General features: G+C 48.1%; 3 protein-coding genes and 2 pseudogenes across 3 annotated transcripts; 4 read left to right on the plus strand and 1 right to left on the minus strand.

Annotated features, from left to right (window-relative positions):
• Nucleotides 1-421: 421 nt before the first annotated feature.
• On the plus strand, nt 422-1,387 carry LOC136111024 (olfactory receptor 14A16-like). The gene has a single exon (XM_065854843.1). It carries the CDS (start codon nt 422-424, stop codon nt 1,385-1,387), a length of 966 nt encoding a protein of 321 aa, XP_065710915.1.
• A 4,288-nt stretch (nt 1,388-5,675) lies between these two features.
• On the plus strand, nt 5,676-6,516 carry LOC139829561 (olfactory receptor 14C36-like). Its single transcript, XM_071817724.1, has 2 exons — nt 5,676-6,276; nt 6,428-6,516. The coding sequence occupies exons 1-2, from the start codon at nt 5,676-5,678 to the stop codon at nt 6,514-6,516; spliced, it is 690 nt and encodes a 229-aa protein (XP_071673825.1).
• A 754-nt stretch (nt 6,517-7,270) lies between these two features.
• LOC136110719 (proteasome subunit alpha type-7-like) lies at nt 7,271-30,280 on the plus strand (annotated as a pseudogene).
• Nucleotides 30,281-51,327: 21,047 nt separating this feature from the next.
• Nucleotides 51,328-52,954, plus strand: LOC136110720 (olfactory receptor 14C36-like). Its single transcript, XM_065854320.2, has 2 exons — nt 51,328-51,424; nt 52,087-52,954. Exons 1-2 carry the CDS (start codon nt 51,336-51,338, stop codon nt 52,952-52,954), a joined length of 957 nt encoding a protein of 318 aa, XP_065710392.2. The 5' UTR covers nt 51,328-51,335.
• Nucleotides 52,955-58,316: 5,362 nt separating this feature from the next.
• Nucleotides 58,317-64,403, minus strand: LOC139829562 (olfactory receptor 14J1-like; annotated as a pseudogene).
• Between the last annotated feature and the right edge of the window lie 1,987 nt (nt 64,404-66,390).

Consider the following 66,390-nt stretch of genomic DNA (forward strand, 5'->3'; position numbering starts at 1 on the left):
GGAGGACGAAATTCAGGCACGTCCCTGCCATCCCCCACAGCGCAGACACTTTCCTGGAGCAATTTCCAGGTCTCACACCCAGCACAGCATCTGCCCCCAGAGTCGTGGGGTTTCAGGCTGAGTCCTCTTGGAAGTGTGACCCCAAAGAAGAGAAACTCCTGAGTACCAGTCTGTCTGTCCTTGTCATTCCTGCCTTGACAGCAGCATTGGGATATTTGTGTGTCCACAGCAGAGCCCCCTGCTCCCAGAGACACAGTCAGTCAGCACAGAGCAGAGCCGAGCTCATAAAAGGGACATGAAAGGGCCAAGGCAGTCTAGGGGATTTCCATGAGACACTGAATAGATTTCCATCAAAGAACTCTGCCCTAACTGCTCACTGCCTTTTCCTACTTGAACAGGTTGTCACGACGAGGGGCAGAAGATGTACAACAGCAGCTCCATCACCCAGTTTCTCCTCATGGAGTCTGGAGACACACGGGAGCTGCAGCTCTTGCACTTCTGGCTCTTCCTGGGAACCTACTTGGCTGCTCTCCTGACCAACGGCCTCATCATCATCACCATAGCCTGGGACCAGCACCTCCACACCCCCATGTACTTCTTCCTCCTCAACCTCTCCCTCCTTGACTTGGGGTGTATCTCCACCACTCTTCCCAAATCCATGGCCAGTTCCCTCTGGAACACCAGGGCCATTTCCTACATTGGATGTGCTGCACAGCTCTTTCTGTTTGTGTTTTGCCTTTCAGCAGAGTACTTTCTTCTCACAGTCATGGCCTATGACCGCTACGTTGCCATCTGCAAACCCCTGCACTATGGGACCCTCCTGGGCAGCAGAGCTTGTGTCCACATGGCAGCAGCTGCCTGGGGCACTGGGTTTCTCAATGCTCTGCTGCACACGGCCAATACATTTTCACTGCCACTCTGCAAGGGCAATGCTGTGCAGCAGTTCTTCTGTGAAATCCCCCAGATCCTTAAGCTCTCCTGCTCAGATGCCTACCTCAGGGAATTTAGACTTCTCATGTTTAGTGCTACTGTCTATTTGGGGTGTTTTGTGTTCATTGTGGTGTCCTATGTGCAGATCTTCAGGGCTGTGCTGAGGATCCCCTCTGAGCAGGGACGGCACAAAGCCTTTTCCATGTGTCTCCCTCACCTGACCGTGGTCTCCCTGTTTTTGATCTCTCTCATATTTTCCCACCTGAAGCCCCTCTCCTTCTCCTCCCCATCCCTGGACCTGGTGGTGTCTGTTCTGTACTCAGTGGTGCCTCCAGCAGTGAATCCCCTCATCTACAGTATGAGGAACAAGGAGCTCCAGGATGCAGTGTGGAGACTTGTGACTGGATGCCTTCCAGAAGCTACAAAGTGTCCCTGTTCTTCAACATATGACACATAACATAACTCATCTCACTTTCTCGATGTCACCAAACCTGTCAAAGTTCAGGGAGCATCTGGAGGATGCTCTTAGTCATATGGTTTAGGTCATCCTGCAAGGAGCAGGGAGTTGGACTTACTGACCCATATGGATCCCTTTCAGCTGGTGATTTTCAATGACTTTGTGACCTGCAAAGTAGCTGAGGGTGTACTGTGTATATAATTTATTAAAATATTAAACAGTATTCATCCCAGAATGGACAATTGACGGAAACTGCTCATTCCTGCTTTTCACTTGGGCACGAGCTATTGACTGTTACTCTTTTGACACAGCTATCCAGTCAATTCCTTATCCATTTATCCATCACACCAATATCTCAGCAATTTTTCAGTGGGAGCTGCATGGGAAGTCTTATAGAAGCCCAGATAGATGACATTCATAGCTCTTCCCTTGTCTACTGATGCAGTCACTCCTTCAGAGGAGTCCACCAGCTTAGTCAGGCACGATTTACCCTTGGTTCAGCCTTGTTAACTGTCTCTCATCACCTCTGTGTGTTCCATATGTTTCAACAGAGCTTCCAGGAGGATCTGTTCCTTGACCTTTCCTGGCACAGAAGACAGGCTGAGTGGGTGGTAGTTCCCAGGGTCCTCCTTTTTACACCTTGGGGTTTGGTTGGTTGGTTTGTTGTAGTTTTTTTGTTGGTGATGGTGTGGGGGTTTTTTGTTTGTTTTTAATTTACGTTAGATCGATATGATTTCCCATTTTCCATTCACTGGGGACATCCTGTGATCCAGAAACACCTTGATAATAACACCGTCCATGGGATGAGTAAAGGACAGGAGAGAGAAGAACCAGCAGAGTTCAGTAGCAGAGACACATGAGTGCACACCCCGATGGGACACGCTTCATAGTCCTGGTTGGTCTGTATCTACCAGATGGAGGTGGGAGAGCCCTTGTCTCAGCACAGTGCTGGTGACCAGTCACTGACCCAGAGAAAGCGGGTCTGTCCGAGATGCCCTGGGGGGTCTGTCCCACACCTGCTCTGAGTGGGGATGGCTTTCCTATAGGTGCTCTGCTGTCCCTGCCAGACAAATGCAATTGTGCTGGAGAGCCCTGTACAGACCTCAGGTAGCAGCACAGGCCTGGACTTGGCCATGACATTGAGCAGCTGCCCTGAATTAGGTTGGGTAACAGAGGGATGTCCCTGAGACAAATGCCATTATTCTGAGTGGAAGCCTAATAAATACAGGTGGTGGAGAATAGAAGGAGAAAGGCTGAGGTCTCCCTATGGTAATGGCTACATTGAGTCAGCTGTATGTGGGTTTTAAACACGAACATACTGAAGAGGGACAGGTTTCTTTGTCCCAAACATGATCAACTGCTGTCCTTTCATTTGGCCAAAGGAATTCCCCACTGGTCTCAGAAATGCTGCTCCCAGAAACTTCCCTGTTTCAGCATTGCTTCATTTGACCTTGAGTCTGCCTGCATGTATCCTGGACCACCACTGACACCCCAGATGTCACTGGTTGTTTGGGTCTGAACACCTCAGCTGTCTGGACAACAGCTGAGACAAGCAGCTCCCAGGCAGAAGGTGCCTATTTTGTACCCATCTGAACTGAGGCAAGAGGAATCCACCTCCTGTGGGTCTGTGGCAGCCATAGGTGAGAGCTGAGTCCACTGCCAGCCCCAGGACTACAAACCCAGGATTAGACGCCCCAACTGACTCAGGTGAATCCCTTCCCTCAGCAAGGGTAAAGCAGATCCCTCCCCGTCCCTGGCTGGGTGTCTTGTCTAATGCTGAGAAAAGGAAAGGTGATTCTTATGCCCAACCCTTTTCTTATTAGGAGAAATGTCTCTGCTGGAAATGAGTGTTTCTCCCCAGCTGAGGGAAGGAACATCAGTGATGACTTCAGCCTGTTTCACAGCAGGTGCCCCAGGGACACCTGGAGGGAGCCCAGAGGGGACAGAGAAAGGGACATCACGGGCTGCTCCTGTGCTGCTGAGCTGGGCTGGGCTCCTGGGACACAGGGAGCTCATGGGAGCGGCAGCGCTGCAGAGAGACAGCTCTGCCCAGGAGCAGCTCCTCTGCACACGCAGCAGGGCTGAGGGCTCTGCCTGCAGCACCCAGGGCAGAGGAGCCAGGCACAGAGGGGTTAGAGGCAGTTGGGGGTGGGAGGATGCTCAGAGATTACCGAGGGAGAAAGTTTCACAGTTTCACATGGTAAGTCTCTGGGTGCAGGGCAATGCAGCTGCAGTTCCTGGAGGGATCTCCTAGAAGTGATTCATCTGACAGCTTATGAGACCTGCCAGGACTCTCTTCATTTCTCTAATGTCAAGGAGGACATGCTCCAGAGCAGGGCTTGCCTGCTGCACCATCAGAGGGTCAGGGCATGGCAGCTGCCTTCTGCCTGGGCACAGTTGCAGGTGTGTAAAGCCAGGTATGTAGCCAGGGGTGCCCAGGATGTATTCAGAGCAGGGTCCCTGCACCCCAGGGCTGTGTGCTGGGGCAGGGACTCTGCTGCCTGCCAGGGACAGCACTCAGCCTGCCTGGGAGATCCCCACAGCGATGTGGGGAGAAGCTGTGGGTGGAAGAAATGACCCCGGGCAGGGCAGGGTAGGGTCCAAAGGGTGCTGAGTGGGACAGGTTTGCTCCCAGATCCAGCTTATCCTTGAGCATTTCCAAGGGAACTTCCAACAATAATATGAAGGAAATATTTTCCTGAAATCTGCAGCGACTTTGCTTTGAGTTTTTCACTCTCAAATGGCTGGGTGGGCAGTGGCAGCTTCTGACAGAATAACAGAATCATTGGGGTTGGAACAGACCTCTGGAGATCACCTAGTCCAAGCCCCTGCTAAAGCAGTCCTGACCCTGCACCCACAGAGCTGCCCTTGGCCAGTTCCCTGCTGCCAGGAGGGGTCTGCAGAACATTACTGAGCACAGAGCGGGTGGGATGAGGTCTGTGAGCACAGACAGGGAGGTGACGAGGGCACGGAGGGGGAGGTGACCTGGGCACAGGAAAGCAGCTCCAGAGACAGCTGCAGGCAGCAGAGACATAGGCAGAGAAGCAGAAGGAGCTGCTCCCAGAAATGCCAAGGGAGTGGGGATTTGGGCACCTCCCCAACATGTCCTGCAGTGCAGATGCTTTCCCAGAGCAACCCCCTGGTTCCTCCCACCCAGCACAGCCTTTGATCCCAGGGTTGTGGGGCTTCAGGCTGAGCCTTCTCCTCGGCAGCCCAACTCCCAGTGAGGAGAAACCCCCAAGTGCCTGTCCATCTGTCCATGTCCTTCCTCCCTTGGCCGGACCATTGGGGCATTTATCTGTGTTTCATGTCTTGTTCTGGTTGCCTTTGGCCCAACATTACCTGGGGCTGTGAGCATGTCGATGTGTGGGGCTGGCAATGAGCTGAGCCTCACCTCAGGACACCCCAACTTTAGGAATTTTGACTTTTTCCCTGGGGGCTCTGCTGGGCTGCAGGCTGCCCCCCGCCTGCACAGATCTCCCATGGACTATCTCTGCCCAGAGAGGAGCCCCATGGAGAAGACACTTTGGCACTAGGCCATGGCAATGTGGCTCATCGTCTGTATGATGCAATGAGCCCTGAGTGTCCCTGGCTGGGAGGGCAGAGCTGAGATCCTGTTCATGTACAATGAGAGCGGTCAGTGGTTTGGAGATCAGCCCTTGGAAACCGTATTGCTCTGCTCTCAGCAGTGTCCAGTTTCTACTCAGGGGAACATCTGGGTCTGATCGTCCTCCAGCTCAAGGAGGCGCTGGCACAGGGCAGCTGAGACCAGGACTGATGGACAGACCAGCTGTCCCCACTGTGCACTAAGGGGCAGTCCCTTTGCCTGTCAGCACCCACAAGGCTTCACTTGCAGTGAAAGGCATTGTTAAGGCATTTTTGCCTTAACAAACAAACAAACAAAACCTCCTCAGCCGTGATGGGGCAGTTAGAATAAAATAAACAGAACAAGATCTCTACAGCTCTGCTCTGCTATTAGGTGAAATGGGAGAGACTGTGCTTAAATGGTCTTTGGTATCATGAGCTGATATAATCTGAGATCACCCTTTCTTCTATTTCCCTGTCACTGCAAGGCAGGACTGAATTTAGTATAGTCCACAACAAAGATACCTCTTCCCAATGACACCGTCAACCAGCACCAACCACAGCTCGTGAAAGGGACCTGAACAGGGTAAGTCATTCTAGGGGATTTCCATCAGAACTGGAACACATTTTGCTCAGAGAACTCTGCCCTAACTTCTCACTGCCTTTTCCTCATTAGACAGGTCTCCGTGACCAGAAACAGCAAATGTCCAACAGCAGCTCCATCACCCAGTTTCTCCTCCTGGCGTTCACAGACACGCGGGAGCTGCAGCTCTTGCACTTCTGGCTCTTCCTGGGCATCTACCTGGGTGCTCTCCTGGGCAACGGCCTCATCATCACCACCATAGCCTGTGACCAGCACCTCCACACCCCCATGTACTTCTTCCTCCTCAACCTCTCCCTCCTCGACCTGGGCTCCATCTCCACCACTGTCCCCAAAGCAATGGCTAATTCCCTCTGGAACACCAGGGCCATCTCCGACACAGGATGTGCTGCACAGCTCTTTCTCTTTGTCTTTTACCTTTCAGCAGAGTTTTTTCTTCTCACAGTCATGGCCTATGACCGCTACATTGCCATCTGCAAACCCCTGCACTATGGGACCCTCCTGGGCAGCAGAGCTTGTGTCCACATGGCAGCAGCTGCCTGGGGCACTGGGCTCCTCTATTCTGTGCTGCACACGGCCACTACATTTTCACTGCCACTTTGCCAAGGTAATAGCGTTGAACAGTTCTTCTGTGAACTTCCCCAGATCCTCAAGCTCTCCTGCTCAGACGCCTACCTCAGAGAACTTAAACTTCTTGTTTTCAGTACTTTTGTCATTTTAGGATGTTTTGTGTTCGTTGTGCTGTCCTATGTGCAGATCTTCAGGGCCGTGCTGAGGATCCCCTCTGAGCAGGGATGGCACAAAGCCTTTTCCATGTGTCTCCCTCACCTGGCTGTGGTCTCCCTGTTTATCAGCACTGAACCTGAGAACATTCCCTGCTGTCATCAGGGGAAGACTCAGAGGGGAAGACACCACAGCATCATTCGGGTTTCCGCTCTCCTGAAGGGGAGTTCAGGAGGTCTCAGGTCTGACGTCCTTCTCACAGCACGTTCAGCTGTGGAGTGAGACCACGTTGCTCAAGGCTTTGCCATGTGGGGGCTGGAAAACATCCAAGGACAGAGAGAGCACAACAAAGCTGGGGAAGCTGCTCCAATGCTCTGGTGCCTTCACTGAGAAGAATATTTTCCTTCTCTGCAGCCTGAACCTTCCTTATTTCAACATCTGACTATTGTCTATTATCCTTCTACCAGGCATCTCCATGACAAGACTGGCTCCACCTTCTGGAAAAACCTTCCCACAGGGACAGAGAGGCTGTTACAAGGTGCCCAAAGCCTTCTCTTCTCCAGGCTGAACAAGGCCCTTTCCCTCAGTTTCTCCTCCCAGCAAGTGTCTCAGTCCCTGGGCATCTTAGCAGCCCTCCACTGAACATGCTCCCAGCTATCAACATCTTCAGGGGTTAGTCTATGCCAGGTGCAGGACCTGCCCTTTGTCCTTCTCTGTCGTGATGTTCCTGACGGGACAGCCCTCCTGCCTATGAGGTTTCCCAGTTTAGCATCATCAACAAATGTGATGAGAGTTGTCTCCTCAAGGTCACAGATTATTAAGGTATTAAACTGCAAAGTCTCCTGTGCTGCCCCACAAGCCCCCAGTAAGTCCCAGTAGTCTCGAGGTTGGGCACGAGACCCCTTCACCGCTGCTCTGTCAGTCTGATATTCAACTGGTTTTTACCCATCCGCTTGTCAACCCATCCAACTGTAATGGCCTATCTCGGGTACAAGAATATTGAAGGAGACCATGCCAAGAGCCTTGCTGAAGCTGAGGTGAATGACATTCACTGTTCTCCCCCCACGCAGAAATGCAGTTACTTCATCATGAAGGCCATCAAGTTTGTGAGACATTCGTTACCCTTGCTAAGTCCATGCTGATGGCTTTCGGACACGTTTTTCTCTTTTAGGTGCCCAGAAATGTCACCCAAGAGGACTCATTGGACAGGTCACTCCTCACCAAAGTGTTCTTGTACAGCTTGTGGTTCTCTGGATGGCACTTTTGGCTGCAACATTGGTTTGTTTTCCCTCACAAGAGACCTCTGCCAATAGTGTGACCTTTTGTCGAGGGTTAGGGTTGCGGGGTGACAGTCAAACCCTGCCAGATGTGTTGTCAACCTCCTCTCCCCCCCACTTCCCCCTTTTGCCCCTCCCTCTCCCCCCTTCCTACTCAGGACAGGCGATCGGGAGGGAAAGAAGGACAGAGAGAAGAGAGTTGGAAAAGTTAAAGATGTTTTACTAACGCTACTAATAAGAATAGAGAAAATAATACAAAATATACAAAACCAATCTTGTAAGTCTCAGCAACTGCAGAGCCAGCACCCAAAGTCCTGGATTAGGCTCTGTAGCCAACCAGAGCTGGATTCAGTCTCTCACTGGGCCTCAGTTCGCAGGGACGACCAGCAAGGTCCTCTCCTAATGTCAGCCATGAGGAAAAAAAGGGAAAAGGCAAAGGGACGAGATCCTCGTGATCTCCCACTTTTATATGAAGTATTCACGTGAACGGAATGTTATTCACCATTGGTCAGTCTCTCGATCACCAGTTTCTCGTTGCCCCCCTCGCGAGATGTCCATCCGTGCTTATCAATAAGTTTGCATTCCCTTGCTGGGTTTAACCAAAACATGTGTTGGGTTCTCCAGGAAAATGCAGCTGACATGAAGGCTTTAGCTGACAGGCAAATTCACTAAAAGAGAAACTTGTTTTTAACAAAACCAGGACATTCCACCCCTTATCATATGACAGTCACTGAATACTTAAACCTTATCAATACAATCTATCAATACAATCTAATTAATCACTACTACTATATATATATATACATATGTACATATATACACAGGAGTAATTAATCAGTGGACCATCCTTTGAAAAGTTCATTAAGTTCATTTTGTCACCACAGTCTCCCAGGGCAAGAAAAATCATACAAGCGCATCTCATGACCCCTGTTTGTGGGTTAAGGACACCAGCTTCGAAGAAGGTGTCGGGCGCCACTCGAAGAAGCCAGCGCTGGTTTCATCACCATTGTCTTGATCTGAAAGACACTTATTAAACATTGTTAGTGCGGCAATTCACATCGTACAGTTCAGCATTGCATATTTTCACCTAAAATCAAATCCCCTTGAGGTACACACCGAACTTCTCCATCCTCAAGCATCACCCACCAGGTGCTGCCAGGTCCCTGGGCAAAAACAATCCCACGAATAGGTTTGCCTTTGCCTGAGGCAGGAGGAACCCAGACTGCCTTTCCTAACATATTTTCCATGTGTACTACAGGGACTTTATCTCCTTCTACAGTCCGTAGAATTTCTGATTGGGCAGGCCCGGCTCGATTGGTTGATCCCCTAGTGTTGACCAACCAAGTGGCTTTTGCTAAATGTGAATCCCAGTTTTTAAAGGTTCCACCACCAAGTGCCTTTAGTGTAGTTTTTAACAAACCATTGTACCTTTCCATTTTCCCAGAGGCTGGTGCATGATATGGAATATGATATACCCACTCAATACCATGTTCTTTGGCCCAATTGTCTATAATACTGTTTTTGAAATGAGTACCATTGTCTGATTCAATTCTTTCTGGCGTACCCGGCCACCAAAGGACTTGCATCTCAAGGCCCAAGATAGTATTTCGGGCTGTAGCATGAGGTACGGCAGATGTTTCCAACCATCCAGTGGTTGCTTCCACCATTGCAAGTGCATAACACCTTGACATGTTTGTGGAAGTGTAATATAATCAATCTGCCAAGCTTCTCCATACTTATACTTTAACCATCGCCCCCCACACCATACAGGCTTTAACCGTTTCGCTTGCTTGATTTCACATTCATGAATAACCTGTGAAATAGTGTCCATAGTTAAGTCCACCCTTTAATCGCGAGCCCATTTCTATGTTGCATCTCTACCTTGATGCCCTGAAGCATCATGGGCCCACTGAGCTAGGAAAAGTTCACCTTTATGTTGCCAATCCAAGTCCACCTCATCTGCTTTATTCTTAGCAGCTTGATCCGCTTGTTGGTTGTTTAGATGTTCCTCGGTGGCTCCACTTTTAGGCACATGAGCATCTACATGACGAACTTTCACAGGCAGGCTCTCTAGCCGAGCAGCAATGTCTTGCCACAGTATGGCAGCCCAAATGGGTTTACCTCTGCGCTGCCAGTTGCTTTTCTTCCATTGCTGTAGCCACCCCTACAAGGCATTTGCTACCATCCATGAGTCAGTATAGAGACAAAGTATTGGCCACTTTTCTCGTTCAGCAATGTCCAAAGCCAGCTGGATGGCTTTCACTTCTGCAAATTGACTGGATTCACCTTGTCCTTCAGTGGCTTCTGTAACTTGTCGTGTGGGACTCCACACAGCAGCTTTCACCTTCGATGTTTTCCTACAAGACGACAGGATCCATCTGTGAACAGTGCATACTGCTTATCAGTCTCTGAAAGAGTATTATATGATGTTGCTTCTTCAGCACGTTTTACTTCCTCCTCATCTGGAGACATCCCAAAGTCTTTGCTTTCTGGCCAGTCTGTAATCACTTTTAAGATTCCTGGGTGATTGGGACTTCCAATTCGAGTGCGTTGTGTGATCAATGCAGTTCATTTACTCCATGTAACCTCGGTTGCATGATGTGGAGAGGGAACCGTCCCTTTGAACATCCAGCTCAGCACCAGCAGTCGAGGTGCCAGGAGGAGCTGTGCTTCAGTGCTGATCACTTCTGAAGCAGCTCAAACTCCTTCATATGCTGCTAATATTTCTTTTCAGTTGGAGTATAGTTGGCCTCAGATCCTTTGTATCCTCGACTCCAAAAACCTAAGGGTCGACCTTCGGTTTCTCCTGGTGCTTTGTGCCAGAGGCTCCAGGTAAGTCCATTATCTCCGGCTGCGGTGTAGAGCACATTTTTAACATCTAGTCCAGTCTGAACTGGTCCGAGGGCCACTGCATGAGTTAACTCATACTTAATGTGTTCAAAGGCTTGTCGTTGTTTCGGGCCCCACTCAAATTTGTTCTTTTTACGAGTCACCCGGTAGAGAGGGCTCACAATGTGGCTGTAGTCAGGAATGTGCATTCTCCAAAAACCTACAATGCCCAAGAAAGTCTGTGTCTCCTTTTTATTAGTAGGTGGAGACATTGCTGCAATTTTGTTGATCACATCCATTGGGATCTGACGGCGGCCATCTTGCCATTTTATTCCTAAAAACTGGATCTCTCGTGCAGGTCCCTTGACCTTGCTTCATTTTATGGCAAAACCAGCATCCAAAAGAATCTGAATTATTCTCTCACCTTTCTCAACGACTTCTTTCGCTGTGTCGCCCCATACGATGATGTCATCAATATATTGCAAGTGTTCTGGAGCTTTACCTTGCTCCAGCGTGGTCTGGATCAGTCCATGGCAGATGGTAGGGCTGTGTTTCCACCCCTGGGGCAAGCGATTCCATGTGTACTCGATGCCCCTCCAAGTGAAAGCAAACTGCGGCCTGCACTCTGCTGCTACAGGAATAGAGAAAAATGCATGAGCAATGTCAATTGTAGCATCGCACTTCACTGCCTTTGACTCCAGTTCAAATTGCAGTTCTAGCATGTCAGGCACAGCAGCACTCAGTGGGGTGTAACTTCATTCAGGCCACGATAGTCTACAGTTGGTCTCCACTCGTCACTAGACTGGCGCACTGGCCAGATTGGGCTGTTAAATGGTGAGCGGGTCTTACTGATCACACCCTGGCTTTCCAATTGACAGATCAACTTCTGGATAGGAATCAAAGAGTCTTGATTGGTGCGATATTGCCGGCGATGCACCGTCGTGGTAGTAGTTGGCACTTGCTGATCATCAACCACCAGCAGTCCTACAACAGAAGGGTCATCTGAAAGACCAGGCAAATCAGACAGCTGCTATACCAAATGCCCACCCCTTTTGGGTCTTTAAAATACCCTCTCCTGAGGTGGTCTATGCCAAGGATGCACGGAGCATCTGGACCAGTCACAATGGGATGCTTTTGCCATTTTTTTCCAGTTAGGCTCATTTCAGTCTCTACAACAGTCAGTTCCTGGGATCCCCCAGTCACTCCAACAATATTGATGGATTGCATTCCTTTATAATTAGAAGGAATTATTGTGCACTGAGCACCAGTGTCCACTAAAGCTTTGTACTCCTGGGGGTGTGTTGTACCAGGCCATCGTATTTGTACAGTCCAATAAACTCTGTTATCCCTTTCCTCCACCTGGTTGGAGGCAGGGCACCTCTATTTTCTGTTTTGCACAGTCTCTGGGTGTGAATTAGAGGTTCCTTCAAGAGCATCAGAATCTCTTCTGCTCCTTTTGTAAACTGGAGCTGCCACCTTCCTAGGAGTTTTTCCTTTTATCTCACGTACTCGTTCCTGAAGTTCTGAGGTAGGTCTTCCATGCCACTTATTCATGTTTTCTCCCTGCTCATGTAGGAAGAACCACAGTGAACCTCTTTTTGTGGGCTGCCTCTGTCCTCTCTCTCGAGATTGGAAACGCCTTCTCCTAACAGCTGAAACATAGGTTTGTGCAGGTCGTGAATGGTACGAGTCTTCTCTGAGTTCTTTGATTTCTTGCAACAGCTTTTCAAACGGTCATCAGATTTTTCACACAGTTTCTCCACAGCGGAGACACAAGCCCGTAGAGAACCAGCAAGGCTGTCCTCAAAGTACCGGAGCTGTTCAATTACTTCAGTAATATCTTATACACCCCTAGCTGACCAGACCATTCCTGCCAATGACTTAGCATATGCAGGTGGTGCACTTTGTACAAATCTGCACCACAGAGATTGTGTACAATTGATTCTATCTGGATCTGTCCCCTCTTGGTTGTCTGGTCCAAAATAGATGCTCTCTCGCACAGCTAATTCTTTCAGGAACTGGATACCCCTTTCCATAGTATTCCATTTCCCTAACTTGGATATACAGTCTTCCTTGTAGGGAAATCTTACTTTCATAGCTGCCAGGAGTCGGGTCCAGAGAGAAGTGGCATTAGATTCTCTTGAAATTGCCCTATCAATGGTGGAATCTTTTGACAGAGGTCCCAGCTGCCTGGCTTCACCGCCTTCCAATTCAACTGTTTCTGCCCCCTTGTCCCAGCATCGGAGCAGCCAGGTTAAAATATTCTCACCTTCACAACAACTAAAGTCTTTTTGCAGATCTCTCAGCTCACCTGGAGAAAAGGACCAAGTGGTGGTCACTTCATCTCCTCCCTGCCCTGATGATGCCCCTTGGGTTGATGTTGGCCCTGTGCCATCACCTGCTGCACGGGTAGTCTTTCTAGTGACTTTCTTACAACCAGCAACTGATGCTGATATGGGTTCACCATAATTTGATTCATTTCCAGAGTCTGAATGACTGTCACAGTGATTGCTGTGGTTACAGCAGCAACAGTGCCCAGTGTGTGAAGAAGATGGGGCTGCGTTGTTAGCCTTTGAGTCTGGAGAGGTGTTATCTGCAGCGACCTTGGCAGAGGAGCAATGCGGAGGAGCTGTAGCTTCAGCCTGTGAAGCCGCGGTTGGGGGGGCAGTGGCTGCAGTGGCAGCTTTCGCTGTTTTGCCTTTTCTCGAGCGGCTAGGAGTGCTTTTTGCTAAAGCTTCCGAAGGCGCACCGCAAATCTCAGGACTAAAAAGAAACGCAAACCTCCTGCTGAACCTCATTTCTCTTAACAGTAACACAAACTGACACACATTCAGCAAACCAGATAGCACCATCACAGTTCTATCAAAGCTCCAAGGATATTCAAAGCTCCCTAAAACATTTGCAAACTGTCCTAGCGAAAACACAAAAGTATTGTTAGTCAGCCTTTCTAAAGATTCGCTTGACCAATTAGCAAACACATAGCCATACTGCTCTTTAATCTGTCCCGGAGGCTTTTCAAGGTAAAGCAGAAGCGAGTAGAAATTCATTAGCAGCTGCAGTATAATTAAATAAACCAGTGCCAAACCACACAGTATCATCATGACCGCTGTCCAGTTTCTTGTTGTTATAGAATGAATACTTCGATTCAGAAGGAAACACCAACACAGATATGGGATCAGCAAGCACAATGTAGAAAATAACTGATACAACTTATGCCATAACATCTTTAAATCAGTGTAATTCACTTTGCCTTAATACCACTAAATAATATCCGAAGCAAACAGACGCGCAAGTATCACAACTCTATGAGTTGGCACGGAGCCAAGAAAATTGAAAGGTACGTCAGAGCAGTAGAAAAACCAAAGATCTCCAAATTTACCCCTTTCTCGTGCCCCACGTTGGCTGCCAATTACCTGCATTAAAAGAGAAACTTGTTTTTTAACAAAACCAGGACATGGGGTCACAGACACCAGAGGGGAGGGAGTAAGGCCAGCAGCAGAGCACAGGCTGGTGGGCTCCAGAGATAACTTTGACATACCTGGGCGGGGCTGATACAGGTGGTACCATGGGAAGCAGCTCTGAAAGGTGAAGGATCTCAGGAAATCTGAGAAGCCTTACAGGACAATTTTCTTCAAGCACAAGAATGATCTGTCCAAGTATCCACGAGAAGCAGCATTTATCTTGTGAGGCTGCTTGTCTGAACTGATAGAGGTCCAGGGAAAAAGGCAGCACACAGAAGGTGGAAGCAGGGGAAGCTGCAAAGGAGGAATTTAGGGATTTAGGGATAGTGTCAGAGCTCCCCTGGACTTGATACCTGCAGGAAAGGGTGAGGGCAGCAAGATGAACTGATGCTACTTCCTTCCTAAAAGAATAGCCAGGGCTAATGTGGGCCTGTTGCTGAACTTCGCAAGAGTAGAATCAGACAGGACTGAGGCTTCATGGATTCTCTGCCTCTGCCTCCACCTTCACCAGCAAGGTCTCCTGGACCTTTGTTCCTGAAGGCAGGAGTCTGGAGAACAACCAGGAGTGGATGGGGCTTAAGTCGGGGGTTACCTGAGAAACTCAGGCACCATTACAGAAATGGAGATGGGTCATTTGACCAGCTCCCTGAACATCAGTATCACTATGCCATGGCACCTGAGATTTCCAGGAACACACGTTTGTCCAGAGGAGTGTGATTCCTCTTGAAGTGTCTTGGCCTATCTTCTCACTCATGTGGTGTTTCAGGCACCCCTTTTTCTGACACCTTCAGTCTTTACCAGGAGACACTCCAGATCAGTATGAATTTTGTGGAGGGGGAGGAAAATAGTAGAAATACTAGTTTATGGTTATTTATTATGGAAATATTCTCTGCTTGGCTACAGTCCTGAAATCTTTACTCATCCACGCCAGACATGAAGACTATAGGAAAGTGATGCACAGAGCCTTGAATTCTAAGGGCATTTTAGATGTTAACGAGCCCTCTGCTGCCACGTTCCTGAACTGCACATATGGAAAGAATGAACAAACTTCTTATGAAGTGAAAGGTAGAGACAAACCCCAAGTTTCTGAGGTTGTTTGGGACCCCATGAAGAGCCATCACTGACAAAGCTGTGAAGGAAACAGCCGTGTCCCTAGGGGCTGGTGAAGGAAAAGTTTGGAGACACTGGTTACAGGTGGTGAAGGCAATGTGGAGGTGGCTCTGATGCCATGTCAGCCCTCAATGTTTCTTTATCTTCAGAATGACTGAGTCCCGACCCCCAGGGCCTGGTAAAGCAGACCTTTTCTCTCAAATGTTTCTCAAGGCTCTGCCTGTGGTGATTGTGAGTGTATTTGTGTTTTGGATATGGGTTTGATGTCAAGTACTGTTGTTTTAACCACAAGGCTGTGGTTTTCTGAGGATTAGGCAATGTCTGTGAACTACTCACAAACTCTCCAGCTTCTTTCATAGACCTGGGAATGGTCTTCAATCACCTAAGCTGTCCCAGTTCCACTCAATTGAATCCTCAATCTGGATCCATATTCAACCACTACAGGAGGTTCATGAGTCCTCCATGCTCATGGATGTTTCCTGAGGTCACTCCGAGAGTGAGAGGTGTGCAAGGTAAACTCATGGGACATGACTGAGCACAGCCACCCCCAGCAGCAGCCATTCCCCATCTCCCAGGCGCAGCCATGCCCACAAGTTGGGAATGTCACTGCCATATGTGACTTGCCCAAGTGAGGCCTTTCGTTTCATTTTCCAAGGAAAAACTTCCATTCCTCTTCCAACTGCAGATATCAACAGTTCTCTATTTCTGGGTTCAGACATGTTTGTAAGCATTTGCTAAAGCCATCAGCCATAACCTTGTTTCTCCCTGACGTTGTATGACTCTCTCTCCCACATGTACACACACTCAGTCACTGCTGTTCAGGGCCTCTCACTCTTCAGAAGAGCCCTTGAGCTTCTTGGTTCTTCCTGGTGCTTATTACAAGCTTCATTGCTCCCTCCAGAGCTCATGGTGAAATTTCTTGTCCATAAGAGGGCCCTTATGACCATGTCTTATTAAATGTTTGGGTTTTTTTATGATCTCTTGTGCAAAAGAATAGCCACTGAAAAGTGCAAAATCTAACAAAACTGGTGTTGAGTGAAATGCCATAAAAAATTAATGAGTTACCCCCGTGGCTGTGCCTTCCTGGCAAGGAGTCTGACCTGAGAAGGGGATCCAACCTCTTCCACTCTCTGGAGAGGCACAGGAGCCGTGTCCATGTCACCTGGGGACACATATTTGACTTTTGCCAGACCACCCTTCATATGAGCCACTTATATATGTACTTGTGGATGAGGTATCTAACCTTATAGCGCAAACATATATTTCATTGGCACTCTCCAGAATGGCTACCACAGGTGCACAGTGCTATGTTGCAGATATTTATAACCAGATTAAACTTCTTTTCTTTTTTTTTTCAATACTAACATAAATCACATAAATATGTGAAGGATTATTGATGTCTTTTCACATGATTACCCACAGAAGGCTGACCAGAAATCAGAAGCCCGAGGCTGTAGTGAATGAGACATGAACTCTCTTTAAGGTATAAAGAGAGATGTTTATTACAAACTCAGGCTTGCATTTATACTTGCTATGATGCTTGCTCAAGCATTTGCTGATTTGCTAAGTTAGTCATTACAGAAGAGATATATTTTGTGTTTCCACCAACGTTGCTGCCAGAAAAGCATTTTTTTGTCTATCACAAGTTACCCCCCTGTCCTTGATATATCAAGTAGCATACAGTCCTTTCTTCTTGTATTTTTCCACCAACACTTATTTTCACACTGTTGACTCTTGTAGTTTCTCACAGGCCCAATGTCAGAATACTGCCACAAGAGGCCAAGGGAAGGATGGTTTGGGCAATGTCCTGGGATCTGGGAAAATGACGCATGCTTTCATGTCTCCAACACCCTGCACTCATCAGTGAGAGGAATGAGAAACTCTGCCAACTAGCTCTGAACTCACAGTCATGACAATTGTTTTATGTCTAACTGCAACCAATGTTGTCCTGGCAGTTCAGAGTTTGAGCTTCCAACCGTGGAGACATTTGAAAGACCTGTAGATGTGGCACTTCGGGATATGATTTAGATTTATTGTTGGACTCGATGATCTGAAGGGTCTTTTCCAACCTAAATGATTTTATGATTCTGTGATTTGAGTCAAAAGGATTTCAACTCCTACTACCTCCAACTTCCCTCTGAGGGCAGCTGTTGTGCAGCACAACTTTCCTGGGCAGGTTGGGCAATGGTTTGATACCTATTCTGGAAGTTTTCTCCTTTCTGAGGTAAAAGACCTTTGATGAGAGATGGTTGTAGAGATTTGGGTCACAGAGGTTTGAAGTAGTCCTTTCAAAACATGAGCAGGTTGAGCTTTGGATCCAAGGAAAACTGAGACACTCTCAAAGATGTTTTTGAATAGTGGTACTATTACTAATAACAGAACTTATTCTCAGTTGTGATAATGAACTAAAGCTCTTGAATTTCATTGTCAACAGTCACTCTCACTTCTCAAAACAGGAACTACATCTCGGTAGCTAGCCTCTTGCATGAAGTTCTTAGAACAGTGATATTTTTTTCCTCTCTTCTACCTTTTTGTATCATTTAAAGAGTACATCTCTTGGACAGAAGTGCTCCGAAATCATCCTACTTCCATACCTTTTCTCCCTTTTTGTCTGACCTGATGGAGAGGTGGCATAGGGGGGTTATTTCCTTTATAGCCGAAGAACCCCAAGGAATAGATCCCAGGTTGGTGCAAAGGCACAAAGGAAGCCAGAATGTTTACGTGATGCACACTGACACACACCATTACCTGCATTTTCAGTCTCTGAAGTCCAAACTGTCCAGCAGAGTCTGGAGTTCTGAGCTCCTTTCATGTGCCCTGTGTGACACATGTAAAATGAAACTACTCCAGTCAAAAAGCTGGGTTTGATCCTCTTCACAGCCTGAAGCACCACATGTGTCAGGAGACAAGCCAGGATATCCAACGAGGACTCACTCTGCTCTGCACTTAGAGTTTAGGTGTTCTCGGCAATCTCAGGAGACAAGGTGTGCTGATTCCTGGGTTCAAGGAGCTGGTCAAGAGCCTTGTCTCCATTTCTGTAATGGTGGCTTTGATGCCTCACTGGTGTGCAGACTCTGTACATGGATGCTGACATCTACTGAGCAACCTGCTCTGACAAGATGAACAAGGTGGGCTGTTCCTTTTGGAATAGTATTATCATGGCAAAAAAGAACTTGGGTGGGGGCAAATGAAAAGGGATGGAAAATATGTGGTCAGCACTGTTTGGAGGTACTTGTAAAGCAGTCCTGTACTTGATGCAAATTATTTCTGTAGTCAGGGAGAACCTGAGAGCTCTCCCTAATTTGAAAACATGAAGGGGAAGGAAGGGCAGCATCATTCAGACTCAAAGAGGCCTTGGGAGGTGTCTTGACCAATCTCCTGCTCAAAGCAGGGTCAGACCAGATTACTCAGGGCTTTATCCAAGCACATCTTGGTCATTTTCTGGGGCAGAGTGGGTGCACACTGCATGGGAAACAGCTCCCAGTGCCTGACTATGCTCATGACTGAAAGGTTTCTCCCTTGAGAAGGAACATCAGTGATGACTTCAGCCTCTTTCCCAGGAGGTGCCCCTGGATCCCCAGGGACACCTGGAGGGAACACAGAGAAAGTGTTGCCTTGGGCTGCTCCTGTGCTGCTGAGCTGGGCTGGGCTCCTGGGACACAGGGAGCTCATGGCAAGTGGCAGCGCTGCAGAGAGACAGCTCTGCCCAGGAGCAGCTCCTCTGCGAAGCACAGCAGGGCTGAGGACTCTGCCAGGAGGTGCTGAGGAGGAGCAAGACAGAGAGAGACATTAGAGGCAATGTGGGGTGGGAGGATTGCTGTGAGTTCACAAGGAGAGAAATCTTCACAGACGGTAGGTTTGTGGCTGCACATCATTGCATCTGCAAATCATGGTGAGATTTCATAAGGCTGACACAATGAAAAGCCTACAAGATACGTAAGTAAAACTTTCAGATAGTCTCTTGCATAACACATGACACCTGCCTTTTGAGGATGAAACTGTGTGTGTAGGTCAGGGTACCCAGGGTTGTCCTGCAGAGCAGGGTCCCTGCACCTCAGGGCTGTCCCGGAGCAGGGACTCTGCCGCCTGCCAGGGTCAGCACTCAGCCTGTCCAGGGAGATCCCCATGGTGCTGTTGGGAGAAACTGTGGGTAGAAGGAGTGACCCCCAGCAGAGCAAAGTCCTTCTGCTGTTGAGATGGCACAGCTCCACATGACCCCCAGGATATTTCCAAAGGGGATGCCTTAAAAAGGAGATCAGTGCAGGTATTGCTATAAAGATAACGAGCTTTCTGGAATCTGTCTTTTCAGATTGCTATTCCAGGAATTGGTGGGAGGTGGGGCAGGGATGAGAAAAGGATAAATGGAAAAGAAGATCTCAAGTTTTGCCAAGACATCGAGACTCCGGAACTGCAACTTTGAGTGATCAACAGGTCTGACAGAAGCCTCCTAAAATCCCTTCAGTCACTTTTCTAGATGTGGACAGCAACAGAATCACCTTTGCAGGACTCATCAGGGTTGTTCTTACCTGTCCTTTTTTTCTTCCTGCAAACTAGAAGATGCTCCCCGCAGTGCCTGCAAACAGACAGGTTTCTGTAGGGCCAGGGTGAGTGCACAGAGGTTGGAATGGGGTCTGTAAAAACTGACAGGAAAAAGACACAGGACAGGGAAACACCCCCCAGATGGAAAATCTCCAGGCAGCAGAGGAAGGAAGGAAGGAAGGAAGGAAGGAAGGAAGGAAGGAAGGAAGGAAGGAAGGGGAGGAAACTAACACCAGTAATGTTGTGGAGGGAGAATTCTGAAACCTCCATATGATCCCCTGCAATGCAGAACCCTTCCTCTGAACAAGCCCCCTCGCCTCCTCTTCCACTCAGCAAAGCCATAGAGCTGAAGTAAGGTCTCCTGGAAAAGGAAAAGAGTGTGTGAAGCAGTTTGTATAAGAGATGGCTTTGATTTTGTTCAGAGAGGTCTTCCCTAACTTGTCACTGTCTTTTCTTCCTATGACAGTGCCCCATGACCAACAGCAGCTCCATCACCCAGTTCCTCCTCCTGGCATTCACAGACACACGGGAGCTGCAGCTCTTGCACTTCTGGCTCTTCCTGGGCATCTACTTGGCTGCCTTCATATTAGCTGCATTTTCCTGGAGAACCAGATACGTGTTTTGGTAAACCTAGCAATGGAATGCAAACTTATTGATAAGCATGGATGGACATCTCGTGAGAGGGGCAACGAGAAACCAGTGACCAAGAGACTGACCAACTGTGTATAACATTCCATTCACGTGAATACTTCATATAAAAGTGGGAGATCACGAGGATCTCGTCCCTTTTTTCCTTTTTCCCTTCTGCTTATGACCAACATTAGGAGAGGACCTTGCTGGTCGTCCCTGCAAATTGAGGCCTAGTGAGAGACTGAATCCAGCTCCGGTTGGTTACAGAGTCTAATCCAGGACTTTGGGTGCTGGCTCTGCAGTTGCTGAGACTTTCAAGATTGATTTTGTATATTTTGTATTATTTTCTCTATTCTTATTAGTAGCATTAGTAAAACATCTTTAATTTTTCCAATTCTTTTCTCTCTGTCCTTCTTTCCCTCCCGATCGCCTGTCCTGAGTGGGAAGCGGGGAGAGGGAGGGGCAAAATGGGGTAGTGGCTGAGGGAGAGGAGGTTAATAATACATCTGCCAGGGTTTTATTGTCACTCCACAATCTTAACCCTCGACAGTAACTCCTTACAGGTCCAGCCTGTTTTTTGCCATTTGTACTTCATTTGGTTTGATTTTTTTTTTCGTTTTTCTACTTATGACAATCTTTTCTACAAAGAAATGTCATTAGTCATAGCATTTCTACATCAGTATCTACTCATCTTGTGTGACACAGAGACTTTCAGGAGTAACTATCTCTGTGTGTTCAAATAAGGTGCCCCACAGTGACTTGTTTTCATGAGATGCTTCTTCAAAGACCTTCTCTGGAGCTGCAGGGGCAGTTCCTGTGTGCAGAGGCAAAAGGAAAATTGTCCCTGCACAGTAGCATGGCCAGAGAGGACCAGTGCTTGGTCTTTCCTAAGCTGCTCTCTGTTAACTTCCACATTCTTCTCCTGAGCCCTTTTGTTGACCTAAAGCCTGAGTGTTTTTGCAGCTTGTTCACAGTCCTGCTTCGTGGCAGTCCTGTGATCACAGGCAGGGATGGGCAATGGGGTCTATTTTGACAGAGCTGACCTCCATAAAAACACTTCCACAATGAAAGGGGATCTCCTGAGAGCAGTGCCTGAAGGCTGAGGTCTTCTTTCAAAGTTTCTATCAAGAAGATGCTCAAGAAAGTGCTCTGGCAAAGAAAACGTCCATGTACAGTTAAAGTGTGTGAGTGTGCAGGGTTGGGGCATGCAGCAGTGTCCTTACACAGTCAGATATCCTGGGATAGACTTGAAGGACCAGCAGGGCAGGGTATGGTCTGTGCCATTGTTCACTGGACGCCCTGGAGAAGATCCTCAAGGGCAATTGTCACAGATCAGTCCCTTACAACCACCATTCCCAGTACTGGGCTCTTACCCCATGTCCAAGAGGTTGTTTGTTTCTCCATGGAGGGACACCATATGACTAGGTCAAAAGTCCATGTTTGCACTGTACTAGTAGGATGTAAGCAGGCTCATCATGTAAATGTTGTGAGATAAATCCAAGTGAGCACAGACACCATCAGCTGTTCCTAGAGGTGCCATAAAGGTCAGTAGGTCAGACAGTAGAATCTTTAAGTCACTTCACCTTGAGCATAAATCCCCTGGGAAACCACCTGAATGCAGCACTGGGATGTGCTTCCTGGAACCTATGTCCCAATGTGCATTTTTCATACCATGGGTCATCTCAGACAGGTGCACAGCAGAGAGACACAGCAGAGGGCTGAGGTTCCTCCTAGCCTCTGGGAGTGGAACAGGTGGCCGGAGAGTCTGCTGCAGGGCCTCTGCGTGTGCAAGGGAAGCACTTGTGTTTCCATACACCCCTGTCAGAGCCCTGACATTCCTGTGTGTGACTCCAGGAACAACTCCCACCATCCAAATGAGATTTCTCTCGCTGGCCTTGTCTGGTTCCTTGCAAATGCCCCTGTCTGCTATGTCAGCCTTCCTGTCTTTATGGCCTGTCCTGTTTATTACACAGTATGAAAGAAGGACACCTCTTGAGCATCTCACCCATGCAGTCAGAAAGGGTTCTGCAAGCATGAGCGTTACTTTCTACAAGGTGGCATTTCTCGCCTTCCACAAAGCACATCTAGGGAGTGTGATGCAGTCAGAAGCACACACACCTCCATGTTTCACCTCTCTGAACTTCCTTCACACTTTCTTTAACCACCTAAAAGACAAACAAATGCTCTCACTCATAGGTGTCCTAGGAGGAGAGAGGAGACACAAAGACCTACAGATTTCCACAGAACAAGGGGACAAGGACAATCAGACAATTGTCAATGGAATTTCCTCCAATGGGAATGAGGAATGTCCTCAATCCTCAGGAAAAAAATCTCTTCCTCCCCTCTGTCATAACTTGCCCCACAATTGTGGTTGGGGGCACCCTCATCATGGGGCTACCAGCGGAAAACTTGGAAACCTGTTGCATCTCCACCACCCTGACTGTGCCCTGACTGGGGACAGCACAATATCTGCTCACAGCAATGTTAGTGCTATTTCCTGCACCTGTACATTTATAGAAGAAATTTGATTAAATATAACCTTCTTTCTGAAGAGTCTCATTTAGCATTAGTGGCTCAGCACTAGTAGCTAAAGTAGTTTAAGCCTTAGACTGCAAGAGCTGACTGAGTCTGAACATTTTGATAAAACTAATGTTGCTAAAACAGAACTAGCTGAATTGGCCAATATGAGTAGAATTAAGAAGATAAGGACCAGTGAATCAATTTCAGGAGATGACAGTAACTTCAGAATGCCAGTCCAGTGACAGGGAAAATCAATAAGAAATCAAGAGACAACTGAGCAGGATTAAGTGATTGGATTTGGGGATTGAATTCTGGGTCATACAACTCTAATTGAGGGGCACAGTCTGGAGTAGGGGTCCCTCCCTGGAGGCACCCATCTCGAACTGTAAGCTAAGAAATAATAAAAGAGGAGTTGGAAACCTTCACTCGGACCTCACATTTTCAGCAGGACCTGGGCTTCAGAGCCTATTATGGTGGCCAGTATGTGTAAATCCGGAACAATATATGGAGTGTTTCCTGCTGGTGGACACATTCGATGATCAGTACTGGGCTGTGTGCCACCCCCTTCTCTCTGCAAGGTTCCTGAACTGGAAAGGTTGTTTTCAGAAGACAACTGCTTTTTGGCTAGGGGGACTGATGTCATCTACATGAATAATTTCATTCTTGTCCCAGACCCCTCTTTGTGGCTCCAGCATACTTAATAACTCGTCTGTGATTTTTCCACAGTGGTGGAATTCTCTTGCAGTAAAACCATGACACTCTTGCTCATAACCTGCATTTTAGATCCAGCCTTCCCCTTCCTGTTGACGTGACATCCTATGAGTGCATCAGAGCTGCCTCCCTGGGACAGCTCTCCTGACCAGCTTGGGCAGGCAGAAGGCCTTCTCCACGTGCTCCTCTCATCTCATTACTGACACTGTTTGCTACATCATTGTCTGTGTGATGCCCAGAACAGCCCTCCTGAGATAGTTTAACAAAGTCCTTCTTAAAAACCATCCTGGCCCCTGCTCACCTATCACCTCTCTCCTCTCACCTACAGCCTACAGAGCAGAAAGCACAAGGAAGCACTGACAAAAAGGCTTAAGAAAGCTGTGAGATACAGATAGAGCCCGTTGGAATTATTGGCCTGTTGGAAGAAATATCTTCTGGTTCTCTTCTGAACTGGCCCTGAAGGACCTGGGCAGGCGTGTGCTGTGTCCTGGGCACTCCTCTGGTAGTGTGGGATATCAAGAAGGCTTTTGGTGTCAAGGAGGTTGAGAAGGCTGGCCAGTGTCATTGTGAGACCTCCTTCAAACACCTTGGAAAGGCCAGAGCTGCCAGAGATGTTACTGGGGACTTGTAAAAGGCAGACATGAAAGCAGCCTTCAAAAAGGGCAGGAAGGAGGATTGGGAGAATTACAGAGTGGTCAGTCTCACCAGGGAAGGGAAGTCATCCTGCAGTCATCTCCAGCCATTTCAAGGACAAGGAAGGGATTGCATAACACACGTGGAAGGGAAAAAAAGGAGATGTTTTGTAGTGGGACTTCAGCAAGGCCTTTGATGTGGTCTCCTGTAGTGTCCTTAATAGACAAACCATCAGTGTGTAATGAAAGCCGTTCTAGCCAGGAGCACAAAGCACAGCAGTGCATGGGCTGCTTGTGGGGAAAGTTAACTCAGTCCCAGGCAGACCCAGTGCAATGGTGTTCAGGGGACTCTTCCAACTTGTGTTATTCTAGGATTCCTTAGAGAGCTCTTTCAAAACAGATCAGAGAGAGGAAGAAGAAAAAACAGAGAGGCAGAAGCAGAGATAGAAAATGCACCAATGTAAATACAATGGTTTCTCCACTCAAACTCTTGGTAGGAAATATATTAGAAATGTTTGATGAAACCAGCTTACTTTCCTCTGATCACATACTGGACCACAAGGAAAGTGATGGCTGGATGTGATATCATGTGGTCAGTTATGTCTCAGGAACTCATAATCCAGCAGGAAGCCAATGGCTGTGGAGGGGGATGTGAAGTCATTTCTGTCTCTGGAGCTGATAGGCCAGTAGCAGGAACATGGCTGGGAAAGGGACTGTGAGGTCACGTCTTTCTGAAATAGCTTATAGGTCAGCCATTCACTCATGGCTGGGATTTGTGATTTTAAGCTCACAGCTACCAGTGTCTCTGACAGGGCAGCAGAAGGCACCTAATTGGCACATTGACTGTGAGATCCCCTCTGCCAAAGGACCTGGGTTCACTCCAAGAACGGCGGCTGATATTTTGGTTGTCACATCTCTTCTGCAGCAGGACAGCAGCAGGTACCTGGCTTAGTTCTGTCTAACTGAGAGGATGAAAGGTGACTAGACTTGGAAGACTATGGTGAGGTTACTTCTCTCTGGTCAAGTGAAAGGCTACAAGAAAACGGATGGGTTGAGGTTCTGGCTTGAAGGAAAGTTTCCCAGATGGTGAAGCTTTCCTTGGAGATAGGAAACAGCAGGAGAGAGAAACGCTGCCATACAATGTAGCTTGAAAGGTGAAGACTGCACATAAGAAGGAAGAAATGTCACTCAAAGGGTAGTGCTGTGATATAACAAATCATCCAGAAGGATGAGAACTCTCCATCTCTTTGTGTTTCAAGGAACGGTGTGAGGATGGAGACAAATCAGTGAATGTGTGAAAATACCAGGGTGAGAGCAAGGGAAGGAAGTGAGATCGCTGTCCACAGCCCACTGTGGTGGAGATTACAAAGGGGGCTGGAAGGGCTGGAAGTCAACAAGAGAACCCAAGTCTTTGTCCCCACAGCTATGACAACTGTCTCTGCCACCAAGACCTATGAGGAGACATGTTGTCCTCAGGCACTGGGAGGGGCCTCATGGCCTCCTTGCACACCCCCAGTAAGGCTGGGAGCTGTCACACCATTGTCCTTCACTCAGCATCACACACCCAACGTCGTCCTGCCCCAGGAAGAGCCCTGAGCAATGTGTGAAGGACAGGATCTGCCTTCCCAGGGGCTGGGGGTCAGGCCTTGGCCTCTCTGCTTCATCCAACAAAACTAGGGTTTTCTCAGCATCTGAGCTCCCTGCACATTCCCTTTGTCTATCTGCTATCATGGTCTCCAATTATCTGCTCTAATGAGTCCCTGGGGAGGCTTTGTTGGCAGTTTGTTGGTAGTTGGTAGTTTGCCTCAGCAGAACTCATTATTACTTCAAGGTACTTAGTATTTTTTAATTCTGACTTTGGCTTCTGGAAAGGTTTGTGCAATCTCCTCTCAGCATCTGAGGTTGAAGGACTCAACACCAAATGCACTATGGCCCTCATTACACTGAAAAAAGCCCTAACAAATGATGACTCTTGCTCTAATTGTCTTCTGGTCTTGCACAGTTAATTAGAGAGGTTTCCTGCTGTAGTTTTGGAGAAAGATTTCAAAGAGTCTCTAATAAATATGCATTTTTATTGTAAAGGGTGTAGTTTAGTTTAGAGAAGAGGTAATTGCAGCATTATCTGATTGATATTGATCCAGGGACTCTCCTAAGGAGATCTGAACTGGTTGGAGAAGCTGTCCTTTGAGGTCTCACACAGAGGACAATCTTGCTCTACATGTCCCCAACCCCATAATTTCTCTTATTGACCACCTGGGACTTGCATCCCTTTTCCTTACATCAGACTTCTCCACTGCAGTCTGCAGCTGGATGTTACAGCTCCTTTGCACCACCTCCCCTCTGCTGTCTTTAGAGACCTGGCTGCACAGAGGAAAAGAGGCATTGTTCTTATTTTTCAACAAACAAATGAAATAAAACTGTATTCCAAGTACCTGCTGCCACAATAAGGGTCACCGTCCACAAGGCTTGACCATTCAAAATATGTTTCAGACAGAAAAGAAATTATAAAATAAACACAATTAAAGAGTTGGTTAAAGACAGACTACTGAAAGACAGGCAAGTTTATAACTCCCTGAAGCTCAAAGCAGCAACTGGATTGTTGAGAGGTGTCTGAAAGACCAAAGAGTAAGGGGAAGGGAAATCCAGAGACCAATCACAGGCTCTTATGTGCATATTGGCTGCTGGAAAGGTGACTTTAGTTAAGATCAGTTTACTTAGAACTCTCAGAATTACATGAAAGATTAAGGAGATCAAAGGGAGAGTGCTGTCAAGGCCAGTCTAGTGGAAGGCCAATAGTTCTCTTGTTATGATGCACATCCTGAAAATTTCTCATTTTGATCTCATAGGAAAACATGGATATTTTATTAGAAGTATTAGATTGTTTCAGCTGAGGAGTTCCTGCTCTTACTTTCAAATGTGTAAAATTTCTCAAGTTTCCAGGCAGAGTTCCGTTATCTGACTATGAGTATCCAGTGCTGCCTCCAGAGGAGCCAGTGTCTCTGAGGTCCACGTCTTGGACTGGGCGCAGTCACAGAGGACCTCGTAGAGATAAGAGACCCTTGGAAGCTGCAGCTGGAGCCTGGGCAGAGAGTTCCAGGGTACCTACACTGGCACCATTTACCCTTGTTTCTGTAACTGCATCCCAACCCAATCTTACAATGACTTGCCTTTGCAAACAAGGGCAGCACACAAAATCCCCCAGAGGTCATCATATTAAAACAAGACAAAACAAGGAGGGTGACAACACCAGCAATGTTTTATGCTTGAACTTGCAACAGGACAGGACATCTTTCATTCTCTTTCTTTGTTGCTTCATTTTAGTAAGATGTTCTAAAACATTTCCATCATACTGAAACCTGCAGTTTTAAGAAAGGTAATTCTTGTGTCGTACACAGAGCCCAGGGTCCCCAAAACACTCTCTTCCCATAACTGTCCATGTTACCTCTAACTCACAGAGTGAGTCATGCTTTTAAGGTGTTGACTGGTCTTGCCTGATGGAGGAAACTATGGTAAAAAGCTCAAGTAAAACACTCTTTTTGGATGGACAAATTGGCACTGATCTCATCAGATCTCTGTTGTCTGTCTTTCTACGTAAGTATATGGAAAAAATCTATATTTATGTATAGGTAGACATATAGAAGAATCATAGAATCATGTAGAATGGAAAAGATCTTTCAGGTCATCATGGCTGACCACAAACCTACAACTTCCAACCCCCTACTAAACCATGTCCCTAAGCACCACTTCTCACCTCCAGGGATGGTGACTCAACCACCTCCCTGGGCAGCCTATTCCAAAGCCTGACAACTCTTTCATGCAGTTAGAAACTTTTCTTTTTCATAGCTAGCATGGTCATTGTTTGGATTCATTTTGAAAACAAGAAGATAACACCCTGGAACAGAATTAATGTTTTGTTTTGTTTTGTTTTGTTTTTTCCAGTAACTTGCGAGTGTCATTGAGTTGGGACAAAGAGAATGTAAGAACTTATTGTTATCTTAGTTGTTGTCTGGGAGCCAAGGTCTTTTCTGAATTCTCTGGCTGCAGGTGTGAGGCAGCAGGGAAGTGGGGCATGGATGAGTGTAGGAATCGGTCCAAAGAATAGTATTTGCCTGAACATCGTCATCAAGAACAGACGGACAATGGCTTGGAGAGAGGCCTGAGGAGAAGAACTGTGTTGCACAGGTCTCTCCAACCTGGGGACAATAGCTGCTGTCCAGAAGATGGATTTTCACCTGTTGCTTCAGCCAAACTTGCCCGCCACCTCCTCCCTCTTACTAAGGACAGTGAAGAAGAGCATGCGCAGAGGCTCACTGAGGGTCACCCAACGAACAAGTAAGAGACCCCTGAACGTGAGGCTATGTAGACGCAGACAGGTTCTGGCAGGAGAAGCGGAGATTCTTCAAGCTTGCACAGTTAAGCCTGAATTGCGAAACAAAGGCAGAGACTGGCCTCAAACAATGGGAGCGAGGGGGGGTGAAGAAGCATAAAAGATGACTCCTGACTGGACATCACTGAGATTTTCCCACCAAAGGATCATGGATCATGACAGAGGACCGGCAGGATGCTGTTCGGGACCTGGGACCATAGGGACACCTTTGGACCCATGTTGGTAACCAATCCTCTTTCCCCCTTTTCTTTTTCTTTCCCTTTTTCTCTACTTTCTCTATCACATGCTGCTTTACAGGCTAAAGAAGAAAGTAACACTGTTTGATTGAATTATAACCCCTTAGCATTTTGGTTGCCTTAATTTTGTGCTTAGAGATCAAGGTAGACGGACCATCACGAGTCCATCACCGAATGGACCGTGACAATGGGACAGACCTTGATTGACATCCAGACTGATCATTGAGAATATTTCATGTCATTTGTGTCATGCTTCATGTTTAAGGAGAGTTGGAGTTTTCCAGCTAGAGGGGACAGAAAGGGAAACGTAGATTCATTCTTGTTTTGCTCCATTCCAGTGGAGTTCTGTTTGAGAATTCTTTTTTGCCACTCTGTTGTTTTGCAGAAGCCTCTGGGCCTTTCTGCCTTTTTCTCTTTTCTCTCTCCAGGGTCGGCTGTTCAGGACAAGGGTGTCTCCTCCTGGGACTGGCTGCTCAGTGTGAATGGATTTTGTGAGGAATTCGACTGAGTATCTTTTACTTCACATTCTATTTTCTATACATTATTAGAAGTAGTGCGTTATTGTTATAATTTTGTTATTTCATTAAACTGTTTTATTTATCTCAATCCATGAGTTTTCCACTTCTTTGATTCTCTCCCCTAGTTGGTGGCAGGGTCACAGAATGAGCGAGTGAGTGGCTATCGTTGTTATATTCCTAGTTTGGGAATACCCAGCTCCCTCAGCCACTCCCCATCAGACTTGTGCTCCAGACCCTTCACCAGCTCCATTGCTCTTCTCTGAACTCTCTCCAGCACCTCAAGGTCTTTCCTGTAGTAAGGAGCCCAAAACTGAACACAGAATTCGAGGTGTGGCCTCACTAGTGCCCAGTACAGGGGGACAGTCGCTGCCCTGGTCCTGTTGGCCACACTGTTTGTGGGCCATCACCATATTCTTCAATGATGGGCATCTTTCCTAGGTGGAGTAGGCCCAGGAGGTGGTGAAGAAGGGCTTCACTGTGGCTGGAGTAAGAGGGAAGGATCTTATTGTTCTTGGTGTGGAAAACAAGTCTGTGGCATAACTTCAGGATGAAAGACCTGTATGGATGATCTGTGCTCAGGATAACAATGTCTGCATGGCTTTTGCAGGAGTGATGGTTGTTGCCAGAATAGTTATAAACAGAGCTCATGCGGAGTGTCAAAGCCACAGACTGACAGTGGAGCATCCCGTCACCATGGTGTACATCAGTCCTTATATTGCTAGCCTAAAACAGAAATATACACAGAGCAATGGCTGCAGATCTTTTGGTATCTCTGCTCTTACCATGGGATTTGACTTTGATGGAACCCCCAGGCTGTACCAGACCAATCCCTCTGGTACATACCATGCTTGGATGGCTAATGTCATTGTCAGAGGAGCCAAATTTGTGTGTGAATTTCTGTAGAAAAACTATACTTGCGGAACCATTGAAACAGATGATCTCACTATCAAACTTGTAATCAGGGCTCTTTGTGAGGTGGTGCAGTCTGGTGGGAAGAATATTGAGCTGGCAGTTATGAGGACAGAGTAGCTGCTGAAGATCAGAAACCATGAAGAAATTCAGAAATATGTTGCTGAAATTTAAAAAGAAAAGGAAGAAAATGAAAAAGAAAACAGGAGAAAACACCATGATTAATGAAATTTAACTGCTTAGTTGCTTCTTTTTAATTCAAGTGATGGGTTATTCTCTATAGACATGCAAGCATTCCACTTAGACCTCACCGCCCTGTGATTCTGTGGTAGACACCAGGATGCTGTTGGCCTTCTTGGACACATGGGCACACTGCTGGCCACTGTTGTCCAACATCGCAGGTCCTTTTCCACAGATGACAAGTGGTGCCCCTCAGGGGTCCGTACTTGGACCAGGACTGTTTAATATCTTCATCAATGACACAGACAATGGGATAAAATCTTCAGATATTTCTGCTGGATTCTTTATTTTATGCAAGGAGACTGGTTCCTTAGATATACTAGGTTAGTTCCTCAGGAAAAAACAAAACAAAGCAAACCAAACCAACCAAACAAACAAATCCACAAAACCAAAAACCAAACCAAAACATGTTGAATGCCATTTTGAAACAAGCTCTACCTCCCAGGAGTATCTTGTAGTACAGGGGTTTGCAGATGGCAACATAGCGGTCATAGGCCATGATGGTGAGAAGATAAAACTCTGCTGAAATTAAAAAGACAAACAGAAAATCTTGGGCAGCACACCCCAAGTAGGAGATGGCCCTGGTGCCCCACAGGGAGCTGGGCATGGCTTTGGGGACAGTGGTGGAGATGCAGCGCAGGTCGAGGAGGGAGAGGTTGAGGAGGAAGAAGTACATGGGGGTGTGGAGGTGCTGGTCCCAGGCTATGGTGGTGATGATGAGGCCGTTGCCCAGGAGGGCAGCCAGGTAGATGCCCAGGAAGAGCCAGAAGTGCAACAGCTGCAGCTCCCATGTTTCTGTGAATGCCAGGAGGAGGAACTGGGTGGTGGAGCTGCCGTTGGACATTTGCTGTTTCTTGCAGTGGGGGCCTCTGTTTCAAAAGGAAATGTCAACTTACAAGTAGGACAGAGTCAACTGAGAAAAACCTCTCCCTTTCTCATACAAATTTCGCCTAATTGAAATGCATTTCCTTCCTCTGGTCTGTGCTGGCTGAGTGTGCTGTGAGGAGCAGGACCTCTGTCCACATGTTGCTAAGCAACCAAGTTTGCTCTGCTGCAGTAGGGACATGGGAGCTCATTTGTGACAACTCTGACGTTCTCGCAGAATGTCAGATGTAGTCCACTGTTAATGGAAAAATTCAATATCTGCACTCATGACTCAAGAACGTGGGCTGCAGAGGAGAGGCTTAGCATGTCTTTATAATAATTTTGTCTCTGTTTTTTATTTTCCAACATAACATCTGATAAGAGGTTTTCTTCAGAGGCAGAAATCCCCATTTTTATAACTGAAATATGAAGGGTATTGAGACAGGACAGGCAAATGGGCTCAGTTTTCTGTGGTTCAGTGCAGATTTAGGAGAGCAGCAGTGTCCATCTGTCCTGTGCTTTCACTTGTGTTGCCTTGAAGATGACTTCACATGCAAATTGCTCTTTTAAAAAACCCAAACTACTGGACTCATATGGAAACAAGGAAGCACAATTTGAAAGGGCAGGTCTGCAAACCGTTCTCTGCCTCAGCCCAGAGGTGGAGATGTGATGGAGAGAGGAGAACACAACCCCTCCCAGAGATAAGCAAAGAACTCAAGGAAAGGCTCAACACTCCCGGGGATCCTACAGGACAGCTGGGCCTTTCTGGGGGCAGCTTACAAGTCCAGATGGACGGGTAAAGCAGAGAGTAAGGACTGTTGAAGATGGGGTGTCCTAAAGGGAGAGTCAGATCATTGCCCAGCAGACAGCACCCAGCAGACATCTACAGAGAAGATGTCTACAGATAAGGACGAAAACAGAGGTCCTGAACACCCCCTGCTCTGCTGCCTGGAGCTGTCCCTGACATGGATGACTGAGGACTCAGTGAGGTGAGATGCCCAGGGGGACTTCACACTTACAAACAAGATCTGGTCTCCCTAGTTTAAGAAGGAAAAGAAATTACTGGAGGGATTCCAGCTGTGGGCTACAAAGATGATAAGGGGTCTGGAGAATCTTTCTTGTGAGGAAAGACTGAGAGAGCTGGGTCTGTTCAGCCTGGAGAACCTGAGAGGGGATATTATCAGTGCTCTTAAATATCTCCAGAGTGGATGTCAAGAGGATGAGGCCAGACTCTTTGAGTGGTGCCCAAGGACAGGATGACAGGCAACAGGCACAGACTGAAGCACAGGAGGTTCCATCTGAATATGAGGAAAAACTTCTTTACTTAGAGGGTGACAGAGCACTGGAACAGACGGCCCAGAGAGGTTGTGGATTCTCCTTTTCTGAAAGTATTCAAAACTGGTCTGGATGCATTCCTGTGCAACCTATTCTAGGTGAACCTGCTTTAGCAGCTAGGTTGGACTACATGATCTCCAGAGGTGCCAAGCACTCTGTGATTCTGCGATGCTGTGAAGATCTGATCAGGGATGTAACAGTTAGGGAAGAGAAAGTAGAGCTGAGGCTCCTGAAAGAATGAAACAAGGCCAAGAGCAGGATTTCAGGAGAGCAGGCTTTGTCCTGCTGAGGGACCTTGTTGGAAGAATCCTATTGGATACAACTCTGCAGAGAGGAGGGTGCAGAGAACCATTGGATGATCATGGATCTCTTCAAGCTCCGGAATGGTCCATCCTGACATGCAGGAAGTAAAGCAAAGTTGGCAGGAGGCTTGCATGGATGAGAAAGGAGCTCCTGACTAAAATGAAGCTTGAAAATGAAGCACAGAGAAGGGTGAAGCTGGCTGCCTTCGAGCCTCAATGGTTCTGTGCTTCTGCTCTAGAATTAGACATCTGCATGTGTTAGCAGTTGTCTGAGCACAGGGGAACTAGAGGAAGGAGGGGATTCTTGGGCCAGCTCTGGGATGGACTGAGGACCCAAGGCCAGCTCCTGGAGGGAGCACTCAGGCACCACCATCACATACACCACAATCATAGAATCACAGAATCCTTTCTGTTGGACGGGACCTTTAAAGCACATCTAGTCCAACTCCCCTCCAATGAAAAGGGAAATCTTTCACCACACCAGGTTACTTCAAAGCCCCATCCAGCCTGAGACTGAACATGGCCAGTAGTGGGACATACACAGCTTCCCTGGTCAATCTATTCCAAAGTCTGTCATCATACAAAACTTTTTCCTTATGCCCAGTCTAATCCTCTCCTCTTTCAGTTTGGATCCATTCCCTTTGTTCTGTCAGTGCAGGCCTTGGTAAAATGTAGAATGTTCTTTGACCAGAGACATGTTTCAGGTGTCAGACCAGGGTCAGTCAGCACACTGTCCAAAGTACTCTTTGCTCTGAACCAGCTCATAAAAGGCGGCATGTTTGCATTCATTAGACCTTTCTCTTGGGACGTGTGCTGGCAGAAGCAGAGAAGTGTCTGCAGGGGAAATTAGTGATTTGCGCATCAGAGCCTTTGTTCTAGGTCCACACTAACATCTAGCACCAGCAAATCCTGCACAAATTGTGAAGAGGCATGACCTGGAAACACAGGCATGACCTGGAAACACAAACACAACCTGGAAATGCAGGCAACAGGAGTCTGAGACATGAGTGTGGAGAAATACCCAGAGCAGGAGGAGGGTGTACAGTGCCCACAGGCTTCTCCTGGTGGCCAGAGGGCAGTGAGTAGCAAAACTGCCTCCAGCCATGCAGGGGTGGCCATTGGATGGGGCCGCTCTCACAGACCACGGAAAGGGTGAAGTCCAGGTCCAAACTCAAGACATTTGAGAACATCCACTGCCTCCGGCATCCCCGGGGTAGAGACATCTCACCTGAGGTTCAAGCACCTTTGGCTTCCATATTTCAGTTTGAGACTCCAGAGCTTAATAAGAAATATTTAAATATGTTTATTTATCTGTTTAAGATCTAGAGGGATGCAGAAGATCAGGGAAAAAGAATATTTGCAAATTGGAAAAGGAGTCCTGAAAGTTTCCTTTGCAAAGAAAGGGCAAAGGCCAGTCAAGCCTGGATGAACATGGAAACTGTTCAGAGCCCAGACCAACACATGCAGATGCTGAAGGCTGTTTCCCTTCCCTGCAGTAGCTGAGCTGCATGGAAAAGCCTGTTCCAAACAGCTGAGGAGAGAACAGCACAAAGAGTGACTCTGTCCTGGGCAAAGCAGCTCTGCTCCACTCCCCTCCATTGCCCTGGTGCTCAGCCCAGGCTGCTCTGCTCAGCTGCGTGTTTGCTCTGATCTGATGGAGTAATTGGTAACCAGGGGAGCTCTACTTCTCTTCCTTCTTGCAATAGCAACTGAAGGTCCTCTGCTTTCCTCACGGAAGATGAGAAGTGGTCAAACAGGTTGGGAGCAGGAATGGCAGAGCCAGAAGGGCTCAATGTCAGGGAGGGAGGTTTCCCTGCCTGATGAGGCTCAAATGAGAAGGTGGAAAAAATGTGTGTAAGAACCAGAGACAGAGTCATCAAAGGAAACCTTGTATATGGTGTCTAGGACAGACCATCCAAGCAGGGTAGACTATTGATGAAGCCTCTTCCTCCAGCTGCAGGAGGCATTGTGCTCACAGTCCCTTGTCCCACTGGGGGTACAGGCACTGTGCAGGCGCGGGTGGCCGCAATCCCCACTCCTTTCTTTTTCCTTCTCCTGGTGGCCCTGTGAGCCCAGGACATTGGAGCTGCTCTGTGGACAGGATGGGGATCAGGTAGGTGGGCAGGCAAGGGCAAGCACCCAGCCCTGACAGCACCCACTGTACCTGGCAGTGACAGTGGGGCTGGCACTGTGGTGGGGCAGGGCTGGGAGAACATGAGGCTGGGCTGGGCCAGGTGAACCATGGCAGCTCCACAGGCAGACGGTGGGAGATCCCCCACAGGGAGGCCAAGGGGGCTGCAGCTGTTGTGGGGACATTTTCCAGGTGAATGGTGGGGCCAGGATGAACGCTGCCAGGAGAGAAACTGTCCCTAGAGCCACCCTGCCCTGGGGCAGCCTTCCCCAGCCTGCATGTTGGGGCTGGAGCAGTACCACAGGGCCAGGCAAGAACCTGCGGGAACGCTTCATCCTTGGGCTGGTCACAGCCGTGCTCGGGGCCGTGACTGCAGTTTCCCAGCTGGATCCCAATTTTCAGCCTCAGGGATGTCCATCCCTGGGAGATGTTCGCTCAGGAAAACAGGAGCACTCCTGCTCTTGCCCTGCAGTGATCTCCTTGGGTGAACCCCGGTCCCCATGGGACACACAGCCCAGAGAGCAGATGGGACAGCACTGGTGCAGCCTCTCGCTGGTCAGTGGGCTCTTCTCCATGAGACATGGGAATGATAATTTTTTTCCTCCAGTGCTTTTGTGTGTGCTTATTTTGTGCACAGTAGAGATCTCCCAGTAAGAAATGCCTGAGGGGCCATTTGTTTTTCCATCTGGTCCTTGAGAGTTGTTGCACATGGCCTGGAAACAGTATTTTGAGAGCTGGCAGGTGCCAGCAAACAGGTCACCCCAGCCCCTCTGGCAGCTTTGGAAATCTCCACCCATGTCTGGGTCCCAGTGTCACCACTTGACCCTCTCCAGTCACTGCAAGTCACTGAAAAAGAGGTAGATGACAAGATCTAATAGAAATGTGCTTGATTACAGCTGCGCCTGTACTCGATGGCCACCCGACTTCTTGTCCAGAAGCCTCATGGCAATCGCCCAGGTCCATCACTTTAATATTCTGTCCATATGAAATTTAACTTACTGTTGTCTTGGCCGACGCTCAGACATGCAGAAGAGCAGAGAGGGAATGGGTCAGGCCCAGTGATGTGCCCCAGGACATTCTGCCTTGCAAAGCTCTTTCCCAGCCTCTCTGACCCTGCACTGTTTCCAGTGTCTGCTGCAAAGCCAGCAGGTGTGTTGGGCTTGAGTTGAGAGCTTGTGTGTAATCTCCAGGGAGTCCTTTCTCCTGGAAGCTCCCTGCATGGTTTGTTTTACACCAGCGTGGTTCAGGCACCCAGTAACTGCACAGTGCTCCTGAGTGGAAGGGAGAGACAAGTGCCATGGAGCAATCCTGTGGTTGAACTGCATTTCCTGCCATTCAGATCTGAAGTACATTGAAATATTTCATGGGAGCTTCTCTGTTCTTTCTGTTTGCAGACATGGCTGGACATGATGCACACCCAGCTTCCCAGCCGGGTTCCAGGGCTGACACTTGGGACCATCGCATGGGTATGTGTCATGGTCCACTCAGTGATGGAGTCGTGATGGTTCATTTACCTTGATCTCAGAGCACAAAATTAAGGCAACCAAAAAGCCAAGGGGTTATGATTCAATCAAACAGTGTTGCTTTATCATTTTGCCTGTAAAGTGGCACATGATAGAGAGTAAGAAAAAGAAAAGGGAAAAGAAACGGGGAGAGTAAAAGTAAAGATGGGAAGTGAGGATGCATTTACCACCAGTAGAGCTTCAGAGGTGTCCCTCTGGTCTCCAGTCCCATAAAGTCCTGCCGTTCCTCTGTCATGGGTCGGGATCCTCTGGTGGAAAGACCTCAACAGTGTCTATTTGGGAGTCATCTCTTATGCTTCTTCACCCCCCCTCACTCCCATTGTTTGAGGCCAGTTTCCGCCTTGATTTTGCAACCCAGGCTTGTACTGCACAGGCTCAAAAGATTCACACTTTCTTTTGCCAACACTTACGTGTCCAGCATTCAGGGGTCTTTCTCTGGTCCATGGGGTGACCTCAGGATCCTTGGCAAGCTTCTGGGCATGCTCCTTTTTGTTGGCCATTGTTTGGGGGAGCAGGTGAGGGACACATTTGACTGAGGCTGCAGTTGAGAACACATATTCTGGATGGCAGCTATTGTCCCTGGGTCAAAAAGACCCTCATAACAATCATTTCAGGAGACAGGTGCTGGTTTGGCTGAAGCAGCAGGGAAAGTCCATACAGCACCCATTGTAAGCAGCAGCCCCCCCCCACCCCATATCAGAGAAACCAGTGCAACACAATGCTTCTTCCTCAGGCCTCTCTCCAAGTCATTGTCCATGTGTTCCTTCTGTCAGGGCCTCAGTTCTCTCAGTTCCTGATGGCAATGTTCAGGCAAATACTGCTCCATCTTCGGACCGACTCTTACATTATGTCAGGGCTTTTTACTTCCTTTGAGAATTGCCACCTCAAAGTGCAAATGTGAGTGAGGCATCTCTTGTGGATGTGAGAATATAGACCTACATCATGCCACATCATCACATGATCCCCTGGTACATTCTGCTATTCAGTTATGACTGTGTGTATCACAGTGTATGATGGAAACTCCAGTTGAGAGTTCAGTTGCAGATGTGGATACAAGGAGGGCTTTTCCAGCTCCTCAGCTGGATCTTGTGCTGCAGTTCACCTGATGTCGCAGGGGTGAGTAGTCAGCCTTGACTAACTTCACAGAGTAAGCACTTGTTTTCAGAATTTTATTTGTGAGGAATTTAACTTTATACTTTCTGTTAAGGTACTCAAAGAGCAGAGAATAAAGCAAAAAGTGGAAAGTCTTCCCAGTGGTCTCAGAAGTCCCCAAGGAAATCCTGAAGAAATTGGACAAAGTAGAACACAGTGGATATATATCGCTGTGGCAGTACATTCTCCCCCTCCATCCCCCTCACCCCTGCTGAGAACTTATGTGGTAACTGCATGTGTGCACAGCCTCCCCTTCCTTCAATGGGGCAGCTGATGGCTCTTATTGTGAGACCCAGGCCAGAGTCGTTAGGAGAGACAGGAGGAGGCCCACCTAGCCACAGTAGGGGGGTGCAGAGAGGCCGGGAAGCTTCTAGGCTGCCCACAGCCATATCTGACCAGACTATAAAATGGGACTTCCCGGCGACGACCTTTTGTGGTCTTCTCGGAGCTGTGGGTCTGTATGCCAGAAGCCTTCCCCTAGGCAGGATCGCTGCCTAAGATAACCTTCCTGGATTGGGACAGCCTCGCCGCCTCGTTTGGGTGAGTGATAACTTATTAGATATATCTTTGTATTTTCCTTGCTGGACCAGCGAGTGTATTCCATGCTTAAATATAAGCACGTGTATTTTCCTTGTTTATACGGCAAGCATACTTTCTTTGCCAGACTCAAGCAAGCGTATATCCTTAATATAATTCCTCACTAGACACATGAGTATATTTTCCCTGGAGTCAGCAATGTCTCTGGCATTGTTTATTGTGAGTGTGTGCATGCACGCTATGGATCTCCATTATACTTATTTTGCTGTACCACAAAATATCTCCTCAAGTTGATATCCAAACTTCTATTCTATGTTACCAGAGTGCTAACTGATTGTATAAACCCCGTTTCTAATTGGTTGTTTTCCTGGGCTTTCCCGGACAGAATAAAAGCCTGTTTTGGACCGCCTAAAATTAATTTTGGGGTCCCTCCATGACGATCGCTCTTAGGAAGAAGACTTGGGAAGCTTAAGTTTTAGATGCGTGTATGGACAAGCTGCAGCCTACACAGCAGGAAGAGATCAATCAGAGCAGACTTTGCCTGGGCTGCAGGCATGCACATGCCAGGAGCAGAGCAGCCTCAACTTCCCAGCCTGGTCCGGTCCCGCTGTTCTCCTTGATGTTTGAGGACTCAGTGACACTTCAGGGCCAGGGCCAGGTGAAGGCTGGAAAGCCAGCTTGAGGTTGGACACCAAACTTGAAGGCAGCTAAAAAAGAAGAGCTATGAATTCACAGAATCACAGAATGTTAGGGTTTGGAAGGCACCTCGAAAGATCATCCAGTCCAATCCCCCTGCCAGAGCAGGAACACCTAGATGAGGTCACACAGGAAGGCATCCAGGCAGGTCTTGAATGCCTCCAGAGTAGGAGACTCCACAACCTTCCTGGGCAGCCTGGGCCAGGCTCTGTCACCCTCACTGAGAAGAAGTTTTTTCTCAAATTTTAGTGGTACCTTTTGTGTTCCAGTTTGTACCCATTACCCCTTGTCCTATCATTGGTTGTCACTGAGAAGAGCCTGGCTCCATGCTAGTGACATTCACTCTTTATATATCTGTAAACATTAATGAGGTCACCCCTCAGTCTCCTCTTCTCCAAGCTAAAGAGACCCAGCTCCCTCAGCCTTTCCTCACACGGGAGATGCTCCGCTCCCTTAATCATCTTGGTTGCCCTACGCTGGACTCTCTCCAGCAGTTCCCTGTCCTTCTTGAACTGAGGGGCTCAGAACTGGACACAATATTCCAGATGTGGTCTCACCAGGGCGGAGTAGAGGGGAGGGAGAACCTCTCTTGACCTACTAACCAACCCCCTTCTAATACACCCTAGGGTGCCATTTGCCTTCCTGGCCACAAGGGCACAGTGCTGGCTCATGGTCATCCTGCTGTTCACCAGGACCCCCAGGTCCCTTTCCCCTACACTGCTCTCTAATAGGTCATTCCCCAACTTATACTGGAACCTGGGGTTGTTCCTACCCAGATGCAAGACTCTACACTTGCCCTTGTTCTATTTCATTAAATTTTCCCCTGCCCAACTCTCCAGCCTGTCCAGGTCTCTGGATGGCAGCACAGCCTTTTGGCGTATTAGCCACTCCTCCCAGCTTGGTGTCATCAGCAAACTTGCTGACAGTCACTCTAGTCCCTCGTCCAAATCATTGATGAATATATTGAATAATACAGGCCCCAGTTCTGATCACTGAGGCACTGCACTGGATCCAGGCCTCAACTGGACTCTGCCCCATTGACCATGACTGTCTGGCTTCTTCCCTTCAGCCAGTTCACAGTCCACCTCACTACCCGGTCATCCAGACCGCACTCCCTCAATTTAGCTGTGAGGATGCTGTGGGAGACCGTGTCAAATGCCTTACTCAAGTCAAGGTAGATCACGTCCACTTCTCTGCCATCATCCATCCATCTTGTTATGTCCTCATAAAAGTCAATGAGGTTGGTCAAGCACGACTTCCCCTTGGTGAAGCCATGTTGACTGCCCCTAATGACCCTCTTAGCCCTAATATGCCTTGAGATGGTACCAAGGATAAGTTATTCCATCAGTTTCCCAGGGATGAGGCTGACCGGTTTATAGTTACCCAGGTCCTTCTTCTTGCCCTTTTTGAAGACTGGAGTGACACTTGCTTTCCTCCAGTCCTCAGGCACCTCTCCTGTTTCCCAAGATTTGGCAAAGTCTTTAGGGAAGTTTGCAGTCTACCTGGTGCCCGGATCAAGGATATTGCTAGAGAGCTCCCCAAACTGGTGCACCTGACAGACTACTATCCGCTGCTGGTCTTCCAGACATATGGGGAGGAAGCTGCTTCCCGTAGTCTGAGGGGAATGAAGAAAGATTTCAAGGCCTTGGGAAGGATGGTGGAGGACTCTGGGGCTCAAGTGATCCATCTTCGAATGACGATGTGGGGTGGAACAGGAAAATTCAGACTGTAAATGATTGGCTCCAAGGCTGGTGCTACAGACAGGGCTTTGGATTTTTTGATAATGGCTGGTTTTAAAAGACTCCAGTCCAGACAGTGATATGCGGGAAAGGCTTATCTCTCAGGGGCAAAAGGAGGCTGGGACAAGTATTATCTGAACTCATTTGGAGAGCTTTAAACTAGGTTCAAAGGGGGATGGGGTTGAAGCTGGGCTTGTCCCAGTGGGGCAGCATTCTAGAACTGATGAGGACCGGGTGGCCTCCTGTACCCTTAGGGAGAAATTAGTGTGCTCGGCTTGCTCCCTGAAATGCCTGCACACCAATGTGCGCAGCATGGGGAATAAGCAAGAAGAGTTAGAATCCTGTGTTCGATCAGAAGGTTACGATCTAGTGGCAATTACAGAAACATGGTGGGACAGTTCACATGACTGGAATGTGGTCATGGATGGCTATGTCCTTTTCAGGAAAGACAGGCCAGCCAGGCGTGGTGGTGCAGTTGCTCTCTATGTGAGAGAGCAACTACAATGTACTAAATTCTGTCCAGGAGCGGATGAGGAGCAAGTTGAGAGTGTATGGGTCAGGATCAAGGGGCAGGCTGGCAGGGGTGATACTGTTGTAGGTGTCTATTACAGGCCACCAGATCAGGGTGAGGAAGTTGATGAGGCCTTCTATGCGCAGCTGAGAGTGGCCTCACAGTCACAGGCCCTGGTTGTTGTGGGGGATTTTAACTTCCCCGATGTTTGTTGGAAGGACTACTCAGCTGGCCAGCCACAGTCCAGGAGGTTCCTCCAGTGCATTGATGATAACTTTCTCGTGCAAATGGTGGAGGAGCCGATCAGGAGAGGAGCGCTGCTGGATCTCATCCTCACTAACAAGGAGGGTCTGGTTGAAACAGTAAAGGTTGAGGACTGCCTTGGTTGCAGTGACCACAAGATGGTGGAGTTCAGCATCTTCTGTGGTAGGACCAGGGCAATAAGTAGAATTGCAACCCTGGACTTTAGCAGGGCTAACTTTGGCCTTTTCAAGCAATTGCTAGGGGAAATCCCATGGGCAAGACTGCTTGAAGGTAAAGGGGCCCAAGGTAGCTGGGTGGCATTCAGGAATTGCTTCTTCCAAGCTCAGGATCAGAGCATACCCACATGCAGGAAGTCAAGGAAGGGAGCCAGGAGACCTGCGTGGTTAAATAGGGATCTGTTGGATATGCTCAAGCAGAAGAGGAGAGTTTACAGGTCATGGAAGCAGGGGCTGGCCACTTGGGAGGAATATAAGGCTGCTGTTAGAGGATGTAGGAAGGCAGCTAGGATAGCCAAGGCCTCCTTAGAATTAAACCTGGAGAAAGGGGTCAAGGACAGCAAAAATAGCTTTTTCAAATACATAGCAGATAAAACTAACACCAGAGGCAATGTAGGCCCACTGAAGAATCGAGAGGGTGCCCTGGTGACAGAAGATACAGCAATCGCCTGAAAAGGCCAAAGTTTTCCCTGCTAAAGTCCAGGGCTGCAATTCTGCTTGCTATGCTGCTCCTAGCACATGAGATCCTGAACTCCACCATCTCATGGTCACTGCAACCAAGGCAGCCCTCAACCTTTATCGCTTCAACCAGACCCTCCTTGCTAGTGAGGATGAGGTCCAGCAGCGCTCCTCTTCTGATCGGCTCCTCCACCATTTGCACGAGAAAGTTATCATCAAGGCACTGGAGGAACCTCCTGGACTGTGGCTGGCTGGCTGAGTAGTCCTTCCAACAAACATCAGGGAAGTTAAAATCCCCCACCACAACCAGGGCCTGTGATTGCGAGGCTGCTCCCAGCTGTCTGTAGAGGCCTCGTCAACTTCCTCACCCTGATCTGGTGGCCTGTAATAGACACCCACAATAGTATCACCCTTGACAGCCTGCCCCTTAACTTTCACCCACGGACTCTCAACTCACTCCTCAGCCGTGCCTGCACAATACTCAATACATTGTAGCTGCTCTCTCACATAAAGAACAACTCCATCACCACACCTGGCTGTCCTGTCTTCCCGGAGAAGGACATAGCCATCCATGACCACATTCCAGTCATGTGAGCTGTCCCACCATGTCTCTGTAATTGCCACCAGATCATAATCTCCTGCCCTAACACAGGTTTCTAACTCCTCCTGCTTATTCCCCATGCTGCACACATTGATGTACAGGCATTTCAGAGAGCAAGCTGAGGACTGCGATTTCACCTCAGGGACATGGGGGACCTCCCAGCCCTCAGGAGCTCTAGAGTGATGCCCCACTGATGCAAGCCCAGCTACAGCCCCATCCCCCTTCAAATCTAGTTTAAAGCTCTCCAAATGAGCCCTGCTCATTCCTGTCCCAGCATCCTTTTGCCCCTGCGAGATAAACCTTTCCCACGTATCACTGTTTGGATTGGTGTCTTGTAAAACCAGCCGCTATCAAAGCACCCAAAGCCCTGCCTATAGCACCAGTCCTGCACCAAATTGTTTAGGGACTGGATTTTTCTATTGCCTCCCACATCATCACCCAAAACTGGAAGGAGGGAAGAGAAAATGACTTGAGCCCCAGATTCTTTTACCATCCGTCCCAAGGCCTTGAAATCTTTTTTCATTCCCATCAGACTGCGGGATGCAGCTTCCTCCCCATCTGTCTGGAAGATCAGCAGTGGGCAGTAGTTCGTCAGGTGCACCAGGTTGGGGAGCATCCTGGTGATGTCCCTGATCCAGGCTCCATGTAGACTGCACACTTCCCCACGATGAGGGTCAACTCTGCAGATTGAGCCCTCCGTCCCTCTCAGAAGGAAATTGCCTACTACAATTACCCTTCTTTTTTTCTTATCTGAGGCGGTCTTGAGGCATGGGGTCAACTGCCTCTTTCTATGTGACCTCGTAGGTGGGCCTTGCACCACATCGTCACCTACCTCCTCTTCAAGATCCAGGGCCTCAAACCTATTACGGAGGGGCAGCTGGGGAAGCAAAGCAGGTAGGGAGGGGCGTTTCCCATGGCCCAAAACTGGAAGTCACTTCCAACCCTCATCATCTTTTCTGTCCCCTACCTCTGCTCAACAGTGACAGGGCAGGGGCTGTCTCAGGTCTTCTCCCTCTGCCAGACAGGGCAAGGGGTTCATCACCTTTTGGGGGGTATCCCCCTGGAGCCTCTCTGAGTGGCACACCAGGGAGTTACTCCACCAGTCAATTTCCTTTTCACACTCCCTGATGGTCCTCAGCATCTCAATCTCCTCCTTAAGCTTTGCAACCATGTAGAGCAGATCTTGCACCTGCTCACACCTCACACAGGTGGGATTCAGTCTTGGGTGATTCAGCTGTCTGTTTCTAGTTGTGTTTTAGATAACTTGGTGGTGGTTTTCCTCTTCTTTTGGGGGACTGTGGGCTCTTCACTGCCACTTGTCTCCCTGCGTCATTCTTGTATTCCTCTTGGGTAGCCTGCTCCTTCTTCCAAAGGTTATAAATTCTCTTTTTATTCCCGTGTTCCAGCCACAGCTCTCTATTCAGCCATGCCATTCCTCTTTCCCACCACCTTGTCTTTTGGCACATGGGGACAGCCTGCTGCTACGCCTCTAAGATTTTCTTCTTGAAAAGTGACCAGCCTTCCTGAACTGCTTTGTCTTTCAGGACTACCTCCCAAGGGACTCTACCAACCAGCCTCCTAAAAAGGCCAAAGTCTGCCCTTTGGAAATCCAAAGTATCAGTTCTGCTGAACAACCTCCTTACTTCTCCAAGAACAGATAACAGCTTCTAAAGAGTTTATAAACATCCAATGCAGCACTCCAGTTGTGAGAGTCATCTTGCCATGCTTCTATGATGACAACAATGTATTTCAGCTCCTCCTGCTTGTTGCTCATGCTGCCTGCATTTGTATACATGCACTTCAGCTGGGCGATTGATCCCACAACCTTTTTCCAGTAAGAAGACCTACTGACCATTCTCATGTGCTTCCATGGTTTCTAACACATCTATAACCCTTGTGTTTTTCTACGACATGGCTCTCAATCCCCTATCTCCTCTGGGACTACAGACCAAAAGGCCTCACTAGCATGCCTTCCCTCAAATGCCATCCTTGGGTATGCCTCTTCACACTGGATTTTGTCCCCTTCCACCTTCAAATCTGCTTTAAAACTCTTTCCATGAGCCATGCTAATTCCTGCCCCAGGATCCTTTTCCCCCTTCAAGAGAGGTGTATCCTATTTGTTTCCAGCAGGCCAGGTGTCATGTAAACCAATCCACAATCAAAAAACCCAAAATTCTGCCAGTGACACCAGTCCTGTAGACAGGTAGTGATCTGGTGGGTCTTCCTGCATCTTTCCTCATTGTACCCTGAAACTGAGGGGACAGAGGAGAACACTACTTGTGCTCCTGATCCCTTAACCAGTTGTCCCAAGGCCGTGAAGCCCCTCTTGATTGTCTTTGGATTTCCCACTGCAGTCTCATCACTGTGTACCTGAAAAATTAGTAGTGGATAATAATCTGAGGTCCTAACCAGGACATGAAATTTTCTTTTATGTCTTTAACCCTGGCCCCAGGGAGGCAGCAGCCTTCCCTAAGAAGTGGGTCTGGTCTGCATATTGAGCCTTCTGTTCCCTATAGAAGGGTGTCTCCTATGACTACAACTTACCTTTTTTCCCTTACAGCAGCTGTTTTGATGGAAGGTGCAGGCTGACTTCTCCTCTGTGGCACCTCCAACTTACTTGAAACACCTTCCTCAATATTGTTGGTTCCACTTGCAAGGCCTCATACCTATTTTGCAAGGGAACCTGGGAAGGTGGGGTAGTCACAGCAGAGACCTTCCTCCTTCTACACTGGGCAGGAACATACTGCCAAGGTATCTATCCCTTGAGTCACTACGTTCCACCACGCAGAGAGAGTCCTCTGTACCATGTGCCCTGTCCGTCTGCTGGGCCTGTCCCAGAGAAGGTCGGATGTGATTCCACTGGTCTGTCTCACTCTTGAATACTTCTCAACCTCCTTACCTCCTCCTGGAGCTTTGTCACTAAGTGGAGGAGTTCCTCTCCTTGGCCACAGCTCCCACAGCTGTGCTCACTGCTGCCATCCAGTCCTGGTGTAAGATCTGGGCTCACCCTGCAGCCCAGCACCTGGGTGGCAGCCTCCTCTCACCAGATCTTGGTCTGGCCAGTTGCATCACTTGTGGTGAGTGCTGACCTTACAGACACCATGGCTTTCTGCTGGGTGGATACCATTACTCCCTGGTCAAGCTGGCAGAGCTTTCCTGCCCTTCCTGCACGCCCTTCCACATGAACAACCATACTAACTGCCTTGTCCTGCTCTGTTTGCCCACTCTGTTTACAGCACTCTTGATCACTAGTGCTCCCTGGGCTGCTTTTTATAGGTGTGGTCACTACTTTACCGTCAATGTCCAGGTCTTGTCAATGACTCTTGTGAGAGCTTACAGCTCCTGGCACTACCCTGGAGGTCCCCTGCCTTGGGAAGACCCTGCCTGCACCCAAAATCTGCAGCTTTTGCCACAGATTCAGATATGGTCTCCAGGATCTCCCCTCAGCAACTGACAGACAATTCCAATTAATTCAGAAATAGATATTCCTTCAGCCCCCTCTACTTTTTGCAATTTCTTATGGATGTCAATATGCAACATATTAAATGTTATTCTCTTCACTTTCTGGATCCAAATCAGTCCATATTCTAGCAGCTTTTTTAATACAACCTCTTCCAATTTCACATTCATCACAGCATTTAGTTTTCTTTTTCAGCTAGTGCAGAAATTCAATTTGAATCAGAGTCTAACAACTTACATTATTTTCTGATCTCAAAATTATTGTGTAACAATAAGAACATAATTAACATGGAGTACTTCATCCCATTCTTGGCCCAGCTGCATCTCAGGTCTTTATCTCCTTTGGAGTCTATACCAAGCTACTGCTAGTTTTATTGAGGTGGCTTAAGTGCATCTGCCACGTAAGTCCCATGAATGGGTAAGATTCCCACCTGACACGGATTGTTCTCCTCCAGAGTCCTGCCTCAAATGTCGCGGGGGAGTAATTTAGGGTTCTACTTACTGCAGAACAATGTTTAGATTTCTTTAAAGAGAAGCACAACGTAAAAGAGTTCAGTGCCAGGTTCATTCTATTATTTACTGCATGGGGAAATATGCCAAGACTAATGCTCCTTCTCTCCAGGTGCCTGTATCTATTCACGAACCAAACTTTCAGGTGCCTTCCCTCCCTGATAACTGTATTCAGAGCAGACTTTCAGGAGACAAAATTCTTAGAAAAATAAAAATTTAATTAGTAGAATAGCAGAAAGGCTGGCTCAAGCTGGGTACCTGCAGAGAGATCTGCCCAGGCATAGAAAACTACAAACTTTTATATCTTTACAGACCATTCACACCATGATTTAGTTCAACAGCAGTATTTCACCACCATGTCGTTTGCTCCCCACTGGATCCTTTTCTTTGGCTCCACGTGGGCCTTTGTTTTGTTCAGTTGTAGACATTGTTTCTGGTCCATTTTGTCTGGATAAATCTTTTCTTCTCAGCAAAATGCAAAATAGGCCTCACTTCACAGATGTCTGCGATGTCTCTGTGTTAGCCTTGGATCGTTTTTTTTTCCCAGACAGTTCCATTTTTCCCAGCAAAATGCAAGCTAGGCTTTATCTTGCAGGCATTTAGTGTAGTCTGCAGTTGCTTTCAGTAAATACGAGCTTGAAATTTTAGCAAATCTAGTCTACTAAGTAACATCAATCAAAGAGTATATTAAAAATCATACAACCTTATATCTCTAAACAATCCATTACATTTGGTGTGCATCTACTTAAGCTAAATGATTCATATTGAACCTGAATTGGGCTCATCCACTGACCTCTGAGTAGTTAAACCATCACCATATAGCTCACTTATTTAGCAGGCTGTCATATATATAGAATGAAGTAGTTGACTCATACTCAAATTGCATACAGTAAGAAAAGTGTGTATCAGGCTTGTGCACTCACAAGTTACTGGCATTCAGTTGCTGTTCTGCTTCCCTGTGGGTCTCCTGGAATGAGTCCTTGGACTGGCTGTGGCTCAGGCCCTTCCCGCCTCTGGAGCTTGGACCAAACTGCTGCGGGTTTGGCTGGAGGAGGGCATTCAAGTGCATTTGCCTCAAAGCTCAAAGGCCTGGTAGACCTTTCTGGTGGTAATTGAGGCAAAGAGGTCATAAACTACCTCAGAATTATCTACTCCTGCTCTTACTAGGTGCAGCAGTCATCCCACATTCTGTTTCTTCTTTAACTGTTCCTGATGTAGCGTCAGCTCATCTTGGTAGTCACTGCATTGCCTTTCCATTTTCACCTGAACTTTTATAAGGATCATTGCTGTGCTTGAAGGATGTGCTTGAAGACAAGGTGTATCGAGGTACAATGTGAAAATGGTGTATTCCTTGACTGTATCACCATGGGTGTGAGTAAAGACCCCAGTGTGATGGACCTGCAGCCGTTGGATGGTGGAGGGACAGACCTTGCTTCTCTGATGGCATCTGATGATTGATGCCTCTGACTGATGGCACCAGCCAATGGCACACAGGCTGCAGATCGCAATCCCTGCAATGCTGTCTGGGATGTCTGTCACACGCCTGCCCTGAATGGGAATTGCTTTTCTGTAAGTCTTCTGCTGTTCCTGCAAGCTACATCTCATGTAGGTCTGTGGGCTGGGATTTAAACACTAAATTGAGTAGGAACCCTGAGTTCTGTAAGTCAGTGTGGGGCTGAATGTGAGGCAACTGCCAATGTAGTCAGTCGTGATCTAGTAAAAACAGTGGGAGAGACACTGAGCTCTCCCTATGTCACATAACTTGGATCATTCACATGAACACCACTATACACTACCTTGAACATAATGAGTAGCGATAGATTCTGTTGCCCTTAGTTTGGGCATCAACTGCCATTTCAGCTGGCCAAAGGAACTTCCCAAGGGCCTCAAAGAGGATGCTCACAGACATTGCCCTGTCTTTATGAATTGTTCCGTTTGAGTCTACAGGTACCTGCACATACCTTAGACCACCTCACAGGCGGCCCAGGGAGGTTGTGGAGTCTCCTACTCTGGAGACATTCAAAACCCACTTGGACATGTTCCTGTGCGACCTCACCTAGGCGTTCCTGCTCCAGCAGGGGGATTGGACTAGATGACCTTTTGAGGTCCCTTCCAATCCCAAACATACTGTGATACTGTGATATCATGTCACCAGACATTCACACCTGAACAGCACACTCCTGGCCCCAACGTCCATTAAGTAGCATGGGGGCTTAGGAAAGGAGCTTACATGCAGGTGTTCATTTTGTGCATACTTGAAAGGTGGCAAGAGAAATCCCATGTCCTGTGGGGATTTTGGCCACCATGGGAGGAAACTGAATGCCTTTTGAGCCCCAGGACTACAAACCCCTCCCTGTACCTCTCTGGGTTTCCTGTCTAAAGATGGGCCAAGAAAAGGTGATTCCTGGACCTAACTCATTTCCAGATAGGGGAAATACCACTACTGAAACTTAGAGTTTCTCCCCAGATAATGGAAGGAACATCAGCAATGACTTCAGCTTGTTCCACAGTATACTATCCTGCAGCCCCAGGGACACCTGGAGGGAGAGCAGAGAGACAGAGAGAGTGTTACCTTGGGCTGTTCCTGTGCTGCTGAGCTGGGCTGAGCTCCTGGGACACAGGGAGCTCATGGCAAGCGGCAGCACTGCAGAGAGACAGCTCTGCCCAGGAGCAGCTCCTCCGCAAATGCAGCAGGGCTGAGGGCTCTGCCTGCAGCACTGAGGGCAGAGGAGCCAGGCAGAGAGAGGTTAAAGACAACATGGGGTGGGAGAATGCTGAGAGCTCACTGGAAATGAAATCTTCACAGATACTGTCTGCAAATTTGCATCTGCAAATCACGGTAGGATGTCACAAAGATGACAAATTGCAGAAACTACGAGATATGTAAGTATAACTTTCAGAGACTCTCTGATATAGAGGAAGAGAACGTGGTGCAGAGCAGACATTGCCTTCTGTACTATCAGAGGGATAGGATATGATGGTTGCCTTCTCCCTGGGATGGCTGTGTGGGTAAATGTTAATGTGAACCCTGGGCTCTCCTTTGCCTATGGAGAGACAAAAGCATCACCTTTGCTGGACCTGTGAGGTTTAGTCTGACCTGTTCTTTTTTCAAACCTGCAAACAGGAAGATGCTCCCAGGCAGTGCCCTGCAAACAGGCAGGTTTCTGTAGGGCCAGAGTGAGGGCACAGAGTTTGGGATGGGGTCTGTGAGCACTGACAGAGTAAATACATGCCACAGGACAACACCTCCCAGGAGGAAAATCTACAGGCAGCGAGGATATAATCTGGGAAGGAGAGGAAAATAAAACTAGCAATGTTGTGGGAGGGAGAGAGAATGCAGAAAACTCCATATGATCCCCCGCAGTGCAGATCCCTCCCCTGAGCAGTCCCCTCACCTCCTCTCCCACCCAGCAAAGCCTCTGCCCTCAGGGCCGGGGGCTCCAAGGCATGAAGCAGCTCCTGTGCAGCCAGAGCTCCAGTTCCTCTGCAGAGCACAGGGGCTGAGAGCAGCTGCCCGGCAATGTTGGTGTCTGGGAGGTGGCTGCACAGCTGGGGAAGGGTGACGCTGTCTGAGTGCCGGCTGCCTCTGCCCTGGCCTCTCTCACACCCACCCTCATGGGATTTTTCCCTCTTTCTCCACTGCTCTGGGTCACTGCTGTTGTCATCTTGTTCTTGCTGTCAGGCTCTCTGGGGATGGGAGTTCCAGCTGCAGAGTCACACACTGATCTTGTGGGTCCTTTCTTGCAGGTGTGTCCATGGGAACAATTTTTCCAGGTTTTCTAGCACATGTGCAGATATGGTCAAAACAGTCCATGGGGCTGGGGTATGAGGTGACTCTTACTGAGATGCCATCATTAGGACACTTGGCTATCCACTTGGGACACCCTTCCAACCTGCAGGCTGCCCTCAGCATTGCAGAATTTTCTCATAGCACCTCTGTGTTATCTGAAAGCCCCTTGAAGAACACAAAGCATGTACAACTGAAGTAATGCTGTTGGATTTGTGAAATGAGCCATGCATGTTCTGGACTAAATGTGGGGTGCTGAGACCTTAGGAAAGGGTGAGACACATAGTGGTCTTAGGTGGATCCCTCTGGTCTGAGCAGTGTCTGGTGATTTTTCAGGCTAACATGGCATCAGCCTCCACCTCAGAAAGGTGCCAGCCCAGGGCAGCTGGGAGCAAGAGAGTGGGACAGACCAGCTCCCAGCTGCCCTCACTCTGCACTAAGCCACAGGCATCCTCTTGCCTTGCAGGACTCACTCTGTTCTCCCTGAGCGCAGTAGAAATGCTGATGGTTTTTGGCATCGAAGAAACTCCCCAGGGTGGGAGGGGAAAAGGAGCTGTAAGAAACTCCATACCTCTCAAACACCTTCTGCCATCTCAGTTCCTTTTCTCTGGGAGTGCAGATGGTGACAGGCCCTTCTGCACCAGCTACACCTTCATCTTCAAAGCTGAACCCCAGGACTGTCCCCTGCCCCCCGTTACCATGACCCCACTGCTGCAGAGCAGGGCTGACTCCTCGGTAGCCAGCGGGCACAGGCCCTGCTCCTCATGGCACCTCCAGCCAGCACCACCCAGGGCTCAGACACGGAGCTGAAGGAAAGTCTTCTGAAAAAGGACAAGGGTGTGTGTAGTAGAGATAGGGTGTATGAGAAATGGCTTTGATTTTGCTCAGAGTAGTCTTCCCTAGGTTGTCACTATCTTTTTCTTCAATGACAGTTCCTAGTCTTCAGAGGCAGCAAATGTCCAACAGCAGCTCCACCACCCAGTTCCTCCTCCTGGCATTCACAGACACATGGGAGCTGCAACTGTTGCACTTCTGGCTCTTCCTGGGGGTCCTGGTGGACAACAGGATGACCATGAGCCAGCACTGTGCCCTTGTGGCCAGGAAGGCCAATGGCATCCTTGGGTGTATTACAAGGGGGGTGGTCAGTAGATCGAGAGAGGTCCTCCTTCCCCTCTACTCCGCCCTGGTGAGACCACATCTGGAATATTGTGTCCAGTTCTGGGCCCCTCAGTTCCAGAAGGACAGGGAACTGCTGGAGAGGGTCCAGCGTAGGGCAACCAAGATGATCAAGGGAGTGGAGCATCTCCCTTATGAAGAAAGGCTGAGGGAGCTGGGGCTCTTTAGTTTGGAGAAGAGGAGACTGAGGGGTGACCTTATTAATGTTTATAAATATATAAAGGGTGAGTGCCACGAGGACGGAGTCAGGCTCTTCTCAGTGGCAAACAATGATAGGACAAGGGGCAATGGGATCAAGCTGGAACACAAGAGGTTCCACTTAAATTTGAGAAAGAACTTCTTCTCAGTGAGGGTGACAGAGCACTGGAACAGGCTGCCCAGGGAGGTTGTGGAGTCTCCTTCCCTGGAGACATTCAAAGCCCGCCTGGACACCTTCCTGTGCGACCTCACCTAGACGTTCCTGCTCCAGCAGGGGGATTGGACTAGATGATCTTTTGAGGTCCCTTCCAATCCCAAACATACTGTGATACTGTGATCTACCTGACTGCCCTCCTGGGCAACGGCCTCATCATCACCACCATAGCCTGGGACCAGCACCTCCACACCCCCATGTACTTCTTCCTCCTCAACCTCTCTGTCCTTGATCTGGGCTGTGTCTCCACTACTCTTCCCACATCTATGGCAAATGCTCTCTGGTACACAAGGGCCATCTCCTATGCAGGATGTGCTACACAACTCTTTCTGTTTGTCTTTTTAGCTTCAGCAGAGTATTGTCTCCTCACTATTATGGCCTATGACCGCTATGTTGCCATCTGCAAACCCCTGTACTACGGGACCCTCCTGGGCAGCAGAGCTTGTGTCCACATGGCAGCAGCTGCCTGGGGCACTGGGTTTCTCAATGCTCTGCTGCACACGGCCAATACATTTTCACTGCCCCTGTGCAAGGGCAATGTCTTGGACCAGTTCTTCTGTGAAATCCCCCAGATCCTTAAGCTCTCCTGCTCAGGAACCTACCTCAAAGAAGTCTGGGTAATTATGGTTAGTATCTTAGCAGGCTCTGGGTGTTTTGTTTTCATTGTGCTGTCCTATGTGCAGATCTTCAGGGCCGTGCTGAGGATCCCCTCTGAGCAGGGATGGCACAAAGCCTTTTCTATCTGCCTCCCTCACCTGGCTGTGGTTTCCCTGTTTGTAAGCACTTTAATGTTTGCCTACCTGAAACCTCCCTCCATCTCGTCCCCATCCCTGGATCTGGTGATAACAATTCTCTACTCGGTGGTGCCTCCAGCAGTGAACCCCCTCATCTACAGCATGAGGAACCAAGAGCTCAAGAATGCTATGTGGACACTGACGACTGGATGTTTTTATGAAGCAATGAACTGCATAGCAGTTATAGTATAATTCACTGCAGGCACAGCCTCATTTTTTTGGTGGTGGTGGTGATGTTTTAGTTGTGATAATACTGTATTTTTTTAATTTATTACTTTACTGTCTACTTTTCTGGTTTGAATAAAGTGCATGTGTGAATTGGGACCTGTGCTCTCTGTATCTTTATACGAAATAATGGCATCTTCAGAGACTTTTGTTTTTTCTGAGATCCTTCCACCAAGGCCTTTTGGTTCTGCAGGGACAGTTTCTCTGTCATAGATAGAGAGCAAAAGAGTCCCAGCATAGCAGCACTGCCACGGAACACCAATGCTTGGTCTTCCAGAACTGTTCTGTTTCCACTTCCACAGTCTCTTTCTGATCCCTTGTGTTGGTGCAATGCCTGAATGGCCTGGTATCTTGGTCACTGTCCTGCTGTGTGGCAGTCCTGTGACTGCTGGCAGGGACAGGCAATGGGCACTTTTGTAACACAGCTAGCTTCTATAACAGTATTTCCATGAGGAAATGTGATTTCCTTAGGGAATTACTTGAAGGCTTTGGTCTTCTTCCAAAGTTTCTCCTCAGAAGAAGCACAAGAACGTGGCATCCAGGTGAAAACACCAGTGTATGTCTAAACAGTGTGGGTGTGCAAGGTTGGGGCACAAAGCAGTGTCTTCTCACAGCCAGGCCTCCTGCAAGAGACCTGAAGGATCAACCAAGTGGGGTGTGGTCTGTGCCCATGTTCGCTGCTCACCCCCCAGAACCTGCTGCAGGGAAATTACCATGGATCAAACAATAAGAACCACCATTTCCAGCACTGGCCTCTCACCCCAGCTCAGAGAGTTTATTTTTCATTCCATGGAGGCACAATGAATTTGTAGGTCAAAAGTCCATGTTTGCACTGCAGAGATGAGTTGTAAGCATGCACATTACGTACAAGAGAAGAGATGAACCCAAGTGAGCACAAACACCATCCTTGGGGGTACCATGAAGACCTGTGGGACTATCAGTGCTTCAAAGTCACTTCATGTTGGGAATAACACCCCATGAAAAAACACCTAAATGCAGTAGTGGTTTGTTCTTTCTTGAACCAAGGTCCCTGTGTCCATTCCTTATGACATAGGGCATCTCAGATGAGTGCAGAGCAGGGAGACACATGGCAGACCTGAGGTGCCTCCCATCCATTGAGAGTGACAACAGAAGGCCAGAGAGACTGTGACTCCTGCCTCTGTGTGTACAAGGGAAAGACTCTGTCCCTGAACATCCCTGGGTGCATAAGGAGTCCATGATGCCAGCTCAGATGTGGATGCCTGACAGAACCCTGACATTTCTATGCGTTCCTCCAGGAACAAACCCCATTGGCATAGTGAGATTCTCTCAGCTGCCTTGGACAGGTTCATTGCAAGTGCCCCTGTCTGCTATGTCACCCTTGTCCATGATTTCTGATTGTGCTAGAGCAATCAGAGAAGTTCTGAGGTCCGTGGGAAGGGCAGACATCAAGGCCATCTTCAAGAAGAGCAGAAATGAAAAGTAGGAGATTTACAGGCAGCTCAGTCAACCTCTGTCCATGGGAAGGGGATGGGGCATGTCCTCCTGCAGACACCTCCAGGAACCTGAAGGACAAGAAAGGAAGTGCTGAATCAAAATAACCAGGGGAAATAAAGGCAGGTTGTGTACATGGAATTTTGCAAGGCCTCAGACATGATCTCCCATGGTGTCTTTATAGCCAGATTGATTCTGTCTGGGCTGAAGATGTGGAAGCTTGGTGGAAAGTTGGCTGGATGATCAAGCCCAAATGTCACCCGTGGTGTACAAAGTCCTTCATTCAGCCTGTTACTGGTGAACAGCACTTGGGTCAATACTGTTGAATGTCCTTATTCTACCCCTGTATAATGCGATCAAGTGTGCGTTTGGTTCCTTTGTGGATGATGGAATCGTGGGCTGATACCTTGAACAACCTCACCTGTATCACCCTGCACTGAGCAGGAGAGTGAGACAAAATGATGTTCAGTGGTCTCTTCGAACTTCAGTTACTCTGTTATTCAATGAATATTCCCCTTGGAGAGGTTTTTTAAGATAAAATAACTGGAGAAAGAACAAAAAAAATGAGGCAAAACAGGAGATACAACACATGTCAACATAAATACGGTTTTTCCTGTGAAGAATGTTTCTCCAATCCAATCATTAGTAGGAAATATTTTTGCTACATTTTGTATAACAAGTGTATTTTATGTGGTCAGGTCCTAGACCATAAGGAGGGTGATGGATGAGTATGGTATCATCAGGGCAGTTGTGTCTCAGAAACTCATAATCCAGTAAGAACCATGTGGCTGTGAAGGGGACTGTGAGGTCAGTTCTGTCTCAGAAGGTGACAGCCCAGCAGCAGGAACGTGGCTGGGAAAGAACCTCTGCCAAGGTAACCTATAGGCCCTGTCCAGGAAGAGCTCTTGGAGACAGGTTGTCATGTCCATTCTGCCTGAGTACATGACGGGAGAGCAGCAGGCACATGATCACATCTATCAGAGAAGCTGAAAGGCCAGCAGTAGTGGCTGGTGTGGGAAATGGCCATGGGAGAGACAAATATTCCTGGGGCACCATCCCAGTCTTTCCACGAACCAAGGGCACAGAGCGGTCTCCTCTCTCCTGCCCCTGCATGTCTTGGCTCTGCACCTCACACCAATGGAGCATGTGCTCGCCCTGCATGGTCACACAGCTCAGCCAGCACTGGGGTGTCCTCTCCTGGGCACTTTCCAGCTCAGCCCAGCCCCTCCCCAGCTCTCCCCACAGCCCCAGATTTCTCTCCAGCCCAGCCCAGCAGAGCAGCCCAGTCTGGGCTGGCCCCATGGCCCTGCCCAGCGCAGGGAGCTGCAGAGCTCTGGGGATTCACCCCACAGCCCCAGCCCCTCTGATGGGCACAGCAGCTGCTGGGGGCATAGATGGGCCTCAGCCTCCCCCACAGCCCCGGGGATGGAGGTTGGACATTGCACAAGGACATGGAAACCAGTGAAAATCCAGGACCCCTGGTGTCTACACCAGGAGATCCTCACTGTGGGAGTGGTAGGACATACAGTTCCAGCCACCTGGATAATAAAAGAATATCAATACTGACATGACCATCTGGACAGTCAAAGAAGACTAATACTAACAAGATTAAATGATAGCAATCAGTCAAAAACAAAGAAGCCTTGGAGTGAGGATCTCAGGCTGGAAGACACAAAAATAATTTGTGAGAGTGTGAGAAAGAATGTGACTGAAAACAGTCACAAGATGAGTGTGATGTGTTTGGAATAACATTTTTTGAAAAAAACACATCCAGTTTGCTTTCTTGGTCCAGGCCCGTATCTGTATAGCTATAGATTGAGAATGAGTCAATTGAAGAGGGCTCAGCTCAGCTTTGCTACACTCTGCTCTCACTGTTGACATGAACTCTGTGTGTGTGTGTGTCTCTTTGTGCATTGTTGTCAAACACAACACCCACCACAGGCAGCCTGTGCCCCTCAGTGCCAGCCCCTCTCCCCAAACCAGAACAAGAGTCCTGGTCCAGCCCCAAATGAGTGTCTGCAGAAAGAGGTTTCTCTTTCTCCTGGATTCCTCCCTGCAGGCACAGAAATGCTCCCTTGCTCTTCTCCAGGGACATCCCTTTCCCCAGATGAGGGTGTCCAGCCTGGCCTGGCCGGCTGGTCCTGGTTCCCTCCCTGTGCTCCCCACAGGGCCCTGAGCTGGCCATGCTGCTCTGCAGAGCGAGGGGCTGTGGTGCCCTGGGGCCATGGGCTGACTCTGCACTGGCCACGCTGCTTGGGCTGGGAAACAGACCCAGCTGGATGAGGATCACTGCTGCTGAGCCCTTTCCATCTTCCCTGCTGGCTCAGGAGCCAAGGACAGGGCTGGGCAGGACCATGGGGTGACTCTAACGGCACAAAAGGCAGGGGAACCTGCATTAGGTCCAGCCTGTGGGCTTTCTAAGAGGTTGCCCTGAACCACTCTCCAGTCTTCCATCCCTTTGCCTGCTGGCTCCTCACATCCTCTTCTGGCATTGCAGAGCTCTTGTTAGCCCATGATCTCCCGAGTTTCATCTTTTCTTCTGGGAGACTCCTACTTGGATAGTCGCTCATATTTTCAGGTACCAGTCATTGCCCGTTCAAACTCATGTAATGTCCCTGGAGATCCCTTGACATCTCCTGGCAGCTCCTGATTCTTCTCCAGGATAGCATTTGGCATCAGACCCAAATCAGGTGCTGTCTGTGTGGAGATTTGGAAGGGATATCTATCCTTCTGTCCCTGCGCTGTGGAGTCCCTGCATTCAGGGTGATGCTAGAAGGGAGGCCTGCAGCGATGAGGAACGACACATACAGATGCAGGCAGAGACACACAGACACAGAGTTCTTGTTAGCAGCAAGAGCAGAGCCTGGCAGAGCTGAGCAGAGCTGAGCCAGGCTGAGCTGACTTCTATTAACAATTCTAAATTTATAGGTTTAGAGGTAGGGGTCTGGACTAAGAGGTTAGACAAGGACGTTTTCTTCAATAATTGTTATTCCAAACACACCACACACATGTTATGACTGTTTTCAGTCACATTCCCATGCATATCTTGTGGGAAGCATTCCGACGCACTCATTCACACACCCAGGCCCAGCATTCACACATCATACATACGGGGATAGTTTTCCGGCCTGAGATATCATTCTCACTGGCCTGGGCTCTCACTCCTTACACTCATAAAAAACATACTTCCGTATAACCTGTCCAAGGCCCTTTGGCTAGAATGACACGTCCTGCCATTCCTACAGAGGCCAGCTCTTACACAGTGGTTCACATGGCCCTCTCCTGCCCACAACCACAGGGATGCCACTGCAGAGACAACAGGACTGTCACAACTAACATCAGACCTTAGGAGCAGGACAAATGCAAGGGCTCAGCAGGACAGTGTGGATGTGAGGAGAGACCAACACTGAAAAAGCCATGTCCTGCAGCTGTCCTTGGCCATGGCTCCAGGGAAGCAGCAACCCTTTGTCACAGGTGGCAGAGAAGGAGTGACCACTGAGACAGACAGGGGCAGCCCAAAGGGGCAATGGGGATGCTCCTCCATGGGGCAACTGAACATTTACCTCCTGAGGATCTCCTGCATTCTGGGGCTTCTCTCCCAGCTCCAGAGGAGAAGTGAAGAAAAGCAAACGGAGACATATAATTTTCTTCTGGTATATTAATAGACTTTATCTAAAAAGAGAGCCTGAATGTACATAGGTCTCTGGGTCAAGAAAACACAGGCAAGAGGCAAAGAATATTATTACAGGTATAAATCAGAAACTAAAACCAAATACAGTCCTTTTTAAGGAGAACTAAAGAGACATATGGAAAAAAGTTATTCCTGGCTGTTTCTGAGATACTACGAGAGTCCTGGTCAGATAATGAGCACCTTATTAATCTGAAATAGGCAGTATTCTAGTAGTTTCCACAGGGCATTCTTGAGGTCCTGGTTCCTCAGGCTGTAGATGAAGGGGTTCACTGCTGGAGGCACCACCAACTACAGAACTGCCACTAGGAAATTCAGGGATGAGAGGGAGATAGAAGGGAGTTTCAGGCAGGCCAAAATGACAGTGTTGACATACAAAGAGACCGCGGCCAGGTGAGGGAGGCACATGGAAAAGGCTTTGTGCTGTCCCTGCTCAGAGGGGATCCTCAGCACAGCCCTGAAGATCTGCACATAGGACACCACAATGAAAACAAAACACCCAAATGCCAAACAGAAACCAATCACAATAAGACGAACTTCCCTGAGGTAGGCATCTGAGCAGGACAGCTTGAGTATCATAGGGATTTCATAGAAGAACTGGTCCACAACATCGCATTTGCAGAGTGGTAGTGAAACTGTAGTGGCTGTGTGCAGCAGAGCACTGAGGAACCCAGTGTCCCAGGCAGTTGCTGCCATGTGGACGCAAGCTCTGCTCTCCAGGACGGTTCCATAGTGCAGGGATTTCCCCCTTTTGCCCCTCCCTCTCCCCCCTTCCCACTCAGGACAGGCGATTGGGAGGGAAAGAAGGACAGAGAGAAGAGAGTTGGAAAAGTTAAAGATGTTTTACTAATGCTACTGATAAGAATAGAGAAAATAATACAAAATATACAAAACCAATCTTGAAAGTCTCAGCAACTGCAGAGCCAGCACCCAAAGTCCTGGATTAGACTCTGTAGCCAACCGGAGCTGGATTCAGTCTCTCACTAGGCCTCAGTTTGCAGGGATGACCAACAAGGTCCTCTCCTAATGTCAGCCATGAGGAAAAAGGGAAGGAAAAAGGGATGAGATCCTCGTGATGTCCCACTTTTATATGAAGTATTCACGTGAATGGAATGCTATACACAGTTGGTCACCGGTTTCTCGTTGCCCCTCTTGTGAGATGTCCATCCGTGCTTATCAATAAGTTTGCATTCCATTGCTGGGTTTACCAAAACATGTATCTGGTTCTCCAGGAAAATGCAGCTGATATGAAGGCTTTAGCTGACAGGCAAAATTCACTAAAAGAGAAACTTGTTTTTTAACAAAACCAGGACACTGCTCCATGACATTCCCTGCCACCAAGGTCAGACTGACAGGTCTGTAATTCACTGAATCCTCCTCATGACCCTTCTTGTAGATGGGCATCACATTCACCAACTTTCAGTCAACTGGGACCTCCCCAGGTACCCAGGATTGCTGATAAATAATTGAAAGTGGTTTGGTGATCATGTCTGCCAGCTGCCTCAGTATCCTTGTATGTATCCCATCTGGCCCCGTAGACTTGTACTTGTCTAAGATGTTCAGCAAGTCGCCAACCATTTCTGCTTGGAGTATTGAGGCTTCATTTTGCTCCTCATCCCTGTCCTCTGGCTCAGGGTACTAGGTACCTGGAGCACAACTGGTCTGACTACTAAAGACTGAGGCAAAGAAGGCATTTAGTACCTCAACCTTCCCCTCATCTTCTGTCACTATGTTGTCCCCCACATCCACAGAGAATGGAGATCCTCCTTAGTCCTACTTTTGTTGCTGATATATTAATAGAAGCACTTCTTGCTGCCTTTTACAGCAGTAGCCATGCCCAGCTCTAGGCAGGCTTTAGCCCTTCTAATTTTCTTCCTGCATAGCTTCATGGCATCCTTGTAGTCGTTCTAAGTAGCCAGTCCCTCCTTGAAAAGGTTATAAATTCTCCTTCTGTTCCCAAGCTCCAGCTGAAGCTCTCTTTTCAGTCAGGCCAGTCTTCTTCCCTACCAGCTCATCTTTCAGCATGTGGGGACAGCCTGCTTCTGTGCCTCTAAGATTTCCTTCTCATATATTGACCAGCCTTCCTGGACCCCTTTGCTCTCCAGTACTGCCTCCCAAGCGACTCTGCCAACCAGCCTCCTAAAAAGACCAAAGTCTGCCCTTTGGTAGTCCAATGCAGCAGTTCTGATGACAAAACTCGATCAGTTCATTATCATTATGCCCAAGGCAACCTCCAACCAAGACATTACCCACAAGTCCTCTTTTCACAAACAATGGGTCCACTGGGGCTTCTTCCCTAGTTGGTTCACTGACAAGCTGTGTGAGGAAGTTTTCTTCCATGCACTCCACGTGCCTTCTTGATTATTTCCTCTCTTCTGTATTCTATTTCCAGCAGACATCTGGTAAGCTGAAGTCCCCAATCAGAAAAAGGATTAGCAATTAAGAGACTTCTCCAAGCTGCCTGCAGAATATTTCTTCTGCATCTTCACCCTGGTTGGGTGATCTGTAACAGACTTCCACCAAGATATCTACCTTGTTGACCTTTCCCCTATTCTTATTCCCATGCTGTGTGCATTCCTATAGATTGTCCTAAGCTGGACCATTGATCCTGCCACCTTTTTTGCATTGAGAAGCCCTAGTTCCTTCATGACCATTCTCAGGTGCTTCCATGGTCTCTAGCACATATATAACCTTCTCTTCTACCGCACATCTCTCTATCCCCTACTTCCACGGAAAACACAGACGAAAGGGCCTCACTAACACCCTATCCCTCAAAGGTTAGCATGCTTCCCTTGGGATTTTTCTGCTGCACCTGGTTTTCTCACCCTCTCCCTTGAAATCTCATTCTTTCAGTGAGCCCTGCTAACCCCTGCCCCAGGAGATGGTGCTAACTCCTTCCGCCTTTGAGAGAGGTGCACCCCATTTGTTCCCAGCAGGCCAGTGTCATGTAAATCAACCCACAATCAAAAGCCCCAAATTCTGCTGATGACACCAATCCCACGGCCAGGTCTTCCTGTATCTACTGGGTTTTCCTGGATCTTTCCTCATTGTACTCCGAAACTGAGGGGACAGAGGAGAACCTTACTTGTGCTCCTGATCCCTTAGCCAGTTGTCCCAAGGCCCTGAAGTCCCTCTTGATTGCCTTTGGATTTCCCACTGGAGTCTCATTGCTACCTACTTGAAAAATTAGTAACAAATAGTAATCTGAGGGCCTTACCACGGCATGAAGTTTTCTCTTCATGTCTTTAACCCTGGCCCCAGGGAGGCAGCAGATTTCCTTGGGAAGTGGGTCTGGTCTACATATAGAGTCTTCTGTTCCGTTCAGAATTGTCCAATGACAATGACCTACTTTTTTCTTTATAGTAGCAGTTTTGATGGAGGGTGCAGGTTGACTTATCCTCTGTGGCACCTCCAGCATATCTGAACCACCTTCCTCAATATTTAGTAAAAGCAGTTGTAAATAGATGAGGTGAGACAGATAGATGAGATAGTCTATGTCATCTTTGCCTCAGACTTCACCAGCAATGTCTGTCAAGCCTTTGTGCCTCATGTCAGGACTCTGGAGAACAGCTATTGATGGACAGAAATCAAGTCTCAGGTTACTTGAGCAAACTCAACTCTTATGAGTCCACAGGACCAGAAGGGCTGAATCCAAGTGTACTGAGAGAGCAAGATGATGTCATAGAGAGACCGGTCTCCTCCATCATGTATGAAAAGTCATGGAGACTGGGGGGACTCCCTGCTGACTGGCAAAAAATGAAATTTGCATGCACATTTCATAAAGGGCAGAGCATGACCTGGGGAGATAAAGGCTGCATATCTTCACTTTGGATGAGGGACATGTCTCAGAGTTCTCTGGTATTGCATTTCTGGATGTGTGAAAGAGAAGGTGACTGAGTGAACCCAGGACTGATTATGTCTGACCACCCTTGTCCCTTCCTATATTGAAAGTACCACATCTGTAGGTGAGGGGAGAGTGGGTGTGTTTAACTAAACACCATCAAGGCTTTTTGCACCAACTCCCAACATATTCTCTTTTCAAGGACAAACAGGCTGGAGAGATGGGTTGATGGGAACCTTTATGATATCCAAGAAGTGCAAATTCAGAGTCCTGTCCTAGGGGTGGGTGAGCCCTTTGAACTGACACAGCTCAGGGACATCCTGTCTGGGTTACAGCTCTGCAGAAAAAATTCTCCATGTGAAGCATTGGGAGAAATGTATTTTTGGAATTGGGCTGCATAAATCTATATTTACAAAGAGGAAGAGAATGTGTCATCATCTTGCTTGTTCACACCCATGACCTATGAAAAAAATCATGAGAAATTATAGATAGACCTCAAAGTTCTGAAAATCGAGACTTCTTACATAGTTATTACACTGAGGTATCTTCTGTTTGTATTTCAACTTTTGACTAAGACTTTATTCAGAGGTCGATGCAGCCACCCACACAGAGGCAGGCACTGCCTACAAGATACATGGGGGTAGCTGAAACCCTTATGTAGGACAGGGAAATGTGACCCAGGACCTATGGCTCTACCTGTAGGGACCTACCTCACTTCCTGAAGCAGGAACTGGTGGCCAGAGAAGACCAAGGCATCTTGGGTGGGACAACTGATTTCTCTCCCTTGACAGGAAGGAAGCCTGGGCAATTGCACCCAAAGTGTTCAACCTTGCTCTCATGCCTCTCTTCATCTATAATGGAGTCATATGATATTAACTTTCGTAGAATCATAGTATGTCCTGAATTGGAAGGGACCCACAAGGATCATCAAGTCCAACTCCTGCCCCTGTATGTGGAAACCTCACAGTTCACACCATGTACCTGAGGACGTTATCCAGTCTCTTCTTGAACACTGACAGGCTTGGAGCCATGACTATCTCCCTGGGAAGCCTGTTCCAGTGTCCAGCACCTCTGGGTGAAGAACCTTTTCCTATTGTGTAGTCTAAACCTCCCCTGGCACATCTTCCTGCCATTCCCTCGAGTTCTGTCATTGGTCACTAAAGAGAAGAGTTCAGTGCCTCCCCTTCCTCCTCCCCTTGTGAGGAAGCTGCAGACCATGATGAGGTCTCCTCTTAGTCTCCTCTTCTCCAAGCTGAACAAACCAAAAGTGACTTTAGCCACCCTTCATACGGCTTCCTCTCCAAACTCTTCACCAACTTTGTAGACCTCTTCTGTTCACATTCTAGTAGCTTATTACCTTTTTTTATAGTGTGGTGCCCAGCCCTGCACACAGTACTCCAGGTGAGGCCACACCAGTGCAGAGTGGAGTGGGACAGTCAGCTCCTTTGCCCGTCTGGCAATGCTGTGCTTGACGCACCCAGGACACGGATCCCTCTTGGCTGCCAGAGACACTGTTGGCTCATGTTCAACTTGTCATCAACCAGAACCCCCAGATCCCTCTCCACAGAACTGCTCTCCAGCATCTCATACCCCAGTCTGTCTGAACAGCCAGGGTTGCCGTGTCCCAGGTGCAAAATCCAGCACTTGCTCTTGTTGAACTTCATGTGGTTGGTGATTGCCCAGTTCTCCAGTTTGTTCACTTTCCCCTGCAGGTCCTCTCTACCCTCCAGAGTGTTGACAGCTCTGCCCAATTTTGTGTCATCAGCAAAGTGACTAAGCAATCTCTCAAGTCCTGAGTCTAAGACATTGCAGAGCATTGGCCCTAAGATGGAACCCTGCAGAACCCACTAGTGACTGGTCGCCAGCCTGACATAACCCCATTCACTGGAACCCTTTGAGCCCAGTCGATCAGCCAATTGCTCACCCACTGCACTGTGTGTTTATTGTGTGTGATACTGTGAGAGAGAGTATCAAAGACTTTACTGAAATCCAAAAAGATCATGTTGACAGACTTCCCTTGGTCAACAACATGGGTAACCTTGTAGTAGAACCAAATTAGGTTGGTCAGGCAAGACTTTCCCCTCATGAACCCGTGCTGGCTGGGACCAATGATTGCATTGTCATTCACATGTTTTTCAATAACTTCCACAATGATCTTCTCCATGATTTTGCCAGGAACAGAAGTGAAGCTGACAGACCTGGAGTTGCAGGGGTCATCCTTGTTGCTCTTCTTGCAGATTGGGATGTTTGCCAGCTTCCAGGCTTACAGCACCTCTCCAGTTTCCCAAGAACATTGAAAAATCGTGGATAGAGGTCTTGTCAGCCAGCTCTTTAAGCACCTTTGGATGAATCCCATCAGCCCCCATCAACAGGTATGGTTCTAGCTGTTGCCAGACTGATTGGGATTTTGTCATTCTCACAGCAGTAGTTTTCTAGTCCAGGGTGATGGGGGCTCCCATGTTCATCACCCTTGTTGAAGACTGAGGTGAAGGAAGCATTAAATGTCTCAGCTTTGTCCATGTCCCTGTTAAATAAGGTGACCATGCTCATCAACTAATGGACCAATTATATTTCTAATTTACCTTTTACCATTAATATATTTTTAAAAAACCTCTTTTATTGTCCTTCACAGTATTGACCAGCCTCAATTCTAATTGAGCTTTGGTAGCACGAATTTCCTCCCTACAATAGCAAGCAGTATCTCTGTAGTCCTCCCATGTTGCCTGACCTTGCTCCCACTGACCGTATGATTTTTTTTTTTTTTTTTTGCTGTATTTCATGAAGGTCCCTGCTCAACCAAGCTGTTTTTTACCTCACCTGCTAGATTTTTGGCATTTTGTAATGGCCTGATCCTGTGCTCTTAGTAAGTGGTACTTAAAAAACAACCAACACTGATGAACCCCCAACCCCTTCAAAAGCTTCCTTCCCCAGAATTTTACTAAGTAGTTCTCTGAGCAGCTTGAAGTCTACTTTCCTCATAACTAGTGTTAAGGTCTTGGTGGAAGTTTTCCTCCCATTAGCAAAGAATTTAAACCTGACTGCTTCATAGTCACTGTTAGCCTCGTTACTTAGAGGCTCTCAACTTTTCCATCATCAACTGCCAGCTCCGTACACTCCAACCCCTCCGCTACATACAGTACCACCACCCCCACCTCTCCTACCCTACCTATCCCTTCTGAATAACCTGTAGCATCCATCATGGTGCACCAGTCACAGGATTCATCCCACGAGGTTTGGCTAATGCCAATTACATCATACCCCTGGGAGAGGGACAAGGCTTCTAGTTCATCTTGCTTGTTCCTTACGCTGCGTACATTAGTGTAGAAGCACTTCAAGTGTGGTTGATTATGCCCTTCAGCTTGTGGCACACTCTGAGGAATCTCATTACCAAGCACCTCCCCAAGCTTTGGTGTGCCATCCTACTGCTTGTCACTGACCTGCCTGCTACCGCCCCCTTCCCCCTTCCAAAGTAGTTTAAAGTCTTATCAATCAGTCTTGCTAGCCCCTGAGCAAACACCCTTTTCCACTTCCGTGAGAGGTGCATTCGATCAGGTGTCAGGAGTCCTGGTGAAGGGCTGACTATCCCGTGGTTGAAAAACCCGAAGTTCCATCAGTGACGCCAGTTGCTTAGCCATGTGTTGATTTGCTGGGCCTGCCTGTTCCATTCTGTATTCCTGCCCGCAACTGAAAGGGTGGAGGAAAAAAATCGCTGGAGCACCTGGCCATTGACCAGCCACCCCAAAGCTCTTAAATCCTTTTCAATTTATTTAATACTACTTTTGCCTATATCTTCCCTGCCAACATTAAAAAAATAGCGGGTAATAGTCAGAGGACATTACCAGCCTGGGGAGTCGTTGAGCCACATCTCTTACTCTGGTCCCAAGGAGGCAGCAGACATCCTGTGGGCTGGGTCAGGTCAGGATATTGGGCCCTCTGTTCCCTTCAGAAGGGAGTTGCCTATGACAATTACCCTTTTTTTTCTCTTTACATGTGAAGTTTTAATGTGTTTTCTGGGTTTCATGTAGGGCGTGAGCTGCTCAGAGGACCCCCTCCTTCCCAGAAGGGTGTCAAAGCTTACTGTAAGGCGACAATAAACCATGGCAGATGCTCTCTGTTAACCCTCCACCCTTCCCACTATGGAAAGTGCAGAGGAAAGAGATAGAGACTTCAAAGTTGGAAAAGTTTATAAATGCTTTATTAATGTTACTAATAAATAGAGAAAATAATACAAGATATACAAAATCAATATTGAATTTCCCGGGGTAGCACAGGGTTCCCCCCTTTTCGCGGTGGACAGAGCTGGCATTGCGCCAGTGGCTGCAGGGCAGGCACCTTGAAATCCTGGGCTGGACTCCACAGCAAACCGAAACTGGATTCAGGGATTCAGGGTTTTATTAATAT

Source organism: Patagioenas fasciata, chromosome 21 (genome assembly GCF_037038585.1).
Source record: "Patagioenas fasciata isolate bPatFas1 chromosome 21, bPatFas1.hap1, whole genome shotgun sequence".
NCBI classification, from domain to species: domain Eukaryota; kingdom Metazoa; phylum Chordata; class Aves; order Columbiformes; family Columbidae; genus Patagioenas; species Patagioenas fasciata.

Coding starts and splice junctions, on each gene's coding strand:
- LOC136110720 (XM_065854320.2), top strand. CDS start 51,336: ATGTCCAACAGCAGCTCCACCACCCAGTTCCTCCTCCTGGCATTCACA. Junction 51,425..52,086: donor TTGCACTTCTGGCTCTTCCT/GGGGGTCCTGGT, acceptor ATACTGTGATAC/TGTGATCTACCTGACTGCCC.
- LOC136111024 (XM_065854843.1), top strand. CDS start 422: ATGTACAACAGCAGCTCCATCACCCAGTTTCTCCTCATGGAGTCTGGA.
- LOC139829561 (XM_071817724.1), top strand. CDS start 5,676: ATGTCCAACAGCAGCTCCATCACCCAGTTTCTCCTCCTGGCGTTCACA. Junction 6,277..6,427: donor ACTTAAACTTCTTGTTTTCA/GTACTTTTGTCA, acceptor CCTGTTTATCAG/CACTGAACCTGAGAACATTC.